Here is a 72089-nt window from a genome sequence, read left to right as displayed (position 1 = left end):
TGGCGGTGACCACGAGGACGTGGTGGTCGTCCGCTCCACCCTGGGGGACTCTGGTGATGACCATGAGGACGTGGTGGTCTTCTGCTCCGACCTACTGGACTCCGGCCTCGACCACAGAGACGTGGTGGTCTTCCGCTCCGCCCTGGAGGGCTCTGGCCTTGACCACACGGCTGTGGTGGTCATCTGCTCCGTCCTAGTGGACGCCTCAACATGTCCTTCATGGACTTATGTTTTGTGTTTTTTGAGTTCTGTTTCTGTCTGTTCTCTTTAGTTTAGTCTGGCCCTCCGTCCCTCCCCCTGTACCTCCTCCGGTCCTCCTCCCTCCTGATCTCCCGGTTTTATGTATCATTTCTGGTGTTTGTCCCCCATGTGTTCCTTTTCTGGCCCTCCGTCCCTCCCCCTGAGCCTCCACCTGTCCGCCTCCCTCCTGGTCTCTGTGTCATGTTTTGTCTTTAAGCGTCTGGTAGCCGCTCCGTAGAGGGGGGGTACTGTCACAGTGTCTGGGTTGTTGTTCCCCGGGGTTCCACTAGATGTCTTCCTTCTCACGGTGCCTGTCCCAGATCACTTCCTGTTCCCTTATATGGTCACCTTCCTCCTTGTTACCTGATTGATTGTTCACCCCACCTGTCTCCTGTTTCCCAATTATCCTTCTGTGTTTAAATACCCAGTCTGTCTTAGTCTATGTCACGGAGTCCTTGTCTGATGTCATTGTGTTTCAGGTCCATCAGTCTTGCTTTGTCTTACCCTATGTGTCTCATTCTCTCGTTCCACCAGACTTCCTCTACCTTTCCGTTCTTCCGAGTTCCCCGTTTCATCCGGTTCCCTTTTTGTTTGATTTGTCTCTCATGACTGTTTATTTTGTATTTACCCCTCTGTTTAAATAAAACCCTTACCTGCATTTGGATCTACCCTCTCCTTGTGTTTTTCCCCAATACCTATCGTGACACAGGTACTACTCCAAATTATAGACTACTACAAATTAGCAAATTTAGGCTTAAAGGTGATCTTTTATGCCCCTTTTCACAAGATCTAAAATAGGTCTCTGATGTCCCCAGATGTTGTTTTAGCTCAAAATATGCCACAGATAATTTTTATAATAATAATTGCCACTTTTAGGGTATGATCCACAACTCGCTATTTTTGGGTTTGTCCCTTTAAATGCAAATGAGCTAGTGCTCCAGCCTCCCTTTTCAGAAAAGGGTGGAGTTTTAATATCATGTTCTGATGATTTATGCAACCATGTCAGATTTTACTACCTCCCATTGAAACAGTAGGCAACAATGTGACAACAATTAACTCTTACAGTACTGCAAATATAGTAAATATGTATTGTTTAGCATGAGAAAATGTATGCAATATTGATGTGCACACGTGCAGTAAGCCCTGGTGGGACAGTCTGAGGGTGTAAGATGAAATGTTCAATCTTGGACATTGCAAATAACCACTATGAATACAAGCCTGTTATCTTTACAGAAAAAAAAAAATACTGTACTGTACGGTGCATAATAAATGCGTGTTTATGAATCACACATGGGGAGCGGGTTAGAGACAGGGAGCATGGAGTGATAGAAAAATATTGACAAAGCTGGACTCATGGTGCCTTCCTGTGCTATAGCACACTTTGTAAGTCACACCTGTGATTATGAGCTTGACAGATTCAAGCTAATTCATATTGCTTTCATATGCAATTTAACAACTACATTCCTATTTATGATCATTCTGGTAGCACTTGAAGGCAGCATCAGTGAAATCGGCCAGAGACAATGGTAGCGTTACCTTTAGCACCCCAACACAAGACACTTGAAATGCCGCTTTGGCGCTAATATTGTATCTCCATCAGATAAAGCAAGAAAACAGTAATGTGGACTACTTCTTCTCCTTGAGGCTTTCTGGCAGTGTAGATGCTACTAGACATATTACTGCCGTCCTAAGGTTAAAGTTTGAACTATATTCTTATAAACAGTCCTGTATAATACAAGGAACTGAAGAAATGCCTCAGAGATCAGTCTATGCTTGTCACTATGACCAAACAAAGAAGTAACAGAAACCACTTCAACTCCAATTCCTGCCAATTTATCAAAAGTATTTTTCTTCTACATTAAACTTTCTGCACAGGTAAAACCCTTCTGTTTCTACTGTTTGGTTTCATAGAAAAATAGTTTCTACCCTTAATTTCCTTTTGCCACCCTGTTTGCAATTCTTTTATTAACCCTTATGGCGTTATTGGGGACGTTTTCGTCCACTAGGGGGTAAAGGTGAGTCTTATTTTGGCCACAACTTTCTCTGTGTTTCAGCAAATGGAATTATTTTTGGTGACAAATCTTATTTAGAAATTTTTCAAAAAAAACAAAAAAAAACAATTGTGGGCAAACAACACTGTGGGCAAATTCACTACCCTTTCGTTATGTTCGTGTATGGAAACATCCACTAAATTAAACTGCTGTAAAAATCAGATAATTATTTTTTATATATATTTATTTGCATAAATCTATTAATCAACCTCAGTCCTGATCAAAACTACCAAATGTTTAAAAAAATTCTACATTTTAACTCTTTAATTACCAAGTTCATAAATTATGTCACTGATTTGGGGGGGGGGGGGGGGAGCACACACACTCAAAATGCGTTGATGCATTGTTAGTTTTTGTGCAGCATTAGATTTAAAAAAAAAAATTCCCTCATTTATTGTTTGTGGCTGTTTTTGCCCCATTGACTTTCATTATAATTATATTTTTTGATTGCTAAAGCCATGACAACATATAATCATGCATTCTTGTTGTTTGTGGTTTTCCCTTTGGGAAGAGGTTAAATTTTTTTTTTTTTTTTTTTTTACAGTTTATCACTATGGATGGGTACCGAAACCCGGTATTAAAATGGCCCCGGGACTAAATTATGAACGACCGCAGTATCAGTAAGATCTGACGGTATCGGTTCTGCTTTCGGTACTAGAGGGGACAAAATCACAAAATCACAACATTTCTAATGTGCGATGATATTAAGACGTTTGCCTGTAAGATCTGCGAAATCTCTCATGCGCGCCGCGGAGGCTGTCTGTCAGTCACACACACACTCTACAACAAGTGCGGCGAACGCACAGACATAACAGTATGAAAACTCCCGCTTAATAATAAAGAGTGAAGATGCCAAAGAGATTTGCTTAATAATGTTATCGTGCACATTTTATCTTACCAAACATTTCTAATTTGCAATATTAAGACGTTTGTCAGTGAAATCTGTGAGATCTCTCATGCACGCTGCGGAGGCTGTCTATCAGTCACACACACAACAAGAACGAGCGTGGCGCACACACACGCATAAGGGGCCATTCACATATCGCGTCTTTTGCGCGCTCAAGTTTGTTATTTCAAATGTAGGCACACGGTATGCGCGCTCATAATGGAAGTGACATGGTCGCGATGTGCACGCGATGCGACGAGCTCATTTTTTCCAGGCGCATCTGCACCGTATCGAGTTAAAAACATCTCAACTTTTCAGAATTCCGCAAGCGCACCGCAGGTCATGTAACTTCCTCACCTTTTTCGTAACAACTTTTAAAGCTCAGCCAAGATGAAGGAACAGGTGATAGCTGTTTGTGGATTTTTTAAATTAATTTAGTAGCAGGTCTACTGCCAGCAGTTTTTAGTGCTGCAAATCCATTTATCCATTGCTGAAATTTCCACGTCTTCATTAAGAGAGCAGGTCATGGTTGCTTTGCAATGGCAGACTCCTCAGGAGCGCAAGTGCCCAAAGTCTTTGGGGGAAAAAAATCAGAAAGCGGCATGCCTAGCGTTTTCCACAGCCCCTTACAGTACGAAAACTATGCTTAATACAAAGAGTGACGATGGCGGTGAGAGCAAAATGTTCCAAAGTGTGGTTAAACTTCACAAGAGTTGATGCAAGTGCAACAAAATATTTGCATGTAAGGGCGGAAAAACAAGCAATCTGTCAAAGCATCTTTCAAAAGTGCATTATGTGCAGACAGAGAAATGCAAAGTTTTCTACTGCCTAACACAACACAAAGTAACTCAACACAAAGTATCGATAAGAATACCGTTAAAGTACCGGACCATTGAGCAGTATCGGTAAAAGTAGTGATACCGTTAAAACCTTAACTATACCTATCCCTATTTGCAACCCAGTCTCACGGCAGTTCGTCATTGAGGACACGAAATTTAATCTATTGAATCGTCTTTATGGACACGAATTTCCCTTTTTTTTCGTGTCATACAGAACGACCTTCAATCTAATGTATTTCAATGGGACGTTTTTTTTTCGCGGCTGCACCTCGTTTTTCTTTCGAGAGCACAGTATTGTTTTTTTCTCAATTGTTATTAATTTTGCAAACTTTAAGGGCTACACTACCCAACATTTAATCAGGAGATTTTAAGCCTTTTTGTATTGCTTTATATTCGATAGGCCACTCAAAATGAATATATTTATTCGTGTCCATGGGGACGTCTTTCAATCTAATCTATTTGATGCACCTCGTTTTTCTTTTGAGAGTAACGTACATTATTGTTGTTTTTTTTTCTCATTTGATATTCATTTTGCAAACTTTAAGGGCTACATTAATCTACATTTATTAAAGAGATTTTAATCCTTTTATTGCTTTATAATCTGTAGGTTACTCAACATTGTAAACCATCGTCAGTGCTCCTAACAGTCAAAATATAATAAATATATTTTTCCTGGATGCGACTGCAGAGCTTGAGTTACGGCTATCGCTGGTTTCTTTATAGAAATACCGGGTTTCCATCGGTTTAATGTGTCAAATCTTAGAGTAGCCTAACTACATTTCCCATGAGCCTTATCGACCGTTACAATGCTGAAGACGACAGATGAAACTGCGGACGCGCCGCCGATCCTCTTTTAATGATATCCTCATCTTTTTTCAACACAAACGCAAAATTGTGGTTGATAATTCAACAATACTATGTTATGGCCATCAGTTTTATTTGTTTCCAGCATTACCCATGATCATCAGCTTCCGTTGCTATGGAGACGGAGCCAGCCCGCTTTGCAATTGGGTGATTTCTTTGGTGATTTCTCATTGCGCTCAAACCACTTTCCAGGTAAGTTAAGTTATGAGGCTCCTAGATTCATATGACGTAACAATTAAGTTTTGCTTAAATGCTATACAAATTGTTGTCTTTCTTTGCCATTATAGATTCACATTGTTTACACGTTAGGGCAACGAATTAAAGCCCGTCCATGGTTTCCTCATTATCAGAAAAGAAACCTGTGAAATTAGGCTTGCTAAATGGCTAGCCAACTTTAACATAAGATAACAATTCCAGTTATCTAGATGATGTCATTTTATTTCGATCATCGTGGTTCACACACAACGTCACTGTAATGTGTCAGTAATAAAAATATTATAACTTGATCTAACGTTATACAGCACATAACGCTGCCTTTAAATCTTGGATGACGAACTCCAGACACATGTTAGGGGCTTTACAAATTATGCGCCTTTTTTTTTATTACGCGCCTTTTCACCGTCGCAAAGGAAATAGGAACAACGTGAATATGTATCCATTTATCTTAAGTATTTATTATAAAATGAGAATCACTCACTATTAGGGTACACTTTTTAAATGATTATATCAACATAATACTACATAATTAACATTTTCTGTTGTTCTCCTTGCAGATCCTGTCAAACTCATCACCTGTCCTATAGCTACACCTGATTTTTAAAACCCAACGGCACTTTTAAGAGCCAACCTCTATCTCTTTATTTTCTATATCTTACATCCTCTCTGTTCTTAATATCTATATTTCTGTCCATCTCTTCAAACTTTATCTGTCTCACATCTATTGCTCTTTCTTTTCTCCCGGTCTGTCTTTGTCTACCTGTCTTACCCATCTTTGTCAATCTGTCTGTCTGTCTGTCTGTCTGTCTTCTGTCTGTCTGTATCAGTTTGTTATAATGCCAGGGGGGTCTATAAAAAAGATCTGCCCCTTTTGTCAGGGGATTTTATATTGTGCACAAAAGGTCTGCTCACATTGCAAAAAGGAGCAGCCTCTGAAGCAGCGCCTCAAGAAGAAGCTTCAGAGGTTTGATGAGAAGCGAGAGGAATGGGTGGTTGGTCGTAAGAAAAACCACAACTCTGCATCCATCAAGGATGAAGCCAATGTCATGGTACGTACAATTTCATACATGACAGTAAACTGACCAGATCCTCTAGGTACATTCAGTGGTACCATTTGTTATTAAGTGAGCATGCCAGTGCAGGGTCAGAAAGGTATTGTTTTTTGCCAGTATAGATCCTATATGTCCTCCCTGCGTCATCAGAAACACTTTAAAAGTATAATTTAACTATTAACTTTGAAGGCACACTTACCGTAATTGTGATTTCTATTTGTTATTTTAGTGGTGGTAATGCAACCATAAAGTTATCACATCTTCACCGTAATACATCACATACCTAAATGATCTACCAGAGCAAAATTTGAATACACAGCAAATATAATTTAAACTCAGGAATTATTGAGTTCATAACATATACAGGCATGCATTATGACAGAATTACAGGGGCCATTTAATAATCAAACTTTCTTATCAAGTGGATGAGAAATTTCACATGAACTGCATTCATGCTGTACTACTCAAAGCACTTTAAATTGTGAATGCGTCAACTATAAATATGTGCAGCATTCACCCGTCACTAAGGTTCTGCCTTTATTTTTAATAAATCTTTAGATTGTCATTGTCCAGTTGCACAATGGTTACATAATCTTATCAATGTAGGTGCAAAACCCGAGCTACTGATGTTACAAAAAGTAATATTTATATAAAGTTATATAAAGGTGTCAGATTCATCTTTTTGCTGTTGTTTATGTAGAGTTGTTTTTTCCTTCTAATGTATGAGCCTTTCCTGTTTGCACATAAAGCTAAACTCAACATTAGGTTAAAAATTCTGAATGGCAGTAACCTGGATGCTGTCATTTAATAATTTATATTTTTTTAATTAATATTCTTAGTTATTTTTTATGTTGTTTTTCTATTTAAACAGCAAATACACAATTTTGTCATTGCAGCTTGAGAAACTCCATGCCATTGGCTACAAGCCAGTTCTGCTACTAGGAAAGGCAAACAGAAAAAAGGAAATTAAGTGTGAAATATTAACGCCTCGCTGCACACTCTCCACCTTTGCCCAGGACTACCTACAGAAGATAGGTTCATTTTATGAATACCTTTGTGAAGGTGAGATGCATGCACTGTATCTTAAAGTCACAGTTCATAACTTGTGTTAAATCTTAAAGGAATGGCTCACCCCTTCAAACTTAAATTCAGTCATTCTTTTTTTTTTCTGCTGCTGAATGCTTGTATGATCATAGTCTACTCTATGTGAAGTCTCTACCAACACATTTAATGTAGACGCAAATGGGTCGAAAAACATAAAAAATTCACACCTGGCAATTGATTATGGGAATTGAAGTAAACTGTTTTAAAACAGTAGTTTCCTGCAACTGCAGTTGTTGACATATAGATTCTAAGTGTATTGAGCCCTGTTTGAATTAATAGCATGCAGCACACTGGTCTACAATGGGATTTGAGCTACAATAAGCCATATTTCATTTCTGTTTTCAGCCCATATACAACCATATTTTTAATGTTTAGGCACACTGACCACAGCAATTTTTGTAGGGACATACTAATTGAACGCATTACATTTGCAAAGACCAGTTTTGGTCACTGGTTCAATGAATCAAATGATAATGAATCTATATATACTTAATGAAACAATATCAAGGACAGTGCTAAAATGTAGGTCATTAACGGAAATAACACAATGAAAAAGAAAACCATCAAATGTTTGCTGGATACAACACAAACTTACACTGCTACTAACTTTGAGGAATAAAGCCCAAAGTTTTTTAGCGTACACAGTACAGTCTTAACTGAATAGTTTGACCCAGACTGTAAACAAACATTATACTTGTCATTTTTTGAGTAGATATTATGAGCACTCTAGGTTTTATTTTCCTGACTTAAAGATAAATTGTATTGGTTATCGTCATAGAAAATTAATTACAGATATATTACATATATCTATTACAGTATATTACAATATATTATAGATATCTAATACATCCAGTAGACTCTCAATAGTTCTCCTGGAAAATTTGGTATATTATTCAAACACATTTACCTAACAGTTAAAACAGGTACAGATCAAGCTTATGGTTAACCTCTATGTTTTAAATAAGCAAAACACAACACTTGTTTAACCTGCACAGGATGGACCCAGGATTCCAGTGGTAATGAGGATCAGCTGATTACTCTGCAGCTCACACCCTGCGAGACGAGTCCCATGGAGGGGCAGGTGGAGCAGGCTGAACCCACGGGGGGGCAGGTGGAGCAGGCTGAACCCACGGGGGGGCAGGTGGAACAGGCTGAACCCACGGGGGGGCAGGTGGAACAGGCTGAACCCACGGGGGGGCAGGTGGAGCAGGCTGAACCCACGGGGGGGCAGGTGGAGCAGGCTGAACCCACGGGGGGGCAGGTGGAGCAGGCTGAACCCACGGGGGGGCACGTGGAGCAGGCTGAACCCACGGGGGGGCAGGTGGAGCAGGCGAGCCACACAGAGGGGCAAGGTAATTAGAACAAATTTAAAGAGTTACAGTTTATATTTATAAAGGCCAAAAGTGTTTGACCCATGGGTTACCTTAACTTTACTTGGCTTCCAGTCTTTTTCCCCCATAGAGCTTTATGCAGGTTAGGGCTCTTTTCAGCATCAACATTGCAATGTGCGCATGTGAAATAGTCACAATGCAGGATTGATGATGTCAAGTAGGGGAAATGAACTCAAACACACCATACTATAACTTTTTTGCTGATTGATAAAGTAAAACTCACAGGGTTCTCATTTTTGATCGATAATTTGCTAGAAAAGTCAATCTGAACAAGTTAGTGCAGGATCAGCGCTTGTTGAAACAAATTAGGATTATCACAAACAGGATGGACATAAGCAAGAAATTGAAACACGAGGAGTTAATGGAGCAACCTTAATTAAATCGCAATAAGAATGCATGCACTTTACACCTATTAATAGATGTACTGCCACACTTGTACAATGTTGTGATCTTCAAGTATTTAAAAATAATCAGTTAAAGATTTATTTGGTATATGAGTAATTTTCTTTCTCCAAACCCACAGCTGTCTTCACAGGGTCAGCCAGGGACACAGTCGCAAGTCGCAAAAAGAAAAAGTCAGGTATGTAAATAATGTTTGTTCGTCCTTTGGATGAGACGTTAAACCGAGGTCCTGACTCTCTGTGTTCATTAAAAATCCCAGGATGTCCTTCGAAAAAGAGTAGGGGAGTAACCCCGGCATCCTGGCCAAATTTGCCCCTTGGCCTCTGTCCGTCATGTCCTCCTAATCATCCCCATATACTGATTGGCTTCAACACTCTGTCTCCTCTCCACCAGTAAGCTGGTGTGTGTGTGTGGTGGGCTTTCTGGCGCAATATGGCTGTCGTCGCATCATCCAAGTGGATGCTGCACATTGGAGGTGGTTGAGGAGATTCCCCCTTCCATATGTGAAGCGCTTTGAGTACCCAGAAAAGCACTATATAAATGTAATGAATTATTATTATTATTATGCTAATTATTAGTGGTTCTGATAACTGTTACCATAGCTCATTAGTCAAGCAGATTCTCTTATAAGTAAATTAATTACTTAAATAGAATTTAAAGGGGACCTATTATGCTAATTTCCAGTTCTATATTTTTATTCTGATACTCCACTAGAGTAGCTTTGCATGATCCTTAAAAAATTCCTTATTTATCTTAAACTGGTCCTTTATGCAGACCCTGTCTGAAACAGGTAATTTTAGATGAAGTATTCTAAAAGCCTTCTATGATTACTATTCTAATGAGCCTGCACATTATGTAAAATGTGGAGCCAAATTAAACAGCGTGTTTGCACACACATGAACTGAAGAGGATGGTCTTTTCACATATTTCAGGGGTGTCTAGACACACCAGGGACACATATTTATATTGAAAAGACATTACAAAGTTCATTTTGTCTAATTATTGTAAATGTGTTTTGTTTTTTTCTGAGTGGATATATGACTGGACTGTAATCTTATATTCCACAGGGGGACCAAGGCATATGCCTGAAAGGAAAAGGCAACAAAAGAGTAAGTGCATGTAAATGCAATGATTAATACTTTGTTAAACATTGCAACTTAACCCCTGTTAATTTGATTTATTTCAATTGCTTATTTTTTTTTTAACTACTACAACAGACAATTACCGGTAGTCACAATTTTATTTATTTAATTAATTATTTAGCAAACGTTTTTATCCAAAGCGACTTACAAATAAATACAATATTTACAATACAAGCAGTCAAATCAACAACAGGGCAACAATATTAAAATGTCGTGACCAGTCCAGCTAGTCTAGCGTAGCACACACACCCATGATTATTAATAATAGATATAGAATAGGAATGATTACTATTATTGAGATTAGTGCAATTGACAACCTATAAAATCCAACAGGCTTAATTAGTCAAAATTGACCAAAATGCATTGCCAATTAGTAGTAGCAGCAGTGGAGTATTCTTAGTTGTGAGCTGTGGCTTAGCAGTAGTATGGTTATTCAAGCAAGCATACCACATTGGAACCGAGAGTAATTTGATTCCATGATACATGTTTTGATTAGTGATAAACATCACTTGCCATCCTGTTCTGTTCTGTTCTGTTCATCCTGTTGTCTGTTCACTACTTAAGTATTCATAGTTGTGTTTATTTTGTTCATAACTATTTAAGAAATATTTGAAATGTGTTTTTGATGTTCACAGATTGCTCCTACCACACTCGCCTAGAGGTTTTCCCCATCAGGAGTGTATTAAGAGAAAGAGTGAGAAAGGTTAGACAGTCATAAAGGAACTGCAGAGTTTAGGCAGTATGCAGAGTGTAATATAGGATTTAGAAACTTCCTTGTGTGTTGTCAAATACATATTATACATACCATAATTGTTAGGTAGATACTTTTTGTGTTCAGTCTTTTTGAATTACAGTTTATGAAGGAGTGTCTACTGAAAATCAATGAAACTCAATGCCTATAACCAGACATAATAGCCTTATGCTAAGAATGGATTTTTTTGTTGTTGTATTTTCTTACATTAGGGCAAAGCAAAAATGCTGGTTGACTGGGAGCCTTGTCCAGTATGGTATGTATTATTCTGTTCTTCTGCTTTATGAATTAATGCATTCATTATTTATTTACTTAAACTTTTTTTTTTTTTTTGCTACAATTATTTATTATTAAAGGTGCATTCAGCGATCTCACTTATTTTTTAGGCCAAAACATTTTGTTTCACCTACCGCAAACATCTCGTCAGTATCCGCTAGCTGCCTGTCCCCTGAACACACTGTAAAGAAACGCGATCTCTGTAGATAGCCTAGTCTCCACAAACGCAGGTCAAACAAACTGAGCAACAAACAGATCAACCCATATCACGAAACATAACAGACTGTTCCACCTAATCACCGACAATAATGATTTGGGGGGTTATTGCGCTGATGAGGAGGAGGGGAGGGTCTAGCTAGCCTCCGTTTTGTTTGATAATAATTTCAAACATCAACAAGAGGTTAGGCCAACTGGGATCGTTGAATGCACCTTTAATCTGTTCTGTTTTAGATTAAACAAGCCTTTTAAACAAGTGAAAAAAAAAGCACACATCATTACCGAACATGTCTTTTATAAGTATAACAGTTTTATTTTCCATGCATAAAGGTGGTGGTCCTTAATAGATGGAAAATAAAACTTATACTTATAAAAGACATGTTCGGTAATGTTGTAAGTTTATTGGAAACCCCAACCAGTAACAGAAAAAAAATCCCTTCTGTTTTTAGTGGTGAGCAGTGGGCCCATTCCTGGCAGCCAAAGGATTCACTCCAAAATAATGAAAATAAATAAAATGTATGTTTAGAACTCTAAACATTTTGGTTTCAGCCTATTTATTAAACTGTTTCTATGCTGCATTTGAAGTCATATCTCATCTTTCTGTAGTAGTGAAAAGGGGAACATCTCCAAGATTGTGACCTGGAGTTTAATCTCAAAAGGGAATGTACTAGAAATTTACTCAATCCAACTCAATTTTCTTTTTCAGATGATATTCAAAATCATGCTTTTTATATTTCATGATTATAAATTGCACTGTTATTTTATTACAGTTGACATGTAATTTGATTTCATTCAGTTCTGTTTTCTGTGCTTTTCAAGTTCACTTAACCTCACAGTCCACTGTTAAGAAATACAACCTTATGGCTTGTTTGACATGAAGCTTAAATATGAAGTTTCAACAAATAAGACTGACCTTCTTTATACTCACACATTATATCATATATTTTACATTGTCTCTCTCACTCTCTTCTACTTCAAACTTATCAGCTGACTGGGTGTTTTATGTATTAAACAAAATGTATTTTCATCTCAACCCTCTTGAGCCAATCGTGTCATACAGTAGGTCCCTCCACCGTGGTCATCAGGAGAAGAGCTCTACATTCATCTAGATCTCAACATCTACCCACCCCTTCACCACCACCAGTGTCGGCTCCATGTAGGGGATATCCCTTTTTCATATCATGCATTTATTTTAAAAGAATTATGTCTTGATGTGGTCCAATTGCCAAAGACTTTATAGTTTCAATTTGTTATGTCAATAAATACCTTGTCAATAAATTTGTTTGATCACTCTTTAAGCCTCTAGTGAGTAATTAAGCAATAAATAAGCATTTGGCGTATTTTCACTTACATTTTTGTGAAAGATCACAAATACACTACAATAACATTTGCAAAAAATGATAATTTTAGTTTTTTACTTTTCCATACATAAATTTAATTCAAAACAATATGAGGATGAAGTGGTTTCTGACAAAAGAAACAGGCTACATTGAGCATATTTATATGTGGATTTTTGGATTTCTGGAGGAGCCAGTCAAATATTTGAAAATGACCCCAAGTTTTGGTTGCAGTTCAATTTTATCTATTATTCTTGACCAGCACGAATTATAACAATTGGTAAATCTGATAAACAGACTAATTCATCCAAATAAAATAAATGATTTTAGCTTCTAGAATTGAACAGTTTTTGTCTCTAATTAAAATACAAATATATATTTATTGTGAAGGTCTTGATCTGGAGAGTAGCCTATATCACACATTTTGGAAATCTTTAATATTAGGATATTGTTTGCATACTTACTGCACCTAATGCTGACATATTTATAAGGGGCAGTTTATTACATTCATCAGGTGGTAAATCAAACATTTGCCGGCCATAATTAAATATACATAATGTTAAATAAACATATATAAATATAGCATAATGTATGTTTAATCTGTATAATGTGTTTCTTAATATAGAATAGTAAACACACATTTTTATAATCCTATTGCTGGTCAGGAAACCAGAAGAACTACAAGAATGGTGATTGATTTATACACCTTGTAAGAAGTTCAATGGTGCGTCTCTTGTGGGAATTGTAGTTGTGTGCAGTTTTGGAAAAGTTTTGAAAAAAGGTGAAATAGTTTTGAAAATGTGTGCAAGCAGTTGGAAAAAAAAACTGTAAATATTGTACATTGTAGACGGCCCTGATGGTTGTTCTACAACTACAATGACAGTCAAATATACTCAATGACCTGATAGCCTCGTGATTTTTTTTATCTTGATCATTTAAATATAGTATAATGTATGTTTCAACTGTAGGAGATTGTTGATGTACACTCACCTAAAGGATTATTAGGAACACCTGTTCAATTTCTCATTAATGCAATTATCTAATCAACCAATCACATGGCAGTTGTTTCAATGCATTGATTTAGGGTTGTGATCCTGGTCAAGACAATCTCCTGATCTCCAAACTGAATGTCAGAATGGGAAAGAAAGGTGATTTAAGCAATTTTGAGCGTTGCATAGATGTCCATCCCTTTATGACCACCATGTACCCATCCTAGTTCCAGCAAGATAATGCACCATGTCACAAAGCTTGAATCATTTCAAATTGGTTTCTTGAACATGACAATGAGTTCACTGTACTAAAATGCCCCACACAGTCACCAGATCTATACCCAATAGAGCATCTTTGGGATGTAGTGGAACGGGAGCTTCGTGTCCTGGATGTGCATCCCACAAATCTCCATCAACTGCAAGATGCTCTCCTATTAATATGGGCCAACATTTCTAAAGAATGCTTTCAGCACCTTGTTGAATCAATGCCACGTACAATTAAGGCAGTTTTGAAGGCGAAAGATGGTCAAACACAGTATTAGTATGGTGTTCCTAATAATCCTTTAGGTGAGTGTATATAGTAAAGCTACATTTTTATAACCCTAAAACTAACCCTACTCTGGAAACTGGAAGAACTTCAAGTATGGATGCTGATTTGTAAGCTTAGTAACAAGTTCAATGGCACGTCTCTACAGGGAGGAACGTGCCTATGTTCCCACAGAGGGTTAGGGTTACCCTGACCCTAACCCTAACTAGCTGTAGTAGTGTAGAATAGCTGTTGAAATTATAGGGAAATGTATGAACACAATACTCTATTTTGAAAATGTCCTAGAAATGTGGGATCATAGAGATCCTGACAGATTTCTCCCGACCTTTTGGTGAGTTGGCACTTCCTGCTTAACTTTTTTTGGGGGACAGGGGAGTGTTAAATGCGGTATAAAAATTACTTGGCTTAGCATTTTATTTTGAGAAAAATATTTGAAATTAGAAAAATATTGAGAGAACGTAGGGCTGTGGGAACATATGGTTGTGGTAACATAGAACCTATTTTCAAAATTTTCAGTAAAAAGAAATGTGGCAACATAGGGCAGAGGGAACATAGAGCTGTGGGAACAGAGGGATGACGCTGGCACAAATCTCATCTGAGACTGCTAGACTCTTTGCCCTTCCCCTTTCTCCTCCCCCTCTCATCTTATCCCTTTCATCGATCTGTTGAAGGTTCTGATTGCTGTGTGATCAGTTTTGTGTAGTGCTTTCTAAAATACAACATTGTGTAGACAATGATAAATGGATATGTGTGTAAAGATTTGCAGTGTAAGTTTAACAAATCTGACTCGTGTCAAAACTGGGGAGTAGTGTTTATTGTTCGGGGAAAAGGGTGTGCTTTTTGATAAACGTTGTGGTTTTGAAATTTTTGTTCAAATCCATAGTTATAGTATTTCAGCAATTGCGAAAAACTGTAACATATACACCTTAGATACACATTACTTACTATGATAGATCTTGTTTAATTACAAGCAAGGTTGATTGTTTGAAAATAAGTAAAAAGATATGCATTAAAGTAATTAATTAAGAATGCATTTTGATGTTAAACAGAGATAGTCTTCATCAACTATAAAAATATAAAATATTGTTTTTCAATAACAAAGTATGAAAAAGTAAAAAAATAAAATAGTAATCTTTGGAAATACTTTATTTCTTGTCTTTCATAACAATACCAGTGAAAATACACCAAATACATATTTGTCAAACAAGCCATAAGGCTGTATTTAAAAATATTGGACTGTGAGGTTAAGTTCACTTGAAAAGCTCCAGCAGAAAAAAGAATTAAGTCATCTGTCAACTGTAATAATATACAATATAAAGTATAATCGTAAAATAAAAAACTGTATTTTTCTGTTACATACTATAATGCATCTTTGCAGTAATATAAAGTAACACAACAGTTATATAATACACTCAATCAAGTAGTGATCCATAGGCAGCCTCCTCTGGGGAAAAACAAAATGTCATAGACTGACACGGCACCACAGAATAAGTGAATATTGAGAAATGCAATCAAGAATGAGTTTTTACATTAAGGCCTAAATGTGATGATAGAGGAATTGTCATGAGGTCACCAAAGTCATCATGTGCTTACAAGATTTCATGGCAATCTACCCAATTAGACAATATTCAATTTTACATTCTGGTCTAATGATTGTGCTACAGGGAATGTCATAAGGTCAACATGACGTGATTCATTGCTCAGAAAATTACAGAAATCGGTTCATAACATTTGTTGTGTGCAGGTCAAGAGTTTGGCAACGTTGGTGGCAACGTTGGTGCAAAAGGAAAGGTTACAGGGTCACCACAATCAAGGGGAGTCTCTCTTTTAGAAGAGTGTACACTACCCAAATATCATGAGCACAGTAATTACATCTGGTAATATCATACATGCAAAGTTGACATTTTTGGCTAAGATTGGTGGCCCTATAATGAGATGTTTGTGCATTTTCAATGAACTCTGCAATGTGCTTACTAAATTGCTTGGAAAATCTAAAGACACAGTTTGAATTTTCAACAAGATTTTGATGTGGTTAATTAATCAGCATTCTAAAAATACACAGATATAGGGCAAGTCCATTTCCTTCCACATAGTCCTTCGTGCAGCTTCCATCTGGGGAAATAAAGAATTAGGATAAGAGGGTGAATTTCAACTGTTTTAGAATAAGTAAGGTGTGTAAAAATAAATTATTAAGAATAACAGCAACAGGGGGTTATTCCAAAAACAAACAAACAAACATACATAATAATAAATAAATGACCTAAATTGTGTTTTCCTCTTCATCCTCACTGGTGTCTGGACTACTGAGGTCACTTTGATCTTCCTCTTCAACATGTAGAAGGACAGAGGCCTCAGGACCTAAGGCAGTCTTGTACTGTTGGAGGACCATTTGGAACCTTTCTGACACCTCTGACAGTCTTCTTCTTAAGAGACAGCAAAATCCCTCATTTCCCTGGTCTACGTCTCAAAATACAAACGAGATTACATTAAAGACAAACTATATTAAGACTGTTTCTTAAGGCAAAAGAACTTAAATGGAGTAAAAAGATATCACCTATTCAAATCTACATAGCAGGATGATTGGCATTTTTACGTATATCGCTGACATGGGACCAGGCTAGCTTCTGTATAAAACAACTTAAGGCAACATGGCTCACTGAGGTGACTTTATGGAGGGAGGCCCAAAGCAGCATATATATATGATATCTGATAGCTGTTTTAAGTTAACAGTTTTCTTCTTCACTACAGTTGTGCTGAAATAAGACATTTTGTTACTTGCTGACCAGCAAGGTTTTCTATGTTGACTGGAGGAGATGATAATAATAAGATTAATCTTGATGTTATTCTAACCACGTGTAACACATCAGGACACAAATTTCAATGTTCAAATTACTTTGTTAATTTATGCTTTCAAGTAACAGAAATACTACAACAAATCTGCACATCTTTCAAGCAAATGTGAATCTTTATAGCCTTACTGACTTGTTAACATAGCTACAGTAACAACTTTAATCCCCATTTTATGTACGTGTTAAAGGACCTCGGCAAAGAGAGCAATAACCGTTCTACTCCATCAAGTTCTGTGACTGATGTGTTTTTTTTTTTTGTGTGTGTTAGATGGACAGGGTTTTAATTAAACTTACCCTCTTCAGCCAACTTGTTCTTGAGAACCATTGCCAAGCTCTGCAACCATGTGCAGTGTTGTGCCATCTCCAAAACCAAAACTCTTGTTTCCTCATGCAGTCGCCTTGTTAACATCACTTGGTCGTGCACTCGTTTCTTGATTGAAATGTTTGCTAAGAATCAATAACAGTTATATGTATACATGAGACAATCTTGCATAATCACTACAAACATTTACTTTTTTATCAAATTGATACATAAGAAAACTGAAAATACACCAATAAACTAAATTAATATTACAATACTCAATATGTAACATGCATGCCTTAGTTCAGTATACTCTATAAAGCAGAACTGAAAATAAATTCCTGTGAAGCATCTAAAAACAGACATACCACTGCCATGAACCTCCCACGGCCAAATTTGAGACACAGTATTCTCTCCAGTTAGGGAATGCTCCACCACAGCTATGTCAATGGTTGTTGCCGATTCTAGTACAAGATCATTGTATTTCTGTATCTCCTGAAGAAGGAGTTTTTTGTCTTCTGCCAGCTTCCTTCGAAGGCGATGGCGAAACTTGCTGCTGTCTAGAAAGACATGAAGTACAGAGGCAGAGGTTTTTGACAGCACTCTTAAGCAAGAAAGATATTATAGCACCAAAAACTTACAAAAAAAAAAAGTTGTTGAAGTACGTGAAAATTATAATGTAGACTGACATGGGAAACAAAGGTCCAGTGTGTAAAATTTTGGGGGGAATCTATTTGCAGGAATAACACACACACACACACTTTTCATGATTGCCTGAAAATAATAATTGTGCATTAATTACTTTAGAATGGGCAGTTTTTTTTTTTATCTAAATACATTCCCCTTTCATGGAGGCCGCTATGTTGCACCTCCATGTTCCTACAGTAGCCCACAACGGACAAACAAACACTGGGTTTAGATAGTACCTCACACATTTTCTTGTCGGCTACTGTAGCTTGGAAAGATAAGAGGTGAGGGAAGCTGGTTGCAATCGTCAAATCTCAATGATCGATACCACTAAATCCTACAGACTTATCATTTAAAGAACAGAATTCAATGATTGAGCTGAACTGTGCTACTACATTATTTGCTAATTCCATGTTGGTGGAGTAGGATGCATACAGTAGCTTGAATTTATCAGCCTATTATATTGTAGAGTTATACCATTCTGACGGTAGAGGGTTCGCTTCCGGTGCCTCACACTAAGGTAGAGCCCCTCAATTGACTGCTGAATTTCTTTGTGTGTTGTGCCTTGACTGACACGAGATGTACCAGGTGTCTCTGTAGAAGAAATAGTGAGAGCAAATTCACTGTTAAAACAACACAGAACCGTTTCTCTGTTTGAATTTTATGTTAAACCTTTTAATCAAACTTATTTAAAGTTAGTATGTGCACTTCCTGCAAGGAACTGGAATATTCTAATAAACCTGACATAAATGTGGCATCACATTAGATGATGATCCGCCTACTATTTTTTCTGCTCTTTAATATCAAACATAAAATGTAGATGGTAGAAAGGGATGTTTGTTGTTTCTTTTATCTGGTCATGCTTACCACCAGCTGCCCATTCCTTTACATCAGATAGCCACTGTGATACCAATTCATCTGTGCAATCTAGCTCTGTTTTTAGGTCAGCTAGCCTTGCAGTCTCATCATGGAGTCTCTGACAAGTCTGATGAACAGTGTTATACAATAATCAGGATTACAACTTTGTATGATTACCAACAGGCCAAGTAAACACAACAAAAGGACACACAAAACAATTAATAAGAGACTTACCTTCACATATCTTGTGGAAAGTGCCTGATGTAAAGAGAGATTTTTTTTCTCGTTCCACCCCATTGCATGCAATGTAAGCATGTCCACCCATGCTGTTTAAAGCAAATAATGAGGTTATGATGATCAATCTAAAAAAAAAGTATACACGAATTTTGCAAACTCCGATCACCTGCTTTTGACATGTATTTGGTCGTCAGGGCACAACGTGAAAGGTAACTGTTCACTTGCTCCACCTCCTCACCAGCGGTTGTCCCTGCTCCTTCCTGGTTCCTGCCACTCCAATTAATCTGTTAGTAAAGGGTGAAAGAAACTAAATTAAATTAAATTAAATTTATATAGGACAATATCACAAAACACAATCTGCATCAAAGGGCATTACAATCCATGCAAGAAATGGTATTAATGTGCTTGTTAATATTACAAATGTACATATGATGCTAAAATATTATACACACCTCACACTTAGTAGCATGGGCTCGAGCATGCATTACACTGAGAAAGGGTTTCATAGTGGTCAGCTCCTGAAGAGCAGGAAGGACACTAGCAACTTTCTCCAGGTATGGCCAGTATTTGCATGCCACATCCATTGCGAAGAATTGTGCCTTGGCTGGCATGAGCTCCTTTTGAAGGTACAGAGGGTAGGCAAATATCTCTCCCCTGTACATATTAAGGGCTTTCAAAAGGAACCCATGACGACACACAGCAACCTCCATCCCCTCTTCGTCCAATTTTGAAGCCCTCCTTGAAGATTCCCTCGCTGCTGTCCATTGGGAGTCCCCACATGTGCCTCTTCCCTGTGTCTATGACACACAAAACAAACATGACAAATCAAATAAAAGCAAAGATGTCATTCAATATATGGCATTTATTCTCTCAATTTGATTTTGGAATTGGTAGGCAGAAGTAATTGAAGTTGGGGTTACGGTTATTATTGTAAAAACTATTTTGTCAACTTGCATTTTTCACTGCTTTCTGTATGGTGTCGACAAATCTAGACACCACACTGTCTTCAGCCACAAAGAGCCCCTCAAAAAAGCCAGGATCATCAGAGCTAAGGAAGAAAGAAAAATAAAAAATCCATTCAAGAAATATATGAAGGAAGAAAATAAATCAATAAAAAGACTGGAAGAAAGATCACCTTCCGTTTCGGCAAAAGCGATATAGCTTTCTATTTCCATCTGCTGAAACAGCCAACATTTCTGGTGTGCAGGCTGGGCAGGTGAAAGGAGCACCACAGCAGAGCTGGTCTTCCTCAAATGATGCATACGAAAGCTCTAAAAAGCTGCGCTGCAGTGCATCGCCGTTGATAGGTCCAGACTGGAAAATATATAGAATGAAATATTATTTGTGATGTGGTCTTATAGATTATTTTTTTTAATTTTTTTTTATAAAATGGTAATAACATTTACACTTACTCTTCCTCCACACTTAGTCCGATGCTCCAGCAGCTTTGCGAAGGCTTGTCTGGAGAATCCCGGAGATATGATCTTGAGTTCCTGAAGGGAGCTCAAGAGGTCCAGGGTATAAAGTGTGGAATTGGTGATGGAGGCTGGCCAATATCCACTTCTTAGGAGGTCTTTAAAGGCAGGGGTCCATTGCTGCTGGCATGTTTGACATTCATACAGTGGCTGATGCAAGTCAAAACGCCCTTGGAACAAAAAATTTATTAAAAATATAATACACATTTACCACATACTTAATTTTACAACACTTAGTTAATTCTGCACATTGTGAATGGTTGAGAGATATTGCACAAGTTCCTATAATCCCACATTATATTATTATTATAATTTTATAATATATAAATATTTTCTAATTCACTAAATTCCACACTGCTGTGGCGATTGGACATCATGCTGGAAAGATGGTTATATGTTTTTTCTTTGTGAAGGACAAAAATAAAATAAAAATCTGTCTTTGTTTCAGTTAATAACAATATCATGTGCTATTCCATATGTTTTGACACTTCTGCAATTGTAAGCACAATGCCACAGCACACTAGTGTGAAAAACATCAAATCTACAAATAAAAATTGTAATATATATATATATATATATATATATATATATATATATATTTTTTTTTTTACCATTGATGGTAATTAAAATCACTGGTTTGCCTGGTAAGACAGTGAAGTTTGTGCCTCCACAGGAGCAGTCTGGCATCTTCACAGTTGGCAAAATGCAAGCTGGCAAAAAGAAGGAAAACCAATAATTTAGATTATCTGTAACTGTCTGCAGACACACATTGAACAGCAAAATTAAAGCTTTCGTGAGAACGTACCTTGCTCATGGGTGCAAAATCCAGCTTCCCCTTTGATGATGCATGTGGTTGAAGGAATGGCTTCAAAAAAACCACGAATCACGCATTCCCTGTTGTGGAGTGGCTGTTTTTTGTGATGCAATACATCACAGTCCCCACAGAACCACTCCTCAGGAAGACACTCTCTGCACCTAGGGAGAAAAGAAAACAATATTATAATATAATACATTATTTCAGGTGAATAACTCATATAAAGTACTGTACAGTATATTTAAGCTACTTCACTTTTACTAGGTTTGATTTTATTGTATAGGATTGAATAGTGCCTCAATGTTTAGCACTGTCACCTCACAGCAAGAAGGTCCTAGATTTACTTTTCTCATTAATGTGTTTTTCATCTGGGTATCTAAGTCTTCTCCAATCCCAAAAGACATGTCACCTACCCTGGGCAATTAAAGTTTGGTATTAATGAAAACCAACCTAATAACAGCAGGCTTGTTGCAAAGGCCACACAGGGGATGACCAACAGCCTCTTTTGAAATAAGGCATTTTAGGTGGTATGGTCTTGCTTCTTTCCAGCGCTCTGAGGCTTTCTGTTGCCGAAAAGACCATGATGATGCAGAGCTACTTTGAGGCTGACCAGCAGAAGGACATGACGCCAAAATGTCAGAGAGCCTCTCCATATTTTTTTCTGTAAAGAAAATACAAAAATAAAGCGGTAAGGGATAATTTACTGTAGATAAGAAACAATTAAAAGTCAGCTGATCAGTATTAGAATTAACATTTTTTTTATTTACTGTACTTGCATAAATTAATCACTGTGAATTACCAAATTCCTCTTGAGGATTTAGTTTAGTTGAGGTTGCAGTAAAAGGAACCTCAACACTGGATGAAAGGGAGCACTCAAACGTGGGATATGTGGCTGTAAAACAAGACATAGAAGAATAAGAACAAGTTAGGCTATCACACTCCATTCTTGTTCTTCTTTTCAACCTATATACTAAACAATTTATGAAATCAGACATATGTTTGTTAAGTACTTGGCAGTGTCTTCTACAATAGTGTCACTGAAATGTTTATCTACTTTTTAATGTCTTTTTAGATATTTGAATTTTTTAACTCTCAATAAACAATTACATTGTTCTAATTTGAGTTGGTCATAGTAAATTCCTACAAATGTCAAATAATTAAAATATAACCTGTAGCGGAGGCATGGCGTCGCCCTCCTCGCCTTCCCCTCGGCTTACCACGTCCTACAGAGTCCCTTTTAGAGGTGTGTGGAGGGTCTCGTACACGTTTTCTCTCATCAGCTGCTCTCTGTGTATTGGAGTGAATATTTCTTGTAAGACTGATGTTTTTAAAAGGACTGTAACCAAAAGGCAGGTAACTAGTGAAAGGAAAACACAACATAGTGTGTTAGTAAGGTGTTGAACAGCTTAAATGAGCCTTGGAATAGATTCTCCAAGTCTCTGTGGGGAATGGAACTGCATATACTATTATTATTATTATATTCCCTTATTAACAGAGCATGGTAGGATGCATCATGCAATATACCTGTATTAAATCTTCTGCACTCATCATTCTTACACATTCCTCATCATGTTTTACTTTAATTTGTTATGTTCAAGTATAAAATGATTGAGGTGTACAAAAACTCTAACCTTGGCTTCAGCTAAAATGTGTTCATGTTTCAGCTCCAGAGCCATGCGTCTCCCCTCTTTGTAGTGGGGATCCTTTGAATCAAGTTTATGCTTGGTGGCCATTGCAATGCAGTCAGATACAGACAGACAGACAGACAGACAGACAGACAGACTGACAAAGATGGGTAAGACAGGTAGACAAAGACAGACCGGGAGAAAAGAAAGAGCAATAGATGTGAGACAGATAAAGTTTGAAGAGATGGACAGAAATATAGATATTAAGAACAGAGAGGATGTAAGATATAGAAAATAAAGAGATAGAGGTTGGCTCTTAAAAGTGCCGTTGGGTTTTAAAAATCAGGTGTAGCTATAGGACAGGTGATGAGTTTGACAGGATCTGCAAGGAGAACAACAGAAAATGTTAATTATGTAGTATTATGTTGATATAATCATTTAAAAAGTGTACCCTAATAGTGAGTGATTCTCATTTTATAATAAATACTTAAGATAAATGGATACATATTCACGTTGTTCCTATTTCCTTTGCGACGGTGAAAAGGCGCGTAATAAAAAAAGGCGCGTAATTTGTAAAGCCCCTAACATGTGTCTGGAGTTCGTCATCCAAGATTTAAAGGCAGCGTTATGTGCTGTATAACGTTAGATCAAGTTATAATATTTTTATTACTGACACATTACAGTGACGTTGTGTGTGAACCACGATGATCGAAATAAAATGACATCATCTAGATAACTGGAATTGTTATCTTATGTTAAAGTTGGCTAGCCATTTAGCAAGCCTAATTTCACAGGTTTCTTTTCTGATAATGAGGAAACCATGGACGGGCTTTAATTCGTTGCCCTAACGTGTAAACAATGTGAATCTATAATGGCAAAGAAAGACAACAATTTGTATAGCATTTAAGCAAAACTTAATCGTTACGTCATATGAATCTAGGAGCCTCATAACTTAACTTACCTGGAAAGTGGTTTGAGCGCAATGAGAAATCACCAAAGAAATCACCCAATTGCAAAGCGGGCTGGCTCCGTCTCCATAGCAACGGAAGCTGATGATCATGGGTAATGCTGGAAACAAATAAAACTGATGGCCATAACATAGTATTGTTGAATTATCAACCACAATTTTGCGTTTGTGTTGAAAAAAGATGAGGATATCATTAAAAGAGGATCGGCGGCGCGTCCGCAGTTTCATCTGTCGTCTTCAGCATTGTAACGGTCGATAAGGCTCATGGGAAATGTAGTTAGGCTACTCTAAGATTTGACACATTAAACCGATGGAAACCCGGTATTTCTATAAAGAAACCAGCGATAGCCGTAACTCAAGCTCTGCAGTCGCATCCAGGAAAAATATATTTATTATATTTTGACTGTTAGGAGCACTGACGATGGTTTACAATGTTGAGTAACCTACAGATTATAAAGCAATAAAAGGATTAAAATCTCTTTAATAAATGTAGATTAATGTAGCCCTTAAAGTTTGCAAAATGAATATCAAATGAGAAAAAAAAAACAATAATGTACGTTACTCTCAAAAGAAAAACGAGGTGCATCAAATAGATTAGATTGAAAGACGTCCCCATGGACACGAATAAATATATTCATTTTGAGTGGCCTATCGAATATAAAGCAATACAAAAAGGCTTAAAATCTCCTGATTAAATGTTGGGTAGTGTAGCCCTTAAAGTTTGCTAAATTAATAACAATTGAGAAAAAAAACAATACTGTGCTCTCGAAAGAAAAACGAGGTGCAGCCGCGAAAAAAAACGTCCCATTGAAATACATTAGATTGAAGGTCGTTCTGTATGACACGAAAAAAAAGGGAAATTCGTGTCCATAAAGACGATTCAATAGATTAAATTTCGTGTCCTCAATGACGAACTGCCGTGAGACTGGGTTGCTATTTGTCACTAGGTGGGACCATTAACCCTTTAGATAGGCCTGTGCAAAAAAAATGCTTAGTTTCTGGCTTGTATATGGAGGATAATGGCAAATGATAGTGTGTGTGTGTGAGAGAGAGAGAGAGTGAGAGAGACCTTTGTGCACTTACCTTGATGTATCTGAAAAAATCCAAATATGCACCTCAGCTCTCAGAACTACATGGAGTAAACAATAAAAAAAGAAGTGTGTTTATCCACCTGCTGCCTTTTGATGGTGAAAAGTACGGATGGCCTGTGTGTGAAATGCTTGTCTTTTCTTGATGGTAAAGCCAGTTTAAAACCTTAAAATACTGTAAAAAAAAAATCTACTTTGCATCAGAATTATTAACATAATGTATTATGAACCAAAATGCAATATCAACTTCAAATAAGCTGCAGCTCGCTGGAGGGGTCAAACTGCATAATCATTTCTAAAACTTTGGTACAAGTCAAGCCCTTTCTCATGTCGCTTGCTGCTCTTCTCACCAATGCTGGTGGGCATTCCTGCACGTACTGTGAAGCCTCTGCAAATGATCCAGAATGCAGCAGCGAGGGTTGTCTTCAATGAGCCAAAAAAAGCTCACGTTACTCCTCTCCTCATCAGGTTACACTGGCTACCAGTAGCTGCTCTCATCAAATTCAAGGTACCGATGCTTGCCTACAAGACGACCACTGGCACTGCACCAACTTACCTAAACTCACTGGTTAAATCTTATGTGCCCTTTTCCTTTTCTTGTCTTTTCATTTAAAAAAAAAAAAAAAAAACCTGGCTATGCATTCTATACTAGACTAACTGAGACTTGTCATGGCACTTGTATACTGTTGTTGTTCTCTTGTTGACCTGACAGCTTCTATTGTTCTCATTTGTAAGTAGCTTTGGATAAAAGCATCTGCTAAATGATTAAATGTAAATGTAAATGTAAATGACCAGCAGGATGGCATGCAAGCGTTTAAATCCACGTACCTTGGTTTTGTTTAGTCTATACTTGTCATCACCATCAAAAGGCAGCAGGTGCATAAATACACTTTTGTTTACTCCATGTAGTTCTGAGAGCTGAGGTGTAAAATTTTGATTTTCTTAAATACATCAAGGTAAGTGTGCAAAGGTCTCTCTCTCTCTCTCTCTCTCTCTCTCTCTCTCTTACACACACACACACACACACACACACACACACACACACCATATAATATGCTGTAATACTCCATATAGCTCCATATACAAGTCAGAAACTAAGCTTTTTTTGCGCAGGCATATCTAAAGGGTTAATGGTCCCACCTAGTGATCAACTGTAAAAATAACAACTTTTATCTCTTCCCAGCAGGGAAAAACACAAACAATTAAGAATGCATGATTTTATGGTGTCATGGCTTTGCAATCAAAAAAAAAATGTTGTTATAATGGAAGTCAATGGGGCAAAAACAGCCACGAACAACAAAGGAGGGAGAAAAAATGTAAATATAATGCTGCACAAAAACTAAAAATGCATCAAAGCCAATGTTGTCACTAATCTTTGACATGCCCAAGACTTTATTATAGTAATTTTTTGACCCCCTTATTTCCTCAAAATCTTTTTATGTTTGTCTAGGTGGAAGATCTCAGTCTTCCTCTAGTGTCAGTCAACAGAAGAACAGCAGGCAGACATCAGAGCAGAACCAGAGTGAAGCAGTATATACAGCACTCACGTCTGGTCAGTCTTTACTCATTAAACATAAATATTTTACCATAATTTTTTACAAGCTGAGATTCTTAAATAATTTTCCCCTCCTCCAAAGTGTAATATATTTGTGTAACTGACATTTGGTGTTTTTTATTTGATGTAATTCAGTTTCATTTAATTATGAATAATGCATAACAAAATATTAACTGCAATTTAAAATGTTAATAGCACCTCACATATGTAGTTGAGTTTAGCAGTGTCAACATAAAAGCAATATTTTTATGTGGGCTTAAATTCATAAGATGCATTGATTTATTACAGGAACTGCTCATATTTATGACACTCTTGATGCCACGATTAATAAAGATATAAGCACAGGTAACTAATGATGTTACAGAAGGTAATTATGTCATGTTGATCATTTAATAAGGCAGTAATTATTTTCTAAATAATCAAATCCATCTTACATTTCACTGGGATATTTGCAGATCAAATTCAGTTAAAACAATTTTTTTTCTGTTATTCATTGTAGATGGTTTAAGTGGACCTACTGTAAGAAAAAAAATATCAGGACATTGAAGATCTCGATGAAGATGGTTATTGCAACACAGCAAAGAGAAAGTACATGTAGAAGCTTGGGTTCAACAGCATGGACCACGAACATCCTAAGCTCAAACCTTTTATACAGTTATAGTTTACTGCCCTTAATGTAAATGAAGTTGCTCCTGTTGTAACAGTTGTGCTCTGTATTTTAATGAAGTTACAACTCCTAATTGTCTGAGATGGTTCTCTGTGCCCCACACCCGTTCCCATTATACAACTGGTCGCTATTTGCTTCAGGATGTGATCATACCAAATGATCTAAAAAACAAAATGGTGTACTTACATCTTTATATAATGAGCCATTTTTTTAAATGAGCAGGATTGAACATCTATTGTGGAGTGGAATCTGGGTCGAGGCAGACTAATTTCTTCAAGTCCCTTCAAAGCATCATACTCACTCCTTTTGCACAGATTACACATCCCTTCAGGTGCCCAATGGCAGTGAAGCCCTGCCTTAGGTTGTCCTCCTCTGACCACTGGCAGTTTAGTTATTTTCTTATTTAAATTTAGCAAAAATAAATGCATACACTTTCTTGGGTTTGGGAGAGGAGCAATTGAGAACCATAAAAGCAAATGGGATTATCTAAATGTACTAAACATTATGAGAGCTCAAACATAGCCAAAAGTCAAAGGTGCAAAAACATCAACATTGTGTGTGTGTGTGCTTGTGTGTGTACTTGTGTGCACGTGTTGTTTTCTTTACCTGCATTCTGAAAATATGCATGTTAATCTTTGAATTAACAGCCGATGTATCTACTATCATCTTTTACTACTGAAAAGTGTTTATTTTTATGGTTGATACCAGCAGAGGCAGCAGCTCAACATTTGACTGTTGATTGAGACCAGGTTTCTTTCTTGATTTTAAATGTATTTGCAACATAGTCATGAACAACCTGGAATTACCTGGCAATTTTGAAATTATGACTTCCAGGTCTGGAAGAGTTGTCATATAAGTAAATGGAAATTATTAAAAAAAAAAATTATAATAATAATAGTAATAAAAAAATCTGTATTCAGCGATCACAAATGTTTGAAAAAAAAAAAAAAATCATGGTAAACCATGGAAATTTATTGGTCAAAAGGTCAAAAAGAATTTGTTCTGTAACATGCTTGTTTGTCTTAGACTATTTATGTTTTCAGAAGACAATTATAAACTTTATTATTGTAATTTAGGTGACATTTTAAATATTCTTATCTTCAATTAGATAATTAATAATGAATATTCTGAATATTCTTAATTATATATGATTATTTGGAAATGTATTGTTGAGGAAAATATGCATTCGTCCTATTGCATGTTTGCCTTTTTCTTTATATGTGATACCTTTATATTGTAACTGCATATATTGTTATCTTTTTATTAGGAAAGTGGTTTATTAAAAATGACACCACACATTATACTGTATTATAATCGTTTTTATTTGTTAAGTGGTTTATTAAGAAAGACACCACACGTTATATTATAATTGTTTAAAAGCATTAATTGAGCTACTATATACAGCATATAGCGAAATTATAGCTAGAAATGAAACGTACAGCATTAGTAAGAGCTTTGCGAAAGAAAACTGAAGAAAAGGGATGTTACCATAGAATGCTGTTTTGCAGACTCAGAGCAGGAGGCATCAATGAAGAAAGTCCTGGAGAAGAAATATGGGAAAATTGAAGGCTTCTTATAGGGAGCTTCTTAGGGTATTTCCAGACCTCATGACATAACAAGACACTGGAATCCACCTGCTGTCTACAAGGGACTGAAGTGCAATGAGGAAACCAGATGCTGGTTCTGTGGAACAGCTTCTCCGGTGCCAGGGGCCTTGACATTGATGCCTCTGAACAACAAGCTTGCAAATTATATGTTTGTTTTTATATTAGTATTTTGTTTGTAATGTAATTAATCTATATACAATAAACTTATGCTTAACTATAACTAAGAAGCTCATCTGCCAAAAGACTCTGATTTCTAAACTTGAACAGAACAGACCGAGAAATCTGTTTTGTATATATGACAATGTGAATGCTTATGAGATATATAGGACAGATTTAACTTGCTTTACCTAACCTGAGAACAAATGAAAATATAGCTGCAAGCAGCGATGGCGGGCTCAAGCCACCAATGCCATCGCCACCCCGGTGGCATCAGGTAAACTGTGCCCAGCGGGCACATGCATTCACAATATCCCTCTGGCAGTGAGGTTTTAAAGGATATGGCAGTTAAAGGGTTAATCCGAATCATCTAGACTTTAAAATCACATTCACAGAACAATATATATATAACTTTAGTAACACTTTACAATAAGATTCCATTCATAAACATTATGTTAACATGAACAATATTTATATAACATTCATTCATGTCAGTTAATATTCCAAACTTAAACATTAAAACATTGTTTTATTGTGATTTTTTTCCAAGCACATTTTACCAATTCCAAACCATATCAATCTTAATAACTACCATTATTTTTTATTTAATCATTTATGAGTGCTATACAATAGTCCAGGAAAGCTGGAAGAGAAAAACAGGTCAAGGAGAACTGACAAAAAGAATTGCAAAATAATTAGGAAATAATGTGAAGATTAATTTTTAGTCAATTCTGCAAGACAGACTTTCAGGAAAGGAGGTGGAATAAAAATGAGCTCCTAAATCTTAATCCTGGATTCTGGAAGATATATTCCTCAAACCATCGAACAAGAGGAGGTGGTGCTGGTCCTTCACGAGTCACTCTAATCTGTTCATAAAGCCTATATATAAAGCCTTAATATATAGTATTTCACAATACTTCATGGTATTCTAATTAAATCATTTTTTGGAATCTTAGATCTCTCAGAGCCTGGCACCGAGTAATTCTGAGACTCCAGGAAAGTGGCAGTTCTGTAAAATGTTGGCGCTGGAGACTAAATGCTCCCTGATAGTTTCACACCTAATTCACTTAACACACACACACACACACACACACACATTACCCACATGACAGAGGGACAGAGTGACATCAGATGTATGATAGTTTTTTAATTTTCTATCATCCATATAGTGTTGTATAGTCATGAAACTATGCATATTTCCTCAGAATGACTTGTCTTCTATGTGTACATTTTTTTTTAAGTGTTTAGAAGCTGCACTTAAAAAAAATAAAAGACATTTACTGGTTACTTTTTTACTGTTATTTCAAAAAATCACCACGACAAAACCATTCAAGCTATTCAAAATTCATCCGCACCTGTTCTTTAAGATACATTCTTTAAACAGTGGTAAAAGAGGGTGTGGTGCTGATCCTTCGAGACTCACTCAAAACATATCTGTCCAAAAAGCGTATAAAGAATTATTCTTAATATACGGTTCACAATACTGCAGCTTGTTATTCTAATTAAGTGAGGGTCATTTTATCAGTAAAATACATAAAATTCATATTATTTTTCTTTGAAAAATTTCTATAAATGATTTAAATCATACTTGTTTCTACAATAATTATTTAAAAGTAATCCTAGCTCCATCTGGTGGTCATTATTGGTAGTAAGAATTGTAAGCTTGATTTATATGTTATGATAGTTTTAATTTTATGCTGGCTCTTGAAAATGATAAAGCTATGAAACTCACTGTGCTTCCTTCAAATGATGACTTCAACGTATATTAAAAATTATGAAGAGTTGGAATTAAAAATTTTAAAGATATAGTAAAATAACTATTGTATTTTTTTATGTTACTTTAATAAATCGCTATGGCCACACCATTTAAGGTATCCTAAACCCATTCGAAATTTAACATCTTCAGTATATTGGCTTCATGTTAAAAAAGTTTGGTGTGAACTACTTGTGTCTTCTTGGAGGAGAATGAATTCATTTACAGGCTGAGTTTATCATAAATCCACAATAACATTTCTGAGTTCTGTATCAATCTGTGTTGTTGTTTGTTTTTTTTTATTTTTTTATTTTTCATAGGAAGATAACTGACCCTTTACTCTCCTTTTTAATAAATGTGCTTATAAACCAAGAACAAGCTATTTATAGCTGTATTTATAAACTGCTTACTACTGACTATTAATTTTGGGACAAGGCTTTATGAAGAATGAACTGACTATTTACTAATGAGTGCAGTTATTATAAAGTGTTATCAATGCATTTGCTAATGTTAACAAATTAGACATTATTTTAAAGTGTTATTAAATCCCTTAAATGATTTGTAAGTGTTTTGTAATGATTATTGACTTATAAGCATTTGTGAAAGTTCTGCTTGCATTACAGCTTAGTCTTGATCTGTGAGCTGAACAGATTTACTGTTACATCCATGAGATTATGTAAATTCAAATAAATATCATGTCACAGGATGTCATAGGTCAGTATCAAATGAGTTTGAAGTGGCTACATTTATTTATGTTTTTATAATTATAATAAATAAACTATGAAATTATACAAAATGTATAAAAAAGTAAATAATTAAATACGCACACACATTTAAAAAAAGCAGCCAAGACGAATGAGTTTCCTTTTGTATATATATAGATTAAAATTGAAGACAGAAGCAGGTAAATGCGGTCACTTAATATTCAAACCCAGTAGATCCACTTCAGATTTATTTCTCAACCGTTTATGTTCACGTGGCTGTATTCGTTAATATTAGCCAAGCTATTATGTATTTTGAAATAATCTTGTCCGTGATGTGTTCGTTCGTACGACGAAAGGCAGGATCCTGCAGCTCGAGAGATAAATGTTATTCTGCCAGTCGCGCTTTCAAATAGTCTTGCACACTTAAACGGGTCACAAACACCTGCGTTTAGTTCTTGTTGTGTTATAATGGGTGTATTGTGTGCATTTGTGGCAATATTCTATTTTAAAAAGCTCTTAAACAAGAATAAATTCGCTTGTTTTGACATCGTGACACTGTACGCGCTGATCGGAGCGGTGATTTCAGATATAGGCAGCCTCAAATATTTCATTTTCACACAAACAGTTCAAAAACATCTGAATTTAGCTCTTGGTGTGTTCTAATTGGTGAATTGTGTTTTATCGCTTTAATATTTTAATTTTAAAAGCTATAAAACAACAATAAACTCATTTTTCTGAGCTCGTCATTCCACACGCTGGTGCTCAGAGCCGTGATTCATCTCTCCTGTTTCTCACGTATCACTGACCACACATCAATTATTAATGAGCCCTGACCTGATAATAATCATATATGTTGGTTTAGCTTGTCAGTGTGAATTAAATCCAAGTATTTATTTGTATTTTAACCGATTTAAAAGTGAAACCAAAAGAGAAAGTCTCCTCCCTTTCAGTCGAATTTCCCTTTCAGGAATTGCACCTGTAGGGGCGCATTTTCTCTCAGACAATGTAAGTCTCAGCACATAATACTCAAACAGAGGGACAGAGTGAGATGAGATGTCTGACAGTTTTTTAATTTTCTGTTACCCATACAGTTTTGTAGAGTCGTGAAACTATCCATATTTACTCAGAATTATTTTTTTTTCTGTATGAAAAAAGGTTTTGAAGTGTTTGGAATTTAAAAATGCAGGATAATTAATAATTCCCTTTTTACTGTCATTTAAAAAAATCACCACGTCAAAACCATTCAAGCTATCCAAAATCCATTGGTAATTTAAGTTCCTCAATGTTTTTTCAACATGTAGACAAAGTTTGGTGTGTATAGTGTTACTCTCCGCTGAGCAGTATGCATTAATTCACAGCTAAATGTAAAAAAAAAATCCACATTCAAATCAAAATAGCCGACTTCCTGTTGGTCGTAGCTAATGACTGTGAATTAGAAAGTTGTCCGTCTTAATAAGAACAATTTATGTACCGAGTTTGGTGTCTGTAGCTAAAACTAACCCCCCCACTTTTGACAAAAGGTGGCGCTATAGAGTGCCTCTTCCACGCCCTCTTATGAACTTTTGCCAGTGTCTAGCTGTCACTAATACTGATATGTGTTCTGAGTTTGATGAAATTCTAATCATGTTATATGCCTCAAAATCACCTGAGAAGTATTCCAGTTTGGCATGTTGCCACGTCAACAATATTATTAGATATCAATATCCCCCCAGCAGATTCATATCGGCTGTGTTTTTACATTATTCTGATGAAGTTTGAAGCAAATCGAGTAAAAATAAGATGCTGAATTCAAAGCATTTTGAAAATGACACACTTCCTGCTGCCAGTTGGTGGCGCTATAACTTTGACTCCTAATAGTCACATATATGCGATCAACATCATACAACGAATAATCTAAGTGAAGTTTGATTAAAATCAAGAAATGTATGTGGATGGTATTAGACACTCCCTGTTTCTCATTTCTCACCATAATTTCAATGCCTCGCCACGAGCAAACCGTTCGAGATATCAAAAATCCCCTGGCAATTTTTCATCCCCAATGTCTTGAGATCATGTTGACCGAGTTTGGTGGCAATCGTGAAAAAAACCTATGACAAGTATTTCAAATTCCAGAGCATGCGCTTTTTACATAACTCTAAATAGTTGACTTCCTGTTGGGCGGAGCCTATGACATGCAATACGCAAGTTGTTCGGCACGATGAGATCTATATGTGTACTGAGTTTCATATTAATAAGTGCAAGTATGTGTGAGCTATACATCAACATTTATGACTGTGTTCCAGGGGGCGCTGTAGAGCCCCTGTGACACGCCCGGGTCCCAGCCTCTGCAGGCTCCTTAAGGCCACAGATTCCAAAGTGTGCACAAATTTTCAAGAGTTTTTGAGTATGTTAAGGACCCCAAAAGCCCCCACAACTTTGACGACAAATATGAATAATAAACCCCAAATAGCCAACTTCCTGTTGGGCGGAGCCTATGATATGCAATACAAAAGTTGTTTGTATTGATGAGTTCTATATGTGTACAGAGTTTCGTATGTCTACGTGCAAGTATGTATGATATATGGCCCTCAGTATTCCAGGGGGCGCTGTAGAGCCCCTGTGCCACGCCCGTGTATCAGTCTCTGCCCGGCCCTAATGGCCGCAGGTTCCAATCTGTGTGCCAATTTTCAAGACTTTTTAAGCATGTTAAGGGCCCCAAAAGCCCCCGAAACCTTGAAGAAAAATAATAATAATAAATAATAATAATAATAATAATAATAATAATAACAAATAATCCTAAGGAAAACAATAGGGCTCTCGCCCTCCAGGCTTGAGCCCTAATAAGGTAGAAAGTGTAGAACAATAAGCACTGTAAAACATGGTGCCCTATGTAGGTGAAAAAGATCCTATAAAAACTTGAGTAGACTAAAATTGAAAAGACCCAGAAAGAGTTAAATGTGCACAAAAGTAGTAAGAACCTCTTAAGTTAGAGGCGAATGCTTACTGAGGTTTGAGAAGTCTTAAAGGGGGGGATGTCTTGCTTGGTGAAAATAAAGCCCACAAAAATACAAGAGTATAGAGGAGAGGGATCCTTTAATTCCTGTATGTAAGAGTAGTTCTATATGAACAAGAACATTGAAATAATTAGCTGATTTGGTTTCCATTTTGAGAACAGTAAGCCTGAAGTTTAATAAAACAAATATAGTAGAATTTTATTATAAAATAGCTTGTATGGCGGGATGAAGAAGGACATGATGCGAGGATGCAGGTAAGTTCCCTGAAGGGTGGATTTTATCAAGGGCATGGCGGTGAAAGGGCGTTGGTGTGAGGCGGTTTTGTTCTCGGCTTCCTCTTCTATTGGTGCGCTTGTGCGGTGTGGGTCCGTGTTCTCCCGTTTGCGGTGAGGCTGGGTGTCACACACTTCTTTTTGCAGAAACAATAGAACAAGGGGTTAGCCGAGTCTTGTGGTGACATCTCTCACCTCTGCGTTCGTTTGCTGGGTTTATGTAACCAGAGCTTGATGGGGGCGCAGGTGTGGCTGCTCAGCCCTTGACGAGCAGGTGCAGGTGTGACGAGAGGTCTGGACATGTGTACTGCCAGTGACCGCTTTGGGTCAAGAAGGCCATCTCCAGTTTGGCCAGTTCCATTAAGGGGACCTGCCAGTAGCCCTTGGAGAGGTCGAGGGTCGAGATGAACTGGGCCCTTCCCAAAAGGTCCAACAACTCATCGACACAGGGCATTGGGTAGCAGTCAAACTCGGAGACTTCATTAAGGTGACGTGAGTCGTTACAGAAGCGGAGGGTGCCGTGGGGCTATGAAACCATGACGATGGGGCTGGACCATGGGCTGTAGAATGATAGAATTACCCCTAACCTCAGCATCTCCTGTACCTCTTCCTTGATGGCGTGTCGCCGAGTTTCCAGGACACGGTAGGGTTGCTGCCGGACGATTTGTACCAGGTGGTGTGTGGATGTCATGCTCCAAGATGTGGGTCTGCCCAGGCTGGGGGAGAACACATCAGGAAACTGACTGACCAGGTGTTGCAGCTCCAAATTCTGAGCGGCTGAGAGTTGAGGATCCATATCAACGACCACGGGAGTCGAGTTGGTGTAGGCAGAGAGCTGAGGCCCGGTTCCGACCCAGCACTTCAGGAGATTTACGTGGTAGAGCTGGTCCTCTTTTCTTTTCCCGGCTGCCGCAAACGGTAAGTAACAGGGGCCGACCTTTTTGGTGATGGTGTACGGACACTGCCAGGTGGCCAAGAATTTGCAGGCAGCTGTGGTGACCAGAACCAGTACATGGTCTCCTCACTGGAACTCCCGTGGTTGGGTCGCCCGGGACGAGGTGCTCCCGGATGATGGGTATGACTCAGTCGATCCGCTCCTGCATCTCGCAAACGTGTTCCTCGGTGGTGCGGTGTACTGATGGTTGTTGTTCCCAGGCATATCGGGCAATGTTGAGCAGACTGCGGGATTGTCGGCTGAAGAGCAGCTCGAACGGAGTGAAGCCAGTGGAGGCCTGAGGGACCTCTCGGACACCGAACAGCACATAGGGTAGCATCTTGTCCCAGTCCCACTTATCTTCAGCCACCACTCGGCGCAACATCTGTTTTAGGGTCTGGTTGAATGCATGATATATGGGAATATTATTAATAGATCCATTTCACCTTTTGTTCGGAATAAAACTATAACTGGAATAAGCAGTTTAACTGTAATGCATCTTAACGGATTAATCCCTTAAAGGATTTTTAGGCTGCATTAAATAGGTATACCGGAACCGGGAACACTTCCCATAACACCCGATGTACTTGCTACATCATTAGAAAAATGGCATCTACGCTAATATTAGTCTGTTTCTCTCTTATTCCGAGGTCACCGTGCAGCCTGGAATTGAACTACTGGTTTCAACTGGTCAGATGAGAACTGACCCCCCAACTGAGCCTGGTTTCTCCCAAGGTTTTTTCTCCATTCTGTCACCGATGGAGTTTCGGTTCCTTGCCGCTGTTGCCTCTGGCTTGCTTAGTTGGGGTCACTTCATCTACAGCGATATCATTGACTTGATTTAAAATAAATGCACAGACACTATTTAAACTGAACAGAGATGAAATCACTGAATTCAATGATGAACTGTGACGGTTGGGTTTAGGGGAAACACAAGGAGAGGGTAGGATCCAAATGCAAGTATGGGTGCAATGGTAACTAACCCTGACTCTGGAAGGTCGACGGTGACTAACCCTGACTCTGGAAGGTCCATGAACACCTGACTCGACTCTGGAGGGTCAACCGGAAACTGACTCAACTCGGGAAAGTCAACGAGCACCTGACTTGACTCGGGAAGATCAATAGGAATCTGACTTGATTCATGATGAACAACTGGAACATAACTCGACTCTGGATGGTCAGCAGGAACTAGCCCTGACTCTGGAGGGTCAACGATAACTAACCCTGACACTGGAAGGTCGACGGTGACTAACCCTGACTCTGGAGGGTCCATGAACACCTGACTCAAGTCCGAAGGGTCAACCGGAAACTGACTTAACTCAGGAAAGTCAACGGGCACCTGACTCGACTCGGGAAAGTCAATAGGAATCTGACTTTAATCAAGAGGAACAACTGAAACATGACTCGACTCAGGATGGTCAGCAGGAACTAGTCCTGACTCTGGAGGGTCAACGGTAACTAACCCTGACACTGGAAGGTCGACGGTGACTAACCCTGACATGAACACCTGACTCGACTCTAGAGGGTCACCTGGGAACTGACTCAACTCTGGACAGTCAATGGGCACCTGACTAGACTTTGGACTGCCTGTGGAGACGTGAGACGCCTCTGCTTCGGGCACCGCCTCTGGAACGGCCTTGGGCACTGCCTCGGTCACCGCTTAGGCCTCCGGAACAGCAGCGGGCACCGCCTCGGCCTCCGGAACAGCAGCGGGCACCGCCTCGGCCTCCGGAACAGCAGCGGGCACCGCATCGGGAACGGCCTCGGGCACCGCCTCGGCCTCCGGAACAGCAGCGGGCACCGCCTCGGCCTCCGGAACAGCATCGAGCATCTCCTCAGGAACGACCTCGGGCACCGCCTCGGCCTCCGGAACAGCATCGATCACCGCCTCGGCCTCCGGAACAGCAGCGGGCATCACCTCGAACTCCAGAACAGCATCGAGCACCACCTCGGGAACGGCCTCGGGCACCACCTCGGCCTCTAGAATGGCCTCCTGGACGGCAGCGGCCCGCTCGGGAACGTCCTCCTGGACGGCAGCGGCCCGCTCCGGAACGTTCTCCGGGTCTTGAGGAATGGTAAACGCCTGCCTCCTCCTCCTCCGCCCTCTATGATGGAGAGTCGGTGGCACCTTGACGGGCGACTCAGGCGTTGAGTCGGTCATCTTGTGCTGTGGTGCTGGGCTGGCGGCCATCTTGTGCTGTGGCTCTAAACTGACGACCATCTTGTGCTGTGGTGCTAGGCTGGCAGCCATCTTGGGTTGTGGCGCTAGGCTGGCGGCCATCTTGGGTTGTGGCGCTGGGTTAGCGGCCATCTTGGGCTGTGGCGCTAGACAGGTGGCCATTTTGGGCTATGGTGCTAGGCTGGCGGCCATCTTGTGCTGTGGCGCTGAGCTGGCGGCCATCTTGTGCTGTGGCGCTGGGCTGGCGGCCATCTTGTGCTGCCCCGAAACGCGGCTGTCATGTGACTTTTTTTTTCCCTTCGCGATGTCAAATATTGCATTTTGCACACATACACGGCTCAAAAACCCCTGAATTTTTCTCTTAGTGTGTTCTAATGGGTGGATCGTGTGCATTCGCAGGAATATTTATTTTAAGAAGCTCTTAAAAAATATATATATGACTTTACCATGTTGTGACGATGGATAGCAATTGATGTGAGGTTCAGCCTGACAGATAAAATCTCACAAGCACATATAAACACTCATTTTCATGTGTATAATATATTCTTCTAATTGTTTTGTGCCGTTTCGCTGCAGTGTTTTCATGTGACAGGCTTTAAATTCTCTTCAAGTGTTCAGAGAAATACATTGCGAGCTCATGTTTTTATATCATGTTATTACTTTAAACAGTTCAGAAACATCTGAATTTAGCTCTTGGTGTGTTCTAACGTGAGGAGTTGCACATTAGATATAATGAAGGGAGACGTGAAAAAGGGACATTGCGTTGTTTTGATATGGATTACTTTATCACAGAATATTTGTTCGGGAGAACTTGTTTAGTTTAAAAGTAGACATGTCAAGCTTTTGTCACCGGGTGACTAATCCGAGCGGAACTTTTCTTTTCCGGGCGGAACTGAAGTGTGGGAAATACTTCCGCCTGGACTAATTTAAGTGAAACACGAGTTCTGTTGTCTGGTTGGCCCAAGGCAGGGAAATTATCCAAAATACACGTCAGGTGTGGGAAGAGGACGTGTCGGATACCGATTGGAGGATCGGGAAGGAAGCAGAGATATAAAAGGGGCTGGTTTATGAACAGGAAAGGAGTGTAGTTTGTTCCGCTGTTGTTCCACATGATACGGAAGTAGCTGGTGTGGCGTGGATGTTGTGATTTACGGGCTGCAACGGAGAATCCAAGGAAAGTGGATATTGGAAGTGCGGAGGAAGTTAAGTGATCAACCTTTTGTATGTTGTGTTTACATCTTATTGTGGATTGAGTTGAAGGAGCGATCCTATGTTTGGAAGGCCCCTGAGTGAAGGAGATCATTGAATTCGTATTGGGAGAGGACAACACTGTGCACTGGTGGGTGAAGACTTTATGAACATTCCTTGTATATTGTGGAGAGTGGATGTCGGATGTGGAGGGAGACTAACTGCCTTTAAGAAAGGGTTCTGACTGCATATTTCTCCGTAGCAGTGGATAATCCCCCCCCCCTCTTGTGTTGATCTAATAATCCTCAGTGCTTGTGTGTTTACTCAGTGTTGATAGTAGTGCCTTGCGTTGGAGATCGCTGGGAAAGACGGAGAGACTCCGGTGTATGATATATATGCCTGCTGTGGTCTGCCCCCTGCCTTCGTCCATCTGACACGTCCCGCCAGGACTCTGAGCCCAAAACAGGAATACACCACGGATCTTCTTTCACTGAGTGTGTGGAGTGCGGTGAGTGCCGCTATATTGAAGTGTACACACGAGAAGAATTGTAGTGCCTTTGTGGTGTTTGGTGTTTGTCCGTGGCTGTGTCCCCGGTCGTAGGAAGAGCCCTGACGGAGAGGAGCAGTGTATTGGTGGCAACCACGGTCTTTACCTTAAGTAAGCTGGAGCTTGGAGGTGTTGGAGGCGCCTCTGGAGGAGGTTGGATGACGTTACCCACTCAGCGATCTCTGTAAGCTTTTAAATCAAAGCCTTACCCTTTTTATCCATGTGACGTTGTGTCATTGGCCTTGTCAGCAACCACCGGCCTTGTGCATGTCGTCTGTGCTGTCTCTTCGACGAGGGAAGCGAAGGACAACAGCCGATCCTCCCCCGTGTGCCCCCTTGTCAAGCTGGGCAGGAAGCCCAGTATTGTTTGCAGTCTCACCTGTAAGGCCCACCAGCCGTCAGTCATCGACCAAACCCGTATCTGCTTGGAATACCGACCTCTGAATATCTTCACTGGTGAGTAGCCAGTTAACAGCCCAGCCCTGTGAATACTCACCTGTGTATTGAACTTTGTACTTACCTGAGAGCTAGGACCCCTGCACGCTAACAGCCCAGCCCTGTGAATGCTCACCTGTGTATTGAACTTTGTACTTACCTGAGAGCTAGAACCCCTGTACGCTAACAGCCCAGCCCTGTGAATATCCACCTGTGTATTGAACGCTGTACTTACCTGGGAGCTAGAACCCCTGCACGCTAACAGCCCAGCCCTGTGAATACCCACCTGTGTATTGAACGTTGTACTTACCTGAGAGCTAGAACCCCTGCACGCTAACAGCCCAGCCCTGTGAATACCCACCTGTGTATTGAACGTTGTACTTACCTGAGAGCTAGAACCCCTGCACGCCAACAGCCCAGCCCTGTGAATACCCATCTGTGTATTGAACTCTGTACTTACCTGGGAGCTAGAACCCCTGCACGCTAACAACTCAGCCCTGTGAATACCCACCTGTGTATTGAACTCTGTACTTACCTGGGAGCTAGAACCCCTGCATTCTAACAGCTCGGCCCGGTGAATACCTACCTGTGTTCTGAACTCTGTACTTACCTGAACGCTAGAGCCCCGGTGAGCTAATAGCCCAGCTTGTGCTCATCCACCCGTGTATGGAACTTTGTACGTACTTGAGGGCAAGGACCCCAGTAAGCCAACAGCCCAGCCTTGGGTCTTGAAGTCCAACACCCCCCCCCCCCCCTCCCCCCCCCAGAGCCAGAAAGTCTCTGCACGTCAACTGCCTAGCTCTGTGAGTATCTACCCATATTGCGCTTTGTACTTACCTGCAATTGGAGTCTTTGTGAGTCTGCAGCTCCCGCTGTATGTGTGCATCACCTTGTGCTTTAACCCTCTGGAGTCTTAGGGTATGTTTGGGGCCTTGAGAAGTTTTGTCATGCCCTGACATTTGTGCTTTTTTCAGTTTCTTATAAATATTCTAAATGGGTAAATTCTAATTTCACTGTAATCAGCACAAACTGGGCTATAATAATATGTGAAAGGCATGCATGTACATGATTGTATTTTTGAGAAAAAAAAATTTATGCATGGTTAGTGAAAAACTAAAAATGTTAAATCACTTGAATAAGGCAATAAAACACATACATAAAATTGGTTGCCGGAAAAGTTGAGAACTGGAGCTTGTAGCCTAGAATTTTTCTTTCTGAATGATGTGAAAATCATCTTGTTTAATCGCTCACAGAAAACAATATATTGATTTAAATTTTCTAAAACACTTTTTGTTGGTAAAAGTCATATGCGAGTAGGCGTCAACTATCATGAATATCATTGTGATTTACACCTGAGAAAACAAAGGCCTGCATAATGAGCTGCATAATGAGACTCTCATTCAACTGTGCCACTGTGAGGGAGGAGTTATAAGAAAGAATGTGGGGACAAAATAAAAGTATATAATTTTATGTTTGTAGTTTATTAAGAATATATTTAATTATCCCACAACATAATTTAATATCCACTTGGGGGAGAAGTTAAACAGTTTATTAGGAACAATCAAAGCTGACTTTCAAACAAATTTTTTGGCATCCTTACTTCAGTCACACAATCCTTCAGAAATCCTTTTAACAATCTTATTTTTTACCAAATAAACCCCATTTATTATCATCATCGTTATTATTATTAATGTTGAAAAGAGCTGATAATATTTTTCAGGTTTTTTTAGGGGGAATAAATCGAAAGAACTGCATAGTTTTTACATTTGTTAGAGTTATCTCTATTTGTCACATTTATATTATTTACACCAAGCTTTTGAATGGTATAGTATTGTATATTGTTATTGAAACTTCATAATGTTTCACTTGATTATACATTTAGTCAGGAATTATAGTTTGGAAGTATTTGGAAAAAGTCTAACTAGTAAAATGTTTACACTTTATGTGAAAACTAGTACAAATAAATAAAAAGAGACTTACTCATGTTTATGATCTCTGCTGAATAAAGTGCTTCATTCTTTTTTCTGAGGAAATCCATTTCTCAAATCCTCAACCACATCAAATCTTTTGGGGTGAATTATGTCTTAGTCCTCTCATCGCGAAGCAAACAGTAAAATAAAATAAAAACTTGAAGAACAGTCTCGCTGCCTTTTCTTCTGTGTGGGCGTATTCAAGCCGCGCGCTTCAGTTTGAATCTGAATAGCGCGTTCAGCGCGGGGGCGTGGTCACATTAAATATAATGAAGGGAGATATGAAAAACAGACATTGCGTTGTTTTCATATGGATTACTTTATCTCAGAATATTTGTTTTCGGCAGCACTTGTTTAGTTTAAAAGTAGACATTCCAGGCTTTCTATAGATATCTCTCTCATGTCTCTTCGTTGAGTATTCACGGAGTTACAGTTCATTTTAATGAAATGTTTGTACATGACGATCAGCGGAGACAAAGACTGTAGACAGCACACCTTGTTTGTTATCGTTATTTTATAAGTGCACAAAGGTTTTTTGTTATTATGTCTGTATCCAAAAAAACTAGACCCTTTACAGATTCGATTGATGTATTGCTCTTATCTGTACGATTAAAACTGAGAGTGTAATTTAAGTTCTTTTCGGGGTTATCAGGAGAAAATGACTCAAAACGCATATATACGTTGATCGACTCGAAAGGGTTAAACTTACCTGGAGTGGAGTCGGCTGGAAATTAAGGGCTGAAGTGGAGTGTTGTCGAGGAAGGGCTGAAGAGGAGCGTTATCGAGACTGGAATCCGTATCTGTGGACAAAAATAGTTCGAGTCATTAGTAGTTTTAAAGTTTCCCCTCCCCTTTCCCCTAACTTTTAAATAAATAAAATTGTTACATTTTAATCTTGGTTGTCTGTCCGTTCCTTGGGGTGTTGTGGGACCTCCTCGAGGTGGAAGTTAGAGGGAGGAGCGAGACCCGTTAAATTGGTGGTCCGCTCTGACCTGCGACAGATTTTGGCGTAGTCGGCAGGGTTCCACCTCGAGTTGAGCGACCGCGGCTCCCCAATGGCGGATGAGGCAGTGCCTGAGGCCCCACCCCGAGTCATGCCCATTTTTCTGGGAGCCCCCTGGGCACCGAAGTATGGAGGGCCGGGATCTGAGATACGGCTGTCGGAATGGAAAGCACAGGTCGAATATCTGGCTGGGATTCTGCCCCCCAGAAACTGCAGTTTGTGATAAATTCCTTAGAGGGGGAGGCCCGACGGGAGGTCCAGGCTGCCCCAGAGGCGGTTCGAGCTACTGCACAAGCTGTGTTGGACTTCCTCACAGGACAATATGGGGATGCGACCCCAGTAGCGGTCCTTCGGGCCCAGTTTTTCAATTGCGAGCAAGGGCAGCAACAATCCTTAAGGGCCTTCACACTAAGGCTGTGGGAGCAGTTCATCAGGCTGCGAGAGAAGCGGGACCATGGCCTGGGAGAGGGAGAGACTCTCTTACGAGACCAGTTCCTGTTGGGGCTGCAAGAGGGCCCAGTCCGTCAGAGTCTACGCGTTCAATTTCGCAGAGACCCAGCTATGACGTTTGAAGACCTGAGAGCAGAGGCTCTGGCCCTAGAAGCGGATCAGGCGGGAGTGGTGGATTCCCCAGTGTGTGCGGCAGTGAGTGGAGAAGCGGCAGCTGCCTCTGGATCAGGGGATTGGAAACAGGCCTTACGTTCTGAGCTCTTGAAAGAAGTCCGAGAGCAGATGGTAGAGGTATCTAAAACCCTCCTAGAAGAGATGCGACGAGGCCCCCAACGCTTACCACCAATGTCACGGGAGCGGTCGCACTCCGAGGGAGGACGAGGTCTGGAGAGACGTCCAGTACTGGAGGCCCGAGTCCGTTTTCAGTGGGACGAACATGGACGCCCCATTTGTAACCAGTGTGGTGAGCCAGGGCATTATAGTCGCCAATGCGGCTCTCGACGGAGTTCCGAAGGGGATTTTTAGGTCGGCCGGCCACTGTGGGTCAAGTGGCTGGGACCTCTGTGAGTGACCCAAATTGGATGAGCGCCCCCAGGCATCAGCTGATCGGGCATAGCCCAGTGGTAGAGGTATGGATCCATGGGGTGAAGATACATTGTCTGGTAGACACTGGGTCTCAAGTCACCTTAGTCTCAGAGAGCCTGTCCAAGGAGCTGTTTCAGGGTAGCCAGGTACAGGGAACAGAAGCACCCTGGCTGACCTTACGGGGGGCTAATGGACTGGAGATCCCCTATGTCGGATATCTAGTCACAGATTTGGAGATTCATGGAATCACTGTGCCCCAGAAGGGGGTCGTTATTGTCCGAGATCATTGCCTAGGAACCCATAAAGCCCTGTTGGGGATGAATGTAATTGCAGACTTCTGGGAGGAGTTGTTTCAGGCTAGGCCTAAGAAAACCCTACCACCAGCAGAAAGACAAGAATGGGAAAGGATAGAGGCCGATTGTCGTCGGGTACACATGGCCAAGGCACGGAGTCAAGAAGGTATCGGGTGGGTTGCCTGCCGATATGCAGTTTCTATACCAGCAAGGAGTGAGGCCATTGTCTGGGCAAGAGTACCATCACACGAGTGCGGGTCGTCAGGCTGGGTGCTGGTCGAGCCCTATATGGACTTCCAGAGTGTAGCAGTGGCCCATGGACTGGCAGTGGTTCGCCGAGGCCGAGTCCCGGTGAAGATATGGAACGAGAACCCTTACCCCGTCAATTTACATCGTCACCAGCGGTTGGTCCTGGTGACCATGGTGGATGCCCACCAGGTGCGAGAGGGCCGGGAAGTCAGCTTCCGGCAGGTGTGTCCTACGGTCGTAGAAGTGACCTTGGCCCAGACAGACTCGTCCTTGGAAGTGATCGGAAATGAGGTGCCTGCTCACCTGGCCAGAGAGTCCCTGCAGGGAGAAGGGCTAGAGGAAAGCCAGAGTAAACAATTGCAGGATCTCCTTACCAAGTGGCAACATGTGTTCTCCAGACATGATGAGGACTATGGCTGTACCGGCGTAGTGAAACATCAGATCCCCACTGGCGATGCCCCGCCTAGTCGTGAGAGATACCGTCCAGTACCACCCACTCTGTATTCGGAGGTTCGTACTCTGCTGCAGGGACTGCTGGACAAGGGGATTGTCCGGGAGAGCAGTAGTCCATGGGCGGCCCCGATTGTCCTCGTCCAGAAGAAGATGGGATCTTGGAGATTTTGTGTAGACTATCGGAAACTAAATCAAGTCACAAAGAAAGTTGCTTTTCCACTGCCGCGGATAGAGGAATCTCTTGCCAGCCTGACACGGTCTGTATGGTACTCCACTTTGGATCTTGCGAGTGGGTATTGGCAAGTCCAGGTCGAGGGGGTCGACCGAGAGAAGACTGCTTTCACCACTCCCTTTGGGCTTTTCGAGTGGGACCGTATGCCCTTTGGCCTATGCAATGCACCGGCCACGTTCCAACGGCTGATGCAGCGGTGTCTGGGCGGCTAGTTGGTGGACTCTACGCTGGTATATCTAGATGATGTCATCGTCTATTCCCCAGATTTTGAGTCCCATCTGCGACACCTGGAGGATGTGTTCCGGGCCATGGAGCAGTATGGGTTGAAGCTGCAGCCAGAGAAGTGCCACCTGTTGAGGAAGGAGGTAAAGTTTCTGGGCCATTGTGTGAGTGCCTCGGGAGTCTCGGAGGATCCCGAGAAGGTGGCGGCTGTGCAGGGCTGGGAGGCACCGAAAACCCTGAGGCAAGTTCGGTCCTTTTTGGGCTTCGTCGGATATTATTGGCGATTCATCAAAGATTTTTCAAAAATTACCAAACCCTTAAATCAGCTGTTGGCAGGGACTGGGCACCCTCGCGCCCGTGGGTCTCCCTCCATTGCTTGGAGCCCGGTGTGTGAATCAACGTTTCAAAGGCTGAAGCAAGAGCTGCTCCAGGCTCCGATCTTGGGCTATGCGGATTATTCACAACCTTTCACCTTGTACATAGACGCCAGCAACCTCGGGCTCGGGGTGGTGTTAGCTCAGCAGCAGCAAGGGGTAGAGCGAGTGATCGCCTATACTAGCCGAAGCCTCCACCCGGCAGAAAGGAACGATTCAAATTACAGTTCATTTAAGCTGGAGTTGCTGGCTTTGAAGTGGGCCCTGAGTGAAAAATTCAAGGACTACTTATGGGGTGCTAAAGTACAGGTGGTTACAGACAACAACCCCTTGGTCCATTTACAGACGGCAAAGCTGGGGGCAGTGGAGCAAAGGTGGGTGGCCCAGCTGGCAAACTTTGACTACCAGATCCAATATCGGCCAGGCCGAGAGCACACAAATGCCGACGTCTTGTCCAGACTCCCGGAGGCACAGCAGACGGAGGGTGAACGAGAGTTACCGATAGGCCCGGAGGAAGGGCTGACAGTGGGGGTTGTGGAGGGAGGAGGGGGCCAACGAAGGTGGAACGGCGAGCCCAGACTCACAAGGTGAGGAAGCTGCTGGGGCAGTGGGCACGCCTTGGCTTGATGGATGGGGTGATGTACAGGACGATTAAAGACCCGAAGTCGGGAGAAGAGGTCTGCCAGGTGGTGGTGCCAGGAGGCCAGGTGCAGGCTTTGTTAGAGGCCTACCATACACAATTGGGGCACCAGGGGAATGAGAGGACGTTGTCACTCTTGCGGCGTCATTTCTACTGGCCCGGGATGGAGGCCGCTGTGAGTTTGTTCATTCAAGCATGCCCTCGATGTACCCTGTTTAAGGCGCGGAAGGAGGCGAAAGCCCCGATGGTTCCGATACAGGCCAGGGCCCCATTGCATATCCTGGCCATGGATTATCTGACCCTGGGCAGGCCAATGGACCGCTACCAAAACATCTTGGTGGTCACCGACCTGTTTACCAAATATGCTTGGGCCATCCCGACTTTGGATCAGACAGCCAAAGTGACCGCCACTGCTTTATGGAAGGCAGTGATTCAGCCTTTCGGATGCCCAGAATTCTTGCACAGCGACCAGGGGCCGAACTTTGAGTCCACAGTGATCAGGGAGTTGTGTCGGGTGTATGGATGTACTAAGACCCATACTACCCCCTACCATCCCCAAGGGAATGGATGCTGCGAACGCTTCAACCAGACTCTGTTGAGTCTACTGGGTACGCTGGACCAGGAACGTCAGAACGATTGGGTGAATAACCTTCCTGCACTGGTCCAGGCCTATAACAACAGCATCCACAGCACTACGGGGTACGCCGCGACCTACCTAATGTTCGGGAGACACGTGCGGTTGCCGACGGACTTGGTATTGGGGGTGTCCACGTTGGATGAGACCTCGAGTTTGACCGAGTGGGTAGGATGCCACCACCAGCGCCTTCACTCCGCCTATGAGCAAGTCTCGGGGAGGATAAATGCTGCCGCAATTAAGAACAAGCAGATGTATGATCGAACGGCACGAGAAGCCCCGTTGTTACCAGGAGAGAGAGTGCTGGTACGGGACAACCGGCGACAGGGGAAAGGGAAGTTGAGTGACCGTTGGGAACCTGTTCCATATGTGGTGCAGCACCAGCAGCCAGTCTATGTACTTCGAACTGAGGGAAAGGCTGGACCAAAATGGGTATTACATCCCAATTTGATTCGGCCATGCCCGAACTACCCTAGACCTCCCCTAGAGGCGCCACCAGCCCCGACTGTGTGCGCTCCACCGCTGCAAGGATGGGCCATAGTTCCGAGGCTCCCAGAGGCTGAGCCAAGGGGACTGGACCCCGGATCACCACTCAGACAGTCCCAACGAGAGAACCGAGGACAGCCCCCCGAGAGGTCTGGGGACTGGGTTAAACAACCACGTTCTAGGGACTAGAACGATTTGGCGGGGGAGGATGTCACCGGGTGACTAATCCGAGCGGAACTTTTCTTTTCCGGGCGGAACTGAAGTGTGGGAAATACTTCCGCCTGGACTAATTTAAGTGAAACACGAGTTCTGTTCTCTGGTTGGCCCAAGGCAGGGAAATTATCCAAAATACACGTCAGGTGTGGGAAGAGGACGTGTCGGATACCGATTGGAGGATCGGGAAGGAAGCAGAGATATAAAAGGGGCTGGTTTATGAACAGGAAAGGAGTGTAGTTTGTTCCGCTGTTGTTCCACATGATACGGAAGTGGCTGGTGTGGCGTGGATGTTGTGATTTACGGGCTACAACGGAGAATCCAAGGAAAGTGGATATTGGAAGTGCGGAGGAAGTTAAGTGATCAACCTTTTGTATGTTGTGTTTACATCTTATTGTGGATTGAGTTGAAGGAGCGATCCTATGTTTGGAAGGCCCCTGAGTGAAGGAGATCATTGAATTCGTATTGGGAGAGGACAACACTGTGCACTGGTGGGTGAAGACTTTATGAACATTCCTTGTATATTGTGGAGAGTGGATGTCGGATGTGGAGGGAGACTAACTGCCTTAGTCTCTGACTGCATATTTCTCCGTAGCAGTGGATAATTCCCCCCCCCCCCTTTTGTGTTGATCTAATAATCCTCAGTGCTTGTGTGTTTACTCAGTGTTGATAGTAGTGCCTTGCGTTGGAGATCGCTGGGAAAGACGGAGAGACTCCGGTGTACGATATATATGCCTGCACTGTAAAAAATTACTGATGCAAAAAGTTGTACATATGAGGAAATACATGTTGGCTCAACATAATGGTTGTGTCAAAAAAGAAAAATATGTTTGGTATATGATTGCATGCTTTCCATGAATGTACTAAAAAATGTTCATCAAGAGAAAATAAATAATTGTGTTGAGAGAACTTTTAACGTTGCACAAAAAATATTATGTTGGCCGAGCAAAGAGGGAACAGCGTCAATCGTCTGAGCATGCGCAAAGGAGTTCTAGCAGGCTGGAGTTTCCCTCACCACGAGTCACGACATTGCACTGGTGAGTACTTTGTGCTGCGAGTTAATGAGCAAATTTAGGTTAAGAATATATCGATTGTCTATCAACAAAGTTTACAATAGCTTTATTGTTAGTAAATTACCTACAGTGATTAGCAGTGCTGGAAAATAACATGTTTAACTCATAAAGCTTAGCATTCCTTTCCACCTGGCATGTGATTTAAAGTCGACCCTAACGGTTAAGCATGACATGTTCCAGTTTAATATTTTTAATGGTCAATATTTTCAAATTCCATTTACATTTTGGCGTATGATATGTATGATAATTGACTGTAACAGACAGCTAGTCTTGACAACTTGTGCTTTTGCAGAGTGACTGATAATTTAGGATAACGTTAGTTCTAACAGTTAGTTGGCATTCAAAGCATGTGTGCCTTCGTGTCAATCGTTCATTACCCACAGGTTTGTGCTGAATTCTTCCGCATCTACTGTATTGACCTGAAGTTAGCCATTCCTGACATCGCTGGACAATCACACCCAGGGGTTGCTAAAGATGTACAGAGCCAAAGCAAGACAGGGAAGGTGGAACAACTTGGATGAACTTCTGGAACAACTGGATGCCCAGGTATGTTAATCATTTCTTTGTATAAAATATAACAGTGTTAAACAGTGTAACATAATTTACTGATACCTGTTTAAAATAAGAAACTGCCAACAGCTCACTGCTCCACAAAAACTTAACTGCAAAACTATGTGAGCAATAGAATTACATCATATGATCAGAATTTGTCAAAAAGGTTCCATGTTTACTTGATGTTGATGATCTACAATACATGTTCAAATCCCGCAAATACATAATATAATGTATGCCATAAATGGCGTTCAGAGATAATGGGTTATTTTTTTGCTTGTGGGATGTCACATGTATTGTTTACGTTATCTTATTTGCATGGGCTGTAGATGGAACCTCGGTGAGATTTTGATTATTGTGCTAATTTATTGTTTCAATTGGTATGGATAACAAAATAGGCAAAGCAGTCAACTTCCCTGATTAAGACCTTGAGATCAACATGTATGCATTAGAGAGAAATATTTTGGTGTAGTATTAAGCTGTTTTTCTCCTATCATATAGCTCCGTTTGACCAGCACCTACATACAAAATTGACTAATTTCACCATTGGTTAATCTTGATCAGCCTCATGAAAGTCACCTTACATGCTTTTGGTAAATATGACTGAACAAAAAACAGCCAACGAGCTCACAGCATGTTTGAGATCTATTTTAGGACTGTTAGAAAACCACTCTCAGTATCTAACCTAAGTAGACTCTGGGAATGTTATTCCAACAGTCTTAAAGGGATACCCCACTGACATTCTTCTAAATATCTTCCTTTCTGTTCAGCAGAAGAAAGAAATTCATACAGGTTTGAAACAACATGATAGCGAATATATGATGACAGAACTTTCATTTTTCGGTGGAGTATCTCTTTAAGGGATCTGTAGACTTGCTGCACTTGTTAGCTGATTATCCCCCGCAGATTGTAATCTTAATGTATTTCAGGTAACTATTTCATGAAGTTGGTTGAAATGACGCCCAATGGTGAAAAGAGTAGGTGATCCTAAACTGTTGGTAGAGTATATGTGTAATCTCTTTGTTAATTAAGTGACTTAATAATGTGTTATTGATGTTCTTTTTGGCAGACCACAGATCTAACTACTCATAGAAGGTCTGCTGTTCTTCGTGGTCTACCCCTGTACTTGAGAGAACCAGCTTCAATTTAAAAGATTATTAAGGTAATTAATTTGAATATCTTTATTATGGTATAACTGTTTGTGATTCAGTAGTGATTGCATAAGACATTATGCTTTCGGTCTGACACTAAAAGACATTTATTGTGTTTCACAGGATACTGAGGCACTGGGGCCACACACAAAGGCCATGAAAATGGGGATCCTGGAAGTGACTGACAGTTCTACCAACTCAGGACCATATCCCACAGTGGTCAATGTGGCTGTAGTACTGGAGGAGGAGTTGTCATGGACAATCTGGGAGACTTCACAAATGCCCTCATGATGCTTGTTTTGGCACTGTTTGAATACTTGTGTAATATTTTACTTGAGCCTAACAGGCAAGTTCATATGTATTTAAATAAATACATAAAATGTTCTTTATCAAAGCATAGTGTGTAATTTATTTGAAATAATGAAAAATAGACAGTTTTGACCAAGATTAAATATTTAATACAACATTTTATTTCAATTGGAGTCTGCTTGTTGGCCCAACAAGCTATGTTTAGTCAACAGAAAATATTTAATTGACACAACATTCTATTTCAAGTTCAGTCTACAGGCAGGGGTAGTCAGCACAACACAAAAAAGTTGGTTTCCGCAACTTAAATTGGGCCAACTAAAAATTTTAGGTGCAACGGGTCACTAGAAATTTTTATGTTGGAGAGGCATATTTTTTTTTACAGTGTGCTGTGGTCTGCCCCCTGCCTTCGTCCATCTGACACGTCCCGCCAGGACTCTGAGCCCGAAACTGGAATACACCACGGATCTTCTTTCACTGAGTGTGTGGAGTGCGGTGAGTGCCGCTATATTGAAGTGTACACACGAGTAGAATTGTAGTGCCTTTGTGGTGTGTGGTGTTTGTCCGTGGCTGTGTCCCCGGTCGTAGGAAGAACCCTGACGGAGAGGAGCAGTGTATTGGTGGCAACCACGGTCTTTACCTTAAGTAAGCTGGAGCTTGGAGGTGTTGGAGGCGCCTCTGGAGGAGGTTGGATGACGTTACCCACGCAGCGATCTCTGTAAGCTTTTAAATCAAAGCCTTACCCTTTTTATCCATGTGACGTTGTGTCATTGGCCTTGTCAGCAACCACCGGCCTTGTGCGTGTCGTCTGTGCTGTCTCTTCGACGAGGGAAGCGAAGGACAATAGCCGATCCTCCCCCGTGTGCCCCCTTGTCAAGCTGGGCGGGAAGCCCAGTATTGTTTGCAGTCTCACCTGTAAGGCCCACCAGCCGTCAGTCATCGACCAAACCCGTATCTGCTTGGAATACCGACCTCTGAATATCTTTAGTGGTGAGTAGCCAGTTAACAGCCCAGCCCTGTGAATGCTCACCTGTGTATTGAACTTTGTACTTACCTGAGAGCTAGAACCCCTGTACGCTAACAGCCCAGCCCTGTGAATATCCACCTGTGTATTGAACTTTGTACTTACCTGAGAGCTAGAACCCCTGCACGCTAACAGCCCAGCCCTGTGAATACCCACCTGTGTATTGAACATTGTACTTACCTGAGAGCTATAACCCCTGCACGCTAACAGCCCAGCCCTGTGAATACCCACCTGTGTATTGAACGTTGTACTTACCTGAGAGCTAGAACCCCTGCACGCTAACAGCCCAGCCCTGTGAATACCCACCTGTGTATTGAACGTTGTACTTACCTGAGAGCTAGAACCCCTGCATGCCAACAGCCCAGCCCTGTGAATACCCACCTGTGTATCTAATGCTGTACTTACCTGAGAGCTAGAACCCCTGCACGCTAACAGCTCAGCCCTGTGAATACCCACCTGTGTATTAAACTCTGTACTTACCTAGGAGCTAGAACCCCTGCACGCTAACAGCTCGGCCCGGTGAATACCTACCTGTGTTCTGAACTCTGTACTTACCTGAACGCTAGAGCCCCGGTGAGCTAATAGCCCAGCTTGTGCTCATCCACCTGTGTATGGAACTTTGTACTTACTTGAGGGCAAGGACCCCAGTAAGCCAACAGCCCAGCCTTGGGTCTTGAAGTCCACTTTCTATAGATATATCTCCCATGTCTCTTCATTGAGTATTTACTCCTCCCCTAAATCTCTTTCGGGAATGCAACAGTGTATCATTTTAATACTTTAAACAGTTCAGAAACATCTGAATTTAGCTCTTGGTGTGCTCTAACGTGTGGATTGCGTGAAATCGCCGTTTTAAAAGGTCTTAAATAAGAATAAATTCGCTCGTTGTGAGCTCCATGGAGACAGCCTGAGCTGAGCAGCAGTGATTCTTCTCTCATCTTCTGACTGCTCTCTGCCCAGAAATAAATTATTAATGAGCCCTGACCCCTGTAATAATCAGATATGTTGGTTTAGCTTGTCAGTTTGAGGGAAATTGTATTATTTACTTGGTATTTTTAACCGGTTTAAAAGTGAAACGAAACCCGACTCCTCCCTTAATCTCGGGTATTGCAACTAGGGGCGCAATTTTTCTCAGATAATGTAAGTCTATGGGTAATGTATTTTTATATTAAAAAATTAATTAAAAAAAAAACTTTAAGTCTGATCAGTCTGAAAAGATATAGCATAAAGCACCCCCCTATGCTGCAGGTGTCTGCCGAGTTTGGGGCTTGTGGCTTTAAAGCCCTAGGAGGAGTAGCGTTCAGACTTTTTAGGACCATAAGAATAATAATAAGAAGAAGTTTAAATAGCATAACAGTATGTTGGCTTGATAAGTTTAAGTTTTTTTGTTGCCAAGCCAACATAATAATAATAAGTTTAAATAGGATTTCAGTAAGTTGGCTTTCTCAAGCCAACTTAATAATAATAATAATAATAATGTTGACAAATTGTTTTATCTATTAATTTATTTATTTTACACTAGTGAGTGTAAAATAGTTATCGGGGTCTCTACATCAAAATCAACAAGGACATGACAACACAGAGATAGCGCTCACTAATTTGCTCAAGCACGCTTCTTTGTGCCAATCAGAACAGGCTTGGCCAGCTGACCAATCAGAGCAGAGTAGGCTTATGGAAGGGAAGGGTTTACAGACATTTCTCTCATAACTGAATCCAACAAACAGTTTTTCTGACCTTACATGCATTTTAACCTGTTGTAGGGCACTCCAACACAATATTAGAACACTTTAAAAACCATATGACCTGCTCTTTAAAGGATAAAGAAAAACAACTTAAAAAAAAAATCACAGTACACTTAATGGTGTTACTCAAGCATCACTATTACTATAACTTGGGACTGGAGCCCTCTTTGGTCTGGACTTGGGAATTGGAGCCGTCATAGGGCTTAATGTGGGAGCCCTTTCAGGAGTAGACTCAGGGGCTGGAGCCAACATGGGAGTGGACTCAGGGGCTCGAGCCTTCACGGGAGTGGACTCAGGGGCTGGAGCCAACACAGGAGTGGACTCAGGGGCTTGAGCCAACATGGGAGTGCAGTGGACTCAGGGGCTGGAGCCAACACTGGAGTGGACTCAGGGGCTGGAGCTGACACTGGAGTGGACTCAGGGACTCGAGCCGACACGGGAGTGCAGTGGACTCGGGCTCAAGCTGACACTGGAGTGGACTCAGTGGCTCAAGCCAACACAGGAGTGCAGTGGACTCAGGGGCTGGAGCTGACACTGTAGTGGACTCAGGGGCTCGAGCCAACATGGGAGTGGACTCAAGGGCTTGAGCTGACAATTGAGTGGACTGAGGGGCTCGAGCAGACACTGGAGTGCAGTGGACTCAGGGGCTGGAGCCGACACGGGAGTGCAGTGGACTCAGGGGCTTGAGCCGACACAGGAGTGCAGTGGACTCAGGGGCTCGAGCCAACACAGGAGTGCAGGGGATTCAGGGGATTGAGCCGACACTGGAGCGCAGTGGACTCAGGGGCTGGAGCTGACACTGGAGTGGATTCAGGGACTCGAGCCGACATGGGAGTGCAGTGGACTCAGGGGCTCAAGCTGTCACTGGAAGGGACTCAGGGGCTCGAGCCAACAATGAAGTGGACTCGGGCTCAAGCCGACACTGGAGGGGACTCGGGGGCTTGAGCCGACATGAGAGTGCAGTGGACTCAGGACCTGGAGCCGACACTGGAGTGGACTCAGTGGCTCGAGCTAACACTGGAGTGAACTCAGGTGCTCAAGCTGACACTGGAAGGGACTCAGGGGCTTGAGCCAACACTGAAGCACTCTCAGTGGCCAACAATCACTTCCTCTTTAGATTCCTCACTTGATTTGGGGTTAAGGATTAGGCTGCTGTCAGCTGAGAGCTTGAGAGTGCCCGGCTGGCAGGTTTGACTTCGGATCGCAGCGGATAGTGCCTAAAGCTGCATATTACCAGCTCATCTGGTTAGCAAGCTTGATGAATTCCTACACATATCGCTCCAACCTCAGACTGCCCTGCTGCAAACACCACAGCCTGTCCTCAGCTGCTGTCATCCTTCTCTTTTTAGAAGAGGAGAATGAGCGAGGACCGAGTGAACACTCCTGGAGTGAGGGAACAAGGAGACATAGAATAAATCTTTAATAATAATAATAATCTCAGAAATCTTTAATAATAATTCAAAATAAGAACAACTTCAGAAGAACAGACAAGGATTGACATTTAACAGTTGAGAAAGAAAGAAACATGAACAGAATGATCCATAAATATGCATCTAAATCAGGGAACAACGAGACTGGAGACTGGAATCAAATAGAACACAATCAAGGAACAGGAAAACTAAATGTTAGCATAGGAAAACATGAGGGAAAATTAGATCAAAAGGTACATGGGACATGAGGGAAACCAAACAAAATACACAGAACAGTCCTTGGGCGTGACAAAAGCATGAATAATTGTTATGGGGGTCATAACAGTGTTTCACACTGGAAAGGTTTGAACAACCTCACAGCAGTGGCTCCAAAGCTACATATTCCTTTACAAAGACAACTATAAATTTGTTTTTAGAGGTTGGTCAGTTATAAAATTGAGTGTTTTAAAGTCTTGAAAGTTTGTTAACACAGGGATTAGCATGTAAATGGTAAACAACAAAAATGGCTCCTATCATGTAGTTTCAGTCATACTCAAATATAAAATGTGCTGTTTATATGTTTTTTTATTTTTATTTATTATAATACATAGGCTACTTTAACCCATTGGCGCTTACCCAGATATAAGTCTGTGTGTGTGTCCATATTGTATCCAAATTGAACTGCTGGTTTCGTCTGGCCACAGGAGAACTGCCCCCCCAACTGAGCCTGGTTTCTTCCAAGGTTTTTTCTCTATTCTATCACCGATGGAGTTTTGGTTCCTTGCCGCTGTCGCCTCTGGCTTCCTTAGTTGTGGAGACTTAACCCTTGTGCATTGTTCAAATTCACTACCCTTTCGTTATGTTTGGGACGTGTTGTCCCTGAAGTCTCTTTGGCAGGCTGAAGGAAGTGAGTTGTCTCCACATTGGTGGAAAAACACACTTTACCGTTTATCCCAATACACCCTGATACAGGATCCTTTGAATCCTTCTCGCCTTCAGTGGAAGATGGAAAGGATGATGAGGGTGCCAACACAAAATTAGCATCTGACTCTCCTAAGTCTGTGGTGTCAGAGGGAGAAGACAATACATTCTGCAGCTTACTGGAGGTGTCAAGCTGTACAATCTTTTATAAAACTTCGGTACAAGTCAAGCCCTTTCTCATGTTGCTTGCTGCTCTTCTCACCATCAAATGACCAGCAGGATGGCATGCAAGTGTTTAAATCCACTTGTCTTTTGTTCGGCCTGTACTTATCACCATTAAAAGGCAGCAGGTGAATAAACACACTTATTTATTTTTTTTTCATGTTTTTTTCCATGTAGTTCTGAGCGCTGAGGTGCACATTTTGATTTTTTCAGATACATCAAGGTAAGTGTGTAAAGGTCTCTCTCACACTCTCACAGCATAATTTGCTGTTATACTCCATATAACTCCATATACAAGCCAGAAACTAAGCTTTTTTTTTTGCACATGCCTGTCTAAAGGGTTAATGGTCCCACCTAGTGATCAACTGTAGAAAATAACAAATTCAACTTCTTCCCAACAGTGAAAACCACCAATAATCAAGAATCTCACGCACACACACACACTATAATTTGCTGTTATACTCCATATAACTCCATACACAAGCCAGAAAGGTTTTTATTTTATTTATTTATTTTTTTGCACAGGCCTATCTAATGGGTTAATGGTCGTACCTAGTGATCAACCATACAAATTTAAATTTGACCTCTTCCCCATACAGGGAAAACCACCAACCACCAAGAATGCATAATTTTATGGTGTCATGGCTTTGCAATCAAAAAATGTCATTATAATGGAAGTAAATTTCACAAGTAGTAAAAAGTAAAAAGCCACAAACAATAAATGAGGGAGAAAAAATTTAAATCTAATGCTGCACAAAAACTAACAATGCATCAATGCCCAAGACTGTGATAAAATGAAAAAATAAAAAATATCCAGTCCACAATCACTTTTTATATTGAAAATAAGTCATTTGTATTCTCCCAAAATATGTGTCAATATAAGATTTGTCACCAAAAATCATTCCATTTGCTGAAACACAGAGAAAGTTGTGGTCAAAATAATACTCAACTTTACCCCCTAGTGGACGAAATGTCCCCGAAAACGTATAAGGGTTAATTTACATGGATATTGTTGACTTGATTGCAAAAGATTGTACAGATACTATTAAAAATGGAACAGAGCTGAATGATGATGATTATGTGCCTTTAACTGTCATTTTGCATTGTTGACACACTGTTTTCCTAATTATTGTTGTTCAGTTGCTTTGACACAATCTTTTTTTTTCTTTAAACATTTACATCAGCTGCAACAACACCTACAACCCAATCAACAACAACTGCAATATCACATCAATTGCTCCAACATCTGCATTAGCTGTACCAACATCTGCCTCTTAGTAAACAACAACAAATGCCACAACCTTAAAACCTTACTGTGATAACATCTATAACTCAAACAACAACTGCACCAACATCCACAGCTCAATCAAGAGCTGTACCAACATCTAAATCAACTGCATCATTTACAACTCAGTCAATAATCACTATCTCAATATCTACATTACTTTTACCGACCTCTACAGTTTAAACAACTGCATCAACATCTTCATCGACTCCACTGTCATCAACTCAAACAAGATCCACAGCTCAAACAACAATAACTGTACCGACATTTAGCACATCTTCTACAGCTCAAACAACTGCACCAGCATATTCATGAAGTGCATCAACATCTGTGACTCAAAGTTCTACATCAACTGTATTATTATCTAAATCTCAACCAACATCGTCCAGTCAATCACTTGCACCTAAATCTACTACTTAGTCAACAACAACTGCAATACTGCATCAACATTGATATCAGCTACATTAACATCTTCTCGAATACCAACATCCTCTTCTCGAATGACAGCTCAATTTACGTCTTCATTTCCAGATTCTGTCCCACAAAGTTAAAAAAAAAAACATTTATTTTGCCTGTTCATGCATTTTTATTAATCACCATCTAGATTTTATTCATTTTTTATACAGTTTTATTCACCTATGATAATATGAATCTAATGTGAGCTTTCATTTTACAGATAGGACAGTATTTGCTTATGCAACTTTTAAATTGAGATCCTTTGTTGAGCTGAGCAATGATGAAATCATTACATATATTGAAAAGATGAGCTATTATTTTGTTATTTTGTTTTTTTCTTTCTTATTTTGTCTAATTGTAAGCATTAAGTTGTTGCCAAACTGTTCAGCAAGCAATTATATCAAGCAAATACAGCAAGCAATTATGACAGGAATGTAATGTAGCCATGGCAGGGAAACAACAAATCGAGAAAGAGTTGGCTGACAACAGAATAACCTGTAGCTACAAGACTAACGTGTGTGCCATAAGAGCGAAAAGACTATCTTTAAATTTTAGACTGGTGATTTACTGCTGACAAGAGAAACGGCTCTGAATCATAACATTCAGAATTATAATAATAACTAACATTCAAGAAGAAGAAGAAGAAGAAGAAGAAGAAGAAAACAACAACATGGACAAACATGGCAACAGTAACAGTTAAAAGAGAATCTTGTCGAGCATGCTCTTAACAAATCATTTTTATACAATCATCCTGACTGTATGTACCTAAATGTTGTATTAATTTGCAATATTAACATGGCTAGTAATAATAAGTACTGTTTATTTTGGGGTAAAGCAACAAATGCTACTACACATTTAACTGTATTGTTTTCACTGCAGTTTTTTTTAAGCAGTTTCATACAAACATTAATAGGACCATAAAGATTACAGTGAAGAATTCAAGAAAATTGTTGGCCTAAGGATCTGATGGAAAACATATGTCTGACTGCAGCGATTAATTACAGTTATTTTATTTGTTTGTTTATTTTGTATTATTTATTTATTTATTGATTATTGCGTTTTTTTTCATAATGAAGTCAATCATTCGTGTAATATGTAATGTTGTGTGAATGTTTCATTTCTGCTCCCTTCAGTCTGATTAATTTTAATAAAAACTCTCATCTATGGAACAGAATTTTTCACATTTGTGTTAGACTTGCTAGAGAAGACTTTCAAGGCAGTAGGAGAAAATGTTTTAAATCTTGTAAACATTGATTTTACATTTACCTTTGTTGCTAATGTTCCTTCTTTACCCTGCAATAATGGAAGCAATGACGAATAATATGATGTTGAATTATAGGTGATGTGATACATTTTAAATATACTGTAAATATTTCTATATTTTTAACTCCAGCATGTCAATTATACAAAACTCTAACATCTCAATTATTTTATATTACCAACAAAGCATTGTTACTTATTTTACTGAGGTTAATTTTAATGGACTAGCTCACCCATAAATTAAAATTTGCCTAAAATGTACTCATTCTCAGGCCATCCGAGATGTAGATGAGTTAGTTTTTTCATCTGAATAGGCTTGGAGAAATTTTGCATTGCATCACTGTTTGCAATTTTTGGCTTGGCAGTGGTTTGGCTGGCTTGTCAAAGTATTAGATTTCTCACATAAATGATCTACATTTTGGATTGAGGGTGAGTAAATTTTTTTACAAATTTTCATTTTGGGGCGAACTGTTTATTTAATTACTAATCTTAACCTTAAAACTTACACCAGATATGTCCATCTACATCTATTAATTAGGAATACGTTGTTATATGTCGGGAAGTCACACTTGGAAACAACCTTTAAGAAGAAGAAGAATGAGCTTTATTGCTAGGTATGTTTACAAGTATGATACATTTGTTTTTATGACAGAAGCTTCCGCAGTCCAACAGAATGACAGTGAAAGAACAAGAACAGATAAAAAAAGTAACAAGGAAATAAGGAATAACAATAAGCAGGTATATTCCAATAGACAGTTTTGAATGTACAGGGAAATTATTTGCAAATTTGAAGCGTAGACAAGTGACATGTTGACTTTAAATTCTTGTAGAAACTTGGCACTTATCAAGATAGTAACTCAATAAAATGCTGATTAACCAGCCTCAGCCTTGGGGAAATATCAGTGAACCTAAGAAAAAATGTGTTCTCCTATGAGAATTTATTTGGTAATGTGGTATTAGTTAATTTTCTCCTCATGTTTATTTGCATTTAAAACCAATTTAATTCAAATATTTTGGAGTTTGACCTGTTTTAGCTCACCAAAGAATATTTGTATCTTTACATCTTATCTCTTCTACACCTCTGTCCCAATTCCAGATCTTTTCTATTTCATCAAGATTCTCAATATAGGTGACAGATAATGACTAGATAATGGATGACAATATCAAGTATAAATGCATCAATCTTTTCATCCATTCTTAAATAACCAGAGTACAGAAAAAGGCAATAGAGTGTTACGCAGAATGATTGATGGGACTTACATGATGTTTCTTCATACTGAAATCTAGCTGTAAGTTATGTTACTGACTTGCAACATTCTTTAGTCACATGCAAAATCTGCTCTGATTTATAAAAATAAGTATACAGAATGAGTTTTGTATACAGTGCACAAGGTTTATTATGTGCATGCTCCAAGTAGTCTTCTCCATTTTTAGTGCATCTCTGTGGCAGAATACAGCATCACATACTGGTCTTGCATGTATACTTCATTATTTTGAGTCCGTTTCAGTGATTTTGTGTGTACGAAAATATTTCTTAAAACTACACCTGTCTACAGAATTTTTACAAATTTACAAATTAGATTGAGGGGGGAAGGATCAGATGAGGAAAGCTCTGGCTTTGTGTGGATGTGGCCTTAAACACTGGGATTAATTCTGGAAGGGGACGTGGAGCAGGAGAGGGGCAGAACCAGAACAAGTCCAAATAATAAATATGTGGGGGAGTGGAGGGTGGGAGGAGCCAGGGGGAAGCCAGGAACAGAGGAAGCCAGATGTTGGTCCAGAGACCGGAGTCGAGGGAGGGAGGAGCCATGATGGAAACCTGGGAGATGACACGCTGCCAGACTGGATATTTAAACACTGGGATTAATGAGATCATTACCGAGATAACGGGTGAGCAGAATGAACTAATCAGAACACAGGGAATGAATCACCGGGATAACACAATGGAACACAAAAAGACCATACATGTTACAAGTCTTTAGTGAGAATGTGTTGAAAACTACAAACCAATCTATGTTTAATCTAAGTTTATTATATATAACATTCTTCTCCAGTAAAAGCATTTATGAGTTAATAGCTTGCTGCATATTTTATTTTTGTAATGAAAAAAATTGTAAATAGTAAAACACTTAAAACGTTTGAATGAAAACAGAAATAAACTCAACAAAAAAATAAATGTCTCCTATTTGAATTAACATACAAAAGTTTAACAACTGAGACATAACTGATCAAGTTTCAAGAACATTTGATCATCAGAATGAAAGATATTGAATAATGAGTGCCAATGTTTATGTTATTAAATAACAATAAGTAAATTCTCACTGAACTCTGTTGATTTAATCTGAGAACCTGTTATATTAGTACACATGTAAGGGTGGGTGGAGTTTAAGGACAAGTTTTAGTTTGATGCAAAACACATCTGTCTTTAGACATTTTCCGTGAAGAAGAGAAATATTCAACTTAAGCTTGCATTAGTCATGTTAGGTTGCTTCTCTGAAATAATTTTTCATTAGGTTTAGTAGCTAAAGCTTGAAAGATGTTTAGATTTATTATGTTTATTGGAGTGGCTTTACTGATTGGTAAATCAATACCAACAGGTAAGACATCTATTTATTTGAATCTAAATCTAGATCAGCAAATAATTACTATATATATATATATGTGTGTGTGTGTGTGGTATATATATATATATATATATATATATATATATATATATATATATATATATATATATATATATATATATATATATATATATTACAAATTTATTATTAAATTATTATTATATTTTATATAAGTGAATTATATATATCAGTCACAAAAATGTTTAGAAATATAAATATAAATTTAATTTAGGAATATTAAACATCTGTGCTCTATACTTTTACCATTTCTGAATAATCCATGTATTTTTGTAAAACATAATAATAGTAATAATAATAATAATAATAATAATAATAATAATAATAATAATAATAATAATAATTACCATCACGTTGTCAGTTACAAAGAAATTACATTTCTGAGAAAAATCTGAAAACTGACAATTTGCACATAATTTGCATTTGGTAATCTGAAATTAGAATAATAGAGTATTAGAGTACGCAGACCAGTTTTTAGATAATAGAATGAAAAAAAATAGGAATCAGTAATAATAATGGGTTTAAAGGGGTCATATGATGATACATTTTTCCTTTCTCTTTGATATGTTACAAGCTCTCGATGCGTAAAGAAAATCTGTAAAGTTGCAAAGACTGAAGTCTCAAATCCAAAGAAATATTCTTAATAAAAGTTCAGTCAACCACACCTACCTAAAACAACTCATTCTAACACGCCCCCACATGTCTACATCATTATGTGGGAAGAACTCTGCCCAAATGTTCACAAAAAGAAAGAAGGTGTAAATGTTATTCTCGCTGTTGCCGCCGCTACCATGTTGTGGAGACGCTGTGTGTTTCTTTGTGAAAGCGGAGCTACTTTGTTTGTTCTTCCAAAAGAGGACACAACAAGAAGTCAGTCGTTAAGTTATATTTACAACACTGTTCCAGAACAGTTCAACCCAAATATTCAGATGTGTGCATCACATTTTACAGAGGACTTGGACTGTTTCCTGAACCAGTAGCCTACAATGACGGTTTCTGTTTCTATAAAGTGGGGCAATTCCAACTTTGCAAGGACAGGCTGGCAATTTTGACTGCTTGTAAGTAACGTTATAAAATTGCCACTGATGATTCAAACGTGAGTTTTGAGCAGTGTAGAGTAGCGCTTGTTTTTGTTGTTTCTCCAATCACAAATGCAGACATGGTTTTATGTTTACACGGCACAAAATGCAATGCAAGACGTAAAAAGACATGAAAATTGTAGGACCGGGAATTGGCATCACAGTATGTTAAGGGGCCTAACATTTCCGTCACATGCTTGAGGCATTCAGCCATAAAGCATCACAATGCACTGGATAGCTGACCAATCAACATAGACCTCACTTTTCAAAATGATGAGCTTTGTCAAAATTTACGCATTTCAGAAAGTCGGGGCATAGATGAGCAAAAATATTGTACATTATGTGAAAAATAATGTGTTTTCTTAACATTAAACAATATAAACACATTGCATTACACCAAATAATGTTCTTTTTAACAATGTCATATGACCCCTTTAATATTACTCTGGCTCTGTGATTGTTTTGAAACACTGGTCCATTTGTTTGAGCATTGTGGCCAGCCCAACGCAATATTGGCTTACATTTACATTTTAGATTTAGTTAATTTAGCAATTTTGATTTACAATTGGGGAATACATAAAGCAATTTTTCTTTAAGAGGCAAACATCAGAAGTGCTTGTAATACCAAGACTTAGGCATTGTTCAAATAAGTACAAGCTAGAAAGGGAAGGAAGAAATAAAGAGAATGACAAAGGTTTTTCGTTGTTGTTGTTGTTGTTGTTGTTGTTGTTGTTGTTAAGAATGAAGTCAACTAACTTCGAAAGGGATGAGTTTTCACCTGTCACATGAAAATTGTCAGGGATTCAGCCAGGGGCATAGCCATCTTTTCAGAAGTGAGGGGGACAAATACAGTATATTACTATACTATATAACATTACCATTACTATATAACATTTCTGTAATCAGTATAGCCTACCAATCAGTTTTTGAACAGTAAGATTTTTTATGTTTTTAAAGAAGTCTCTTCTGCTCACCAAGCCTGCATTTATTTGATACAATGTACAGCAAAAACAGTAATATTGTGCAATATTTTTATATTTAAAATAACTTTTTTCCCTATTTGAATATATTTTAAAATGTAATGTATTCCTGTGATCAAAGCTGTATTTTCAGCATCATTAGTCATTCTAAAATGCTGTTTTGCTGATTATCAATATTTAAAACATGAGTATTTTTTTCCAGTATTCTTTGATGAATATAAGGTTCCAAATATCAGCTTTTATGTGAAATAAAAAGCTGTTGCAACATTATACACTATATCATTCAAAAGCTTTGAGTCTAACTTTTTGAGTATAATTTTAGTTTTTTGTAAAATAAATTATAGACAGAATACTTCTATTTAGCAAGGACTCTTTTGTGGGTTCGAGTCTCAGGCCGGCAATACCATGACTTAGGTGCCCTTGAGCAAGGCACTGAATCCCCAACTGCTCAAAAACTGTTGACTGGTAGTATAGGCAACTTTAACTTCTCTCTAATTTCTAGCTTTTAATTGGCTTAGAAATGTATAACTGCTGGACAAGTAACACATATATATGATTTGTTTATATACTACAAATTTTTTTTAATCACATTATAAGGCAGAATAGTTTCTATTCTGTAATAAATGCTATGTCAATTAGCACTGCATTGTTCATACTTTATTTATCACCTGCTAGAGATGACTTGAAAAAACATATTTTGTTTCAATCTTATGTTCAATGTCTTCATGTTTCCAAAAGTTTCAGGGCTTTTTAATTTTTTTAATTTTATTTACAGTTTTTTTTTTCTGTGTAAAAAATGTTTTCATACAGCGATAGCTTGGACGGTTTTTGTCCATAATAGGAATTTCATGATATGACTTTCTGTGCAAGAGCACCCTCCAGCTTCGAGTATGAATGAATCACACACTGCATGAGAGTTTAGTGCTTCGTGATGTTCATCTCGCTGTATTCTGGGTCCGAATAAAATATCAGATCATGTGCAGACTATCCTCTCTCTTTGAGTTTAAATCTATATTTATTCACACCTGCTCTCCCCTGGATACAGCATTCCAGAAAGGGGTGGGCAGATCACTACCCCAGCTAAAAATGGTGATTAAAAATTGTTCTGGAAAGTTACTTTGAGCCTCTCTGTGATGGTACCAGAAAGCATCGCTCACTAGCGGATCTCAAACTTCTGGAGGGGATGTAGATTCCTAATATTGAGTGCCTGGACAAGAAGTTGTGCAGCACACTCTTTTAGGAAGGGCCTGCTCTTTCTTTTGTTGTGCAATGCAAAACTGCAAGATCGAGCAGCCTTTGCAAATGTGGTCTTTTGAAGATCAGTTGGTCATAGATTACACCAAGATTTCTGAGCAAGGTTAATGGGGTAATTGTAGAAGAGCCAAGCTGGATGGTGAAGTCATGTTAAAAAGTTGGAGTGACAGGAAAGACAAGAAGCTCACTCTTTACCAGGTTGAGCTGTACGTGATATTCTTTCATCCATGCCAGGATCTCTACTAGGCAGCCTGAGATCCATACAGTTTTAGTTGCATCATCTGGTTGAAATAAGAATAAAAGCTATGTGTGTCATCAGCATAGCAATGGTAAGAGAAACCAGCCATGTGCCCGCATGATGGGACCCAGTGATGCAGTGTACATGGAGAACAGGAGGGGTCCAAGAACTGATCCCAGGGGAACCCCAGTGACCAGTTGATGTGCTTTGATACCTCTCCTCCCTAGGACATGCTAAAAGACATCCGGTCCTGTGATTAGTAGTAAATCACCATCACCTGCTTTCAGACTAAGAGGCATTCACTACACAGAGCCGTAGTTCACTAACAATTAGGCAATATCGCCTTAATAATTGCAGATTAATCGCATTCGATTTTGAACGCAGTTACGCTTAGCTTGTCAGTGAACTATGGCTCTGTGTAGTGAGTGCCACTGAAAGCAGGTGATGATGATTTACTACTAATCACAGAACTGGCTTTACTGACAAGAAGCGTATGACAGTCGAATTTGAATAATTGTACCCTAGAAGATACTACGGACGAAAGGGAGCAAACATTTTGTCTAAAAGTAACTGATATAGGGGTTGGTGGCACACAGGTAGCAAAATTCTATTTAAATGTAATGACGAAATGTAATGAATGCAGTCCAATTGTGTGTGTAAATTAAGTCAAGTTGGTTTCCCAATTTGTGCAAGTTTGTAGTTGTAAATCCTTTGAGATCAAATGAAGCAAGGAGTGAATTTAAGTCTGTAGCATAAGTCTTGTCCAGATGAATGCTGAAGTCACCAAAGACTAAAAGTGAACTGCCATCCTCTGGGAGTGAGGACAGCAGCCCATCCAGCTCCTCTAGGAAGGTGGCTAGAATTTGCACAGGAGGGCGGTAATTCAAACTGTATTTTTAAAGCCATTAAAGTGATTACTGGATATTTAAATGAGTTATAATTGCATAGGCAGGAGTGGGTTGAGTATTTTCAATTGTTAGAAATGAGCAGACCAGTGCCCTCACCCTGGTAACTTGAAGGGGGATGTGAGAGAAAGATAAATTTTTAGACTGAGTAGCTGGGGTTGCTGAGTCTTCTGGATGAATCCAGGTCTCAGTCAAGCCCAAAATGTTGAGTATGGATTGTATAGAAAAAGCAGAAATGACAGCCGACTGACAATTCCAGAGACCCACAGAAAAAGAAAGAGGTGCAGCAGAAGATGTAGAAATGGATGCAGGTTAGCAAGATTGCGTTGCCGTCTACATTTGACATTCCAGCACTGTCGAGAGACAACAGGAATGTTTTGTAAACACATGCTAGACATGGAAAAGTGAGGACTAAATACTATACTCAACACAAGGAGGGCTAAATACTTCCGCGGCAGTGCACAGACATCCAATAAACACACAGTCTAAGACACTAAAGTGAAAACAACTGTGGCCAACTTATAATTAGCACAGCCAATAGCCTATAGCAAGGCAATTGCTCAAATTACAGCCCAGCACTATTGGCTTAAACAATCACAATTTTTTGGTTTGCCTGACCACAGGAAGACAATGACTAATGTTCTGGAAACCTGTTTGCCATTATTTCTGCAATTCTGCTTGATGCCAAAAATGAAAGTGTACTTCAGTGTTTGTAATAAAAACAAAATTGTATGAGTAGAATAAACAAAGGGATTCAATAGTGAAACTGCTCTTTGCAGAAGGAGGTGACCTTTAAATTCTGCAAGTTTATCTGTGCCTTATACAATATATCAACTCTTGCTTTATAAATACATTTCCTTAAATTTCTTAATAATTGTGCATTACGTTCTTAGACTGTCACAGTTATCAACTGGTGTGCCTTAGATGGCCACCAGAGGACAATGTCAAATTTTGAATTAGTTTTAGTCTTAGACTTTTGACTAAAATGCCATTTAAGTTTTAGTCATCTGATTTGTTTTTATTTCTAGTCGACTAAATATCATAAGATTTTAGTCAACTAAATCTACAGTAAATTTAGTCGGCTAAAATCTAATGGGTTTATAGTGCATTTATTAAGCATTTCTCTAAAATTTCCAAACTCGGTTTGATATTACGGCTTTATCATGATAGATACAGATTTAACTGCGGTGACGCACAACATGCCTTTATGTTAAAATTAAATTAAACCACTTCTCATAAAGAAGAGCATGTTCTTCTTTTTTAATGAAATACCAATGGTTATACAGGTTAATTATGCATTCTTTATAGCAACTTGTTTAACATATTCTTTATCCTTTCAAGCAAACATATCATATATCTATAAATAATATCATATATCTATAAATAAATGTAGACGTATATCTATAAATAAATTTTGATTAATCTTTAGGACTACCAAAGTTTTTCAGTCAAGAGCAGTGAGTGATTTTCTGTTTTTTGTTTTGTTGCTTTATTAAAATCAATGACTGACAATTGCAAAAAAAAAAATAGGCCGCTGTCCCTTTAAAATCGAATGCACATTGCAATGGATGCAATGTACTGATACACGTTCTCCCTACTGCTTACGCTCACCTGAGACATAATCAAATGTTTATGTGAAGACTCGTCAGAACGGACAATTGAACATAATTAGGGCCCGAGCACCGAGGTGCGAGGACCCTCTTGTATCTGCTTTGTTTATTATTAGGGCCCGAGCACCGAGGTGCGAGGACCCTCTTGTATCTGCTTTGTTTTTTATTAGGGCCCGAGCACCGATGGTGTGAGGACCCTCTTGGAATTGCTCCGTTTATTATTATTATTATTATTATTATTATTATTATTATTCTTCTTCTCCAAAATGAATCGCATTTTTGAGGGCCTAAACATGCTCGAAAAGTCATGAAACTTTGCACACACCTCAGAACTGGCGAAAATTTACGTCTGATATGGGTTTCAGAAGTGGGTGTGGCAAAATGGCTCAACAGCGCCACCTATACACGTTCAACGGTGTGCGCCTCGAGCTACGTTTCATGTACATGTATGAAAATCGGTATACACATGTAACTCTCCAATACCTACAAAAAAGTCTCTTGGAGCAAAATCCGAAACCCAACAGGAAGTCGGTTATTACTAATATTATGAGCAAATTTTGTGTCATTTTTGTCATTTCCATGCGTTGTATTTTAACGAACTCCTCCTAGAGATTCATTCAGATCAACACCAAATTTGGTATGCCTAATCTGAAGGCCTTTGCGATGTTAAATTGCGAAGCTTTTGAGTTTTCGTTAATGGGCGTGTCCGTGGTGGCCTGGCGAATTTCGATGATTCGCCATGAAACAGGAAGTTGCTATAACTCAGACATACAATGACCAATCTGCCCCAAACTTCACATGTTTGATGAGACTCCTGACCTGAACAGATTGACATGCCCATATTCAGTTATAGTCATAGCGCCACCTATTGGCAACAGGAAGTGACATATTTTACACTGCGATGAACTACTCCTAGAAATTTTATGACATCAATGTATTTTTTGTGGTCAGTCTAATCTAAAGCCCTGTGCGATGTTAAGTTGTGAAGATCTTGAGTTTTCGTTAAAAGGCGTGTCCATGGCGCCGTCACGAAGTTCGATGTCTCGCCATGGGAATAAAAGATGTTATAGATCAGGCATAAAATGTCCGATCTTCCCCAAACTTCACATGTGTGATAAGAGTCCTGGCCTGAACACATCTGAAGGCCAAAATTCCATCAGGTGTGGCAAAATGGCTCGATAGCGCCACCTATACACTTTCAACAGAGTGCGCCTCGAGCTATGTTTCACGTACATGTACAAAAATCGGTATACACATGTAACACACCAATAACTACAAAAAAGTCTCTTGGTACGAAATCCGAATCCCAACAGGAAGTCGGTTATTTAGAATTTTCTCTGCAATATTGGCGTTGTTTTTGCCATTTTCAGGGGTTGTACTTTAACGAACTCCTCCTAGAGATTTATTCAGATCAACACCAAACCTGGTCAGTGTAATCTTAAGCCCTTTGCGATGTTAAATTGCGAAGATCTTTAGATTTCGTTAAAGGGCGTGTCCATGGTGGCCTGACAAATTTCGATGTTTCGCCATGAAAAAGGAAGTTGCTGTAACTCAGACATACAATGTCCAATCTGCCCCAAACTTCACATGTTAGATAAAACTTCTGCCCTTAACAGATCTACATGCCCACATTCAGTTATAGTCATAGCGCCACCTATTGGCAACAGGAAGTGACATGTTTTACGCTGCGACAAACTACTCCTATAATTTTTTTGAGATTAACATATATTTTGTGGTCAGTCTAATCTAAAGGCCTGTGCAATGTTAACTTTTGGAGATCTTGAGTTTTTGTTAAAGGGCGTTTCCATGGCGCCATGACAAAATTTGATGTCTTGCCACAGCAAGAGAAGTTGTTGTAACTCAAGCATAAAATGTTCAATCTTCCCCAAACTTCACATGTTCGATAAGAGTCCTGGCCTGAACACATCTGAAGGCCAATATTCCATTATAATGATAGCGCCACCTGCTGGCAACGGTAAGATTGGCACATATATGGGATATACTTTGATATATTCCACTTATATTTAGGACATTAAATGCATATTTCTCAACGTTCACCTTTTTACTAAAGCAACACGATGGCGGTGAGCCCGGGTGCGAGGGCCCGTTCATCGCTGCTTGCAGCTTTAATTATTAGGGCTCAAGCCCGAAGGGGCGAAGAGCCCTATTGTTCTTCTAAGGATTATTCTTGTTATTATTATTAGGGCTCAAGCCCGAAGGGGCGAAGAGCCCTATTGTTCTTCTAAGGATTATTTAGGGCTCAAGCCCGAAGGGGCGAAGAGCCCTATTGTTCTTCTAAGGATTATTCTTCTTATTATTATTTTTTTTATTTTTTATTAAACCTTCCGGGGGTTTTTAGGGGCCTTAACATGCTCAAAAACTCTTGAAAATTGGCACACACATTGGAATCTGCGGCCATCAGGACGGCACAGAGACTGGGACCCGGGCGTGGCACAGGGACTCTACAGCGCCCCCTGGAACACCTTCAGAAATCTTGAACCATAGCTCACACACACTTGCATGTATTTATATGAAACTCGGTACACTTATAGATCTCATTGAGCCGAACAACTTTCACACTTTATGTCTTAGGCTCCGCCCAACAGGAAGTCAGCTATTCAGGGCTGTTTAAAAAAAGCATGCTCTGGAATTTGAAATACTCCTCTGAGGTTTTCAACCCGTTCGTCACGAAACTCGGTGAACATGATCTCAAGACATTGGGGATGAAAAATTGCGAGGGGATTTTTGATATCTCGAACGGTTTGCCCGTGGTGAGGCATTGAAATTATGCCGAGAAATGAGAAACAGGAAATGTCTAATAACGTCCACATACATTTCCTGAATTTGATCAAACTTCATTGGTTTGTTCGTTGTATGATACAGATCGTATATATGTGACTATTAAGAGTCAACGTTATAGCGCCACCAACTGGCAGCAGGAAGTGAGTCATTTTCAAAATGTTTTGAATTCAGCATCTTATTTTTACTCAATTTCCTTAAAACTTCATCAGAATAATGACAAAACATGGCCGATGTAAATCTGTTGTGGGGATATTGATATCTAATATGGCGTTGCCATGGCAACGTGTCAAACTTGAATGTTCTGTTATGATGAGTTTGAGGCAAACAACAACCTCAGATTTACATGAATCTCAAAACACATATCAGTATTAGTGATAGCTAGACAATGGCAAAAGCTTTTAAAAGGGCGTGAAGGAGGCACGCTATAGCGCCACCTTTTGTCAAAAGTGGGGGGGTTAGTTTTAGCTACAGACACAAAACTTGGTACATAAATTGATCTAATCAAGACGGACAACTTTCTAATTCACAGTCATAAGCTACGATCAACAGGAAGTCGGCTATTTTGATTTGAATGTGTATTTTTGAGATTTTACAGTTGTGAATTAATGCATACTCCTCACAGGGGAAGTACACTATACACACCAAACTTTGTCTACATGAAGAAAAACCATTGAGGAACTTAAATTGCGAACGGATTTTGGTTAGCTTGAACGGTTTTGTCGTGGTGAATTTTTGAAATGACAGTAAAAAGGGAAACATTAATTGTCTTGTATGTTTAAATTGCAGCTTCCAAACACTTCAAAGCATTTTTTTATACAAAGATCAAATCATTCTGAGGAAATATGCATAGTTTCACGACTTTACAACACTGTATGGATAAAAGAAAATTAAAAAACTGTCAGACTTCTCAACTGACATGATCTCACTCTGGCCACCCTGTCTGTGTGAGGGAAGGGAGGGGGAGAGGGAGGGGGAGTGTGAGGGGGTTGGTGACTGTGACAGTGTGTGTGGACTGTAGGGAGGGGCTGTCTGGCAGAGAGAGAGAGAGAGAGAGAGAGAGAGAGAGAGACCTAATCATTCCTTTAATAATCAGGAAAAAAAATCTATATTTTAAATTGTTATTGTTTTTGTTGTTGCTAATGGTGGTGTTTTTTTCCTTTCATTACAGGTTAAGAAATCTCTT

At 39.7% G+C, this 72089-nt stretch overlaps 1 protein-coding gene and 1 long non-coding RNA gene across 2 annotated transcripts; both read right to left on the bottom strand.

The window, feature by feature from the left end:
* Positions 1-15551: 15551 nt before the first annotated feature.
* Positions 15552-17664, bottom strand: LOC127943339 (uncharacterized). Its single transcript, XR_008149626.1, has 3 exons — positions 17447-17664; positions 16564-16760; positions 15552-16415 (listed from the first exon to the last, which is right to left on the bottom strand). It is a non-coding gene; the product is annotated as an uncharacterized LOC127943339 (long non-coding RNA).
* Positions 17665-21452: 3788 nt separating this feature from the next.
* Positions 21453-23489, bottom strand: LOC127942495 (uncharacterized). Its single transcript, XM_052538212.1, has 6 exons — positions 23156-23489; positions 22694-22811; positions 22324-22416; positions 21975-22185; positions 21516-21685; positions 21453-21466 (listed from the first exon to the last, which is right to left on the bottom strand). The coding sequence occupies exons 1-6, from the start codon at positions 23255-23257 to the stop codon at positions 21453-21455; spliced, it is 708 nt and encodes a 235-aa protein (XP_052394172.1). The 5' UTR covers positions 23258-23489.
* Positions 23490-72089: the final 48600 nt, after the last annotated feature.

Source organism: Carassius gibelio, chromosome A22 (assembly GCF_023724105.1).
Source record: "Carassius gibelio isolate Cgi1373 ecotype wild population from Czech Republic chromosome A22, carGib1.2-hapl.c, whole genome shotgun sequence".
Classification (NCBI taxonomy): domain Eukaryota; kingdom Metazoa; phylum Chordata; class Actinopteri; order Cypriniformes; family Cyprinidae; genus Carassius; species Carassius gibelio.
The sequence above is the reverse complement of the archived record's forward strand: the minus strand, read 5'-3'. Positions and strand labels throughout refer to the sequence as shown.

Excerpts from the sequence above, each read along its gene's own strand:
- LOC127942495 (XM_052538212.1), bottom strand. The coding sequence starts at position 23,257 with ATGGCCACCAAGCATAAACTTGATTCAAAGGATCCCCACTACAAAGAG. Across the intron at positions 22,417-22,693 it reads ACGCCATGCCTCCGCTACAG|CCACATATCCCACGTTTGAG; the intron begins GTTATATTTTAA and ends CTTGTTTTACAG. Across the intron at positions 22,186-22,323 it reads AAATCCTCAAGAGGAATTTG|AAAAAAATATGGAGAGGCTC; the intron begins GTAATTCACAGT and ends TTTTCTTTACAG.